The 61,123-nt window shown below is 55.5% G+C and overlaps 3 protein-coding genes, 1 long non-coding RNA gene and 1 pseudogene across 4 annotated transcripts; 2 read left to right on the forward strand and 3 right to left on the reverse strand.

The window, feature by feature from the left end:
* Window positions 1-2,652, forward strand: part of LOC119094978 (E3 SUMO-protein ligase PIAS1-like) — a 16,418-nt pseudogene extending 13,766 nt beyond the window's left edge.
* A 7,798-nt stretch (window positions 2,653-10,450) lies between these two features.
* On the reverse strand, window positions 10,451-23,805 carry LOC119094980 (trichohyalin). The gene is made up of 6 exons (XM_037217888.1): window positions 23,593-23,805; window positions 22,755-22,925; window positions 22,545-22,718; window positions 21,058-21,204; window positions 20,221-20,249; window positions 10,451-10,622 (listed from the first exon to the last, which is right to left on the reverse strand). Exons 1-6 carry the CDS (start codon window positions 23,803-23,805, stop codon window positions 10,451-10,453), a joined length of 906 nt encoding a protein of 301 aa, XP_037073783.1.
* A 91-nt stretch (window positions 23,806-23,896) lies between these two features.
* LOC119095938 (uncharacterized) lies at window positions 23,897-25,224 on the reverse strand. Its single transcript, XR_005093956.1, has 3 exons — window positions 25,185-25,224; window positions 24,334-24,461; window positions 23,897-24,044 (listed from the first exon to the last, which is right to left on the reverse strand). It is a non-coding gene; the product is annotated as an uncharacterized LOC119095938 (long non-coding RNA).
* A 10,363-nt stretch (window positions 25,225-35,587) lies between these two features.
* Window positions 35,588-49,186, reverse strand: Hrs (Hepatocyte growth factor regulated tyrosine kinase substrate; the record flags this gene model as incomplete). Its single annotated transcript, XM_037217889.1, has 13 exons — window positions 48,967-49,186; window positions 48,222-48,306; window positions 47,449-47,572; window positions 46,796-46,933; window positions 43,788-43,937; window positions 42,056-42,180; window positions 41,646-41,754; window positions 41,052-41,150; window positions 39,457-39,660; window positions 37,751-37,961; window positions 37,215-37,399; window positions 36,601-36,739; window positions 35,588-35,715 (listed from the first exon to the last, which is right to left on the reverse strand). Coding segments are annotated over exons 1-13 (1,737 nt in total), but the record flags the coding sequence as incomplete, so codon positions are not given.
* Window positions 49,187-49,765: 579 nt separating this feature from the next.
* Window positions 49,766-58,651, forward strand: LOC119095939 (WD repeat domain phosphoinositide-interacting protein 2; the record flags this gene model as incomplete). The annotated part of the gene is given in 10 exon segments (XM_037218792.1): window positions 49,766-50,088; window positions 52,302-52,384; window positions 52,967-53,133; window positions 53,992-54,186; window positions 54,489-54,623; window positions 55,812-55,954; window positions 56,255-56,345; window positions 57,335-57,411; window positions 58,219-58,326; window positions 58,569-58,651. Coding segments are annotated over 10 exon segments (1,171 nt in total), but the record flags the coding sequence as incomplete, so codon positions are not given.
* Between the last annotated feature and the right edge of the window lie 2,472 nt (window positions 58,652-61,123).

The following is a 61,123-nucleotide window of genomic DNA, read 5'->3' on the forward strand; positions in this document are numbered from 1 at the left end:
GGCGTGCGGGGACGGCGGGATGGACAGTTTGACTTGTGTTGTGAACCGTCTTGACGCCTGATGCTGAGTGTTCCCGCGCTTGTATAGCACCGATGTGTTACTGCTGGACTTGTCAGGTCGTCGGGACCACTTCATGCCGAAGCTGTATCAGTCGTTCCCATGTATACTCTGGGAAGGTAGTCCGGCATGCGGAAACGAACGAAGTCGTTCCGATTTTTTTTACTGCGTTTCGGGAAGTAGTTGGTTGTGTGAAAGGCACGTGGAAGCCTGCAGCGGTTGATCCGGTGATGCGCCCTTACCGACCGGCCATGGATGAGATGCGCCGACTGATGAAGGTCTGTCCCCCGTCAGACGAGGTGAAGGTGACGGAGGAGAAGGAGGGCTCCCCGGAGAAGAAGAAGAAGGAGCCGATGTGCGTCGACCTGACGCTGTCGGACAGCGACGACGAGGCGCCGCCGCCGCCCAAGAAGCGACTGGTGGCCGCCGCCGCAGCCGAAGGCAAATGGCAGTCGACGCCCGTTGGCGACACAAAGATCAAGCTGTCCTGTGGGTGTTCGCGCGCGTCGAGGGCTTCGCCTAGCATGCGTCCGTCGAAGGCTGACCCGGAGCAGTATGCTCTGAGTGGCCGGGGCTCGCCGCCCCACTAACCCGGCACGATCACGTGACGTCCACTGTCGCGGCTTCAGGTCCCCTGAGCTGGGCATCTGCGCCCAGCGTCGAGCATGAGGTGGCTCTGGTCTCTCCCTGCTTCTGCTCTGACGCTTAAATGTCGCATTCCTACTGACCACTTCTTGGCGAATGTCGCTTCACTGATGTCGTTACGGCATCTGGTTTTCTCTGAGAATATGGCTGCACAATCTGCGACACCGAAAAGTTATACCGTTGCACTGCTATGCCGACTTACCTCTAACGTTGAATCATCGAATGTGCACTTACTCAATTGCCAAGATAAATTCGCATGCCGAGATAAATTTGCATGCCAAGATAAATTTTGCCATGCCAAGATAAACCGTGAACTGCATGCTGCCTTCTTTAACTGATATGTCCAGATTTAATATAATATGTTCAGTGCTTTTAAGTCCAACAATGTTCCCATATTCACGTTGTCTGTTGTATGCAATAACAGTGCGTGACCATCTAGAGTATAGCTGGTCCAAAAATGGTAACTTCAGCAAGGCACTCAGTGTCATTCGATGTTCACCATACGCAGTTATGTTCCTTATCTGAACATTAATTTTGCAATCCTCTGGTTTTCCTGCGGTTAGCTGACTGCTTGTGCGCGAAACTTGCAAAACTGGAAGACCATAAAAGTATTCATATGAAGGGCAATGTTGCTGATGTTATTGCTCGTGCGTTGTACATCGCGTTTGGGATAGTTTGTCCTGATGTCTGTTTGTGCCTTGTTGCAGTCTCCGGGAGCAAGCCGACCTCGTCGCCGGAAGTGTCGACATCTGTCGGCGCGTCCAGCAGGTAAGGGTTTGTCGGAAGTCCGCCGGAGGCACCAGCCGTTGCCGCGCCATAGTGCCCTGTCCGTGGAGGCGCCAGTCACCGGGCCGTGCGGCCACCCGGACCATCCTGGCCGCCGTTGTTTGTGGTCAAGGTTCGGTCGTTGTCGCGCTGTCTCTTGGCGTTGTATTCCGTAAAACAAAAAATTGGTGTGCTTATTTTCCCGCAATCATAAATAGCTGTGCCGGCTTCTCGAGAAGGCCTGACGTCTTCCGTGCGCCCTGTGCTGTGCTGGTGTTGGGTTGGGCTGTTGCCCAGCTCCCTTAGCGGAGCTGTTCGCGTGGCGCTGCTCTGACGCGACCTGACCTGACCCGACCCGACCTGACCGCAGCCTGGCGGCGCTGCGCAGCATGTCCATGTCGCCGGGGGCGCCGCCGCCCTTCTACCAGGCCCGGTCACCGACCTCCACCGGTCTTCCCTTCATGGGTACGTGTTAGCCGGCAACAGCCCGGAGCATTGAAAGAAGCGACTGTCGTGCCTGCTGGTAGATGCCAGGTGTGCTTCGCGGGTCTCAGGGATGTACGTGCAGGTGGCAGTAACCACCAGGAAGGCAGGTGTGGCTGTGTCCGTCTGGGGTGCCAGGTTCACTAGTGTGATGTGTGCCCCCCGCGAGGCCGGGATGTTCTGGACCTATAGCCCAGACCTGTGAAGCCACCTCACTCCAGCGGACCGATAAATCATGCTCATGTATGATACTCCCCCGGCGTGTATCCCTGAACGTGATCCTGACCAGCATCCCTGAACGCTCATCCCCTGTTCAGCATCCCCCGGCCGTGTTGCGTTTGAGCCGTCGCTTCAGACGGACCCCCGCGCGACTGCGACTAGACCTGCCTGCTGCCGCCGGCAGACGCCTGGACGCCGTTCATCCCGCCGCCGCTGCCGCACATGAGCAGCGGCTGGCCGACCGGCAGCAGCGCTCCGGCCGCCACGCCGGCCGCGCCGCCGGCGGCGCCCGCCTCTCCCGACATCATCTCGCTGGACTGACGGCTGGCGCTGGCGCGGGCCCTGTGGTTTTAGCGGCCCGCCGCGGCCGCCGAGTGGCGCACGACCGCCTGTGCGCGCGCGCGCAGGCGTGAGCGCGTCGGCGGTGTGCTCGGACGTGACTGTGCGTGCGCACGCTGTGGACCGTCTCAGGCGCGGCCGTGACCAGGGCCTGATGGACTGGCAGTGTCGGGCGCGGTGCGCACGCGGGTGCTCTTCCGATGCGACGCCGCCTCTGAGAAGTCCCGCGCCGGGACCGTCGCCTGATTTCCAATCATCCTCACAGTCTGGGCCGCGGCCTCGCAGAACGTCGAATTGAACTCATCAGCTCTTTTGTTTTGTATATGTTTTAGAGTGTTATAGTGTCGGCGGTAGGACCGGTTGACGGGCAGGTTGGCCTGTTATCTGATGACAAAGCTCCGACGTACCCGGTGGGTAACCGGGCGCTCTCTGCCGCTGAGGCTCTTGATCATTGGCATCATCTGTTGTAAATATACGTATTTTACTGAATCCTTCGGCCAACCAGGCCCGTCTTTCCTTCAGTGTCCATATAGAGCACTTATTCCAGTGGCGTCATCAATTGCTACCCAATCTACGATTCCTGCGCGCCCCGTAGCGTAGCTTTCAAACGAACGTCACGGGAAACGGTGATGTCATGGGACCACGTAACTGCAGACATATCACAAGATAGCCGTGCCTGGTACAGTGTCTTGCGGCCAACCTTCTGTCATCTGCGCTAGCGCTGAGATGTTCTAAAAAGGATCGACAATGCCTCTCGTTTGCACGCCCGACAATCTCCTTACATGCCCGTCAATGGATTAAGGGTGCTGTGGAGAAGGAGCCATCGCTGTCCAGCGCGGCGGTGGCCTTGGATGCCATACGGACAGCTGGGTCACTGGTTACCGTTTTCAGAGTCCGTATGCCCAGACGGATCGTTGGCGTTTTAATGGGTTAAATGCGTTGATCGTTTGGTCAACGGGCCTTGAAACGATCACGCAACCTCCCGACGGTTCGAGGCAACTAGTCAGGCGGTAGCATGGTCTTATCGCCCACTATCACGATACCTATCTATTTGCTGTGTTTTATTTATTGCTGCTACGTGCTGACGTGTGTTTCGTAAAACGTACGTTTGTTCTTCAGTGGTGTATGCATCGCAGGGACGTCCTCACACGATTAACTGCAAATGTGACTTCGACTGTAAATTGTCGGCTTCGACTGCAACAAACATTTGACCTCGAATTGTCCACCGAATGCAGCCTGAGGGAGCCGCAGGCCCGTCTTTCCTTCAACTTTCAATATTGTGTTTTGGCGGGGTTCCGGCTGCAGCGTCCACCTCGGACGCGAGCGCGGTGGTGTAGGCGGCGCCACATGTCGGCGGCGCTGCATGCGTGCATGGCCCCGCTGCAAATGCGTCTCCCCGGCTTCGCTAGATGGCACTGTGCCATTGGTGGCATATTTTAAACTTGATGTCAGCTCCGTCAGCTGTACCTGCAATAATTTCCCATCGGCTTATTTATTTATTTACGCAAACAGGAATAGCTCCATCATTTAAAGCCTTTCATGTGGTGCATTGTTCCATAATATCTGGCATGCTTTTCGTCAACGGGAATAGGACAGCTCTACTCCGCGCTTCCTCTTCCGCCGTAGCGCGCGCGCAGGGGGGTCGGGCTGCCCGGTGCGCTACCGTCAAGGCGAACATATTTTTTCACGAAAGGACTTGTTTAGTGTTAGTGCCCAACAGACAGCAGGGATAAAGTTAGCGAGCAGGCGGGTGGCGTTGGCAAAATTAGGAACTACTACGGTGAGCGCTGATTTCCATTGTTTTTTTTTTCGTAAGGCGAAGCGGTTGCGCAGCGTGTTTTCAGATCACGTGACATGATGTGGAACTGGTTTGTGTTTTAGTTCGCGTGATTGCGGGGGGGGGGACTTAACGGCCGACTAAACCTCTTGACGACCCTATGCTCCGAGCGCATGGCACCGATCGACACCAAATCTTCACCATGTGGTGCGGCTTGGCCGACAACCCTAGTGTTTACCTTCTGGCCGTCAATGTTTGCGAAGGGAAAAGCGTCGGCTTAGGGCTTAGGTTTGTAATGAGGACCGGCTAGCCAGCTGACGAAACGTCGCCGCCAGGCTGGGTAAATTATCCCAACGAAAAGTTTTGTGCTGCTCATGACGTCACTGGTAGAAATGTGAAAAATGGACTTCTACTTCTCACATCACAAGGATTCACCAGCCACTTATGATGCCAGCATTGAAAACCAAGCAGGTATTCGTAATAACACGTGTCCTGCATCCCACTAATGACGTCACTGGGACGAGTGAGTTGGTCATCAGTTGAAAACTTTCAGTGGGACACGTTTTTCGGGCTGTGTTTTCCCGCTGCCCACGACGTTCCGGGAGACTGTTACGGTGTACGTGCATCTACCTACGTACTCGTGCTTTACATTTTTATGGTGATGCCATTTGAAAAATGAAGTAAAAAATGAACTGCATTTTACCTGCTGCTCATGACGTCACGTGACACGAGTTATGGTCTTCGTTTCGTATCACTGGGGAACCTGATAATGGCGGAAAACCACCTTTCCCAGCAGGCTTCTTGACTTAACCTTATTCCTCGGAGAAAAAAAACAGGACAGTGGGGATATGGTTCGGTTGATATTTCGGCAGCATGCTTTATCGAAACAGTAGCAGAAGCAACCTTCAAATAGCAATAGCAATTCAAAAACAAGAGCAGTAACATACTTCTGCTATTGTTTTCAGTAGAGACATGCTGCTGAAATATCAACGGAACTATTGTCCTGGTGACTATTTTCAGTTCTCTACAGTTATGCCAAGGTTGGCGCGGCTACGCCGCGCCGTTCGGATATCATTCTATCTTGCCGCCGGGGCCCACCACGGCTTATTAGGCACATATCCACCGTGCACGTTCAGGCCGATGCAGCACCCATCCGCCTGCGCGTGTAAAAGAACGCTTGTATCTGGCTATATGCGTTAACCGCAATGCAGGATGAGGTTTATGCGCGAAAAAAAACACATTTGTTACTGGACACAAATGAAATAAGACAGTCGAAAAACGGTAGCACTATTTTACTTCCGGCTGGCAGCGCCAGTCGACAACGCGCTTTACATGAGGCCTTGTTGAGAGGAGCATGATGAGAGCGCCCGGCGGGGTCTGTCTACAGCGGGTACTGCTCACGCGCACTGCGCAGCAGCTCTCGGAACTCCTGTTGATGAGAAGGCGATGACGATGTTACAATTAGTTTAGCGATAAAGGCAGCATTTGACGAATAAGTGACGACTTCACAGGGCAGTGTAATTCCTCGCCCAGTGCAGATGTGCACGGTTGCACACGGGCGCAAGCACGCTTGAAATAACTTCGTTACATGCAGTGTCAGCTATTTAAAGTAGTTGAGCCTCAACAGCCGTAGTGCAACCGGGCATGTTTGTCTTCGTCTTCTTGTGCCTTTATCTGTCATAGAGCAACAAAATTCTTACCATTCCGTGATGCCGCCGAGTTTACATGAAATCATCTATGTAGCTTGGCAGAAGTGCGATGGTTGTGCCTCTCATGGATTTAAGCCGGGCCTCCATGGCTGGCCACGTGGTTTCTGTGGTGTTCGTGTTAACACCCAGAAATATGAACCAAGTTACCGGCTGAAAAATTGATGACTTAGCGATCGAATATCGTATGACAAAGTTAACGTGCTACAAAACAGAGCACTAGGAGATGAAACCACTTGAACCATGACAAAACAAATTCACCTTAACGGTGTTCAATCTCTTAAACAAAGACTGAACAACACAAGGTATATTGTGTAGCAACCAAATATGTGCCAATTCTGACTTTCCATAGCACTATGACCTAGGTGCTACTTGGCGGTCAACCCACGGCAGCGCTTTAATCAAGTCCTGTGACCTTGTCTGTATTTGCCGCGTTATGTTTGTATATGAAGTCGTTTGCACCATATCTTGAACGTGTGTCAAATGTTTCAGGTGTGCAATTTTCCGTCCTTGTAATGATCTCTTAATTCGTGTTGATTGTAGATAGAGTTGTTGTTATTATTAATGGTGAATTCCACGTCTTATTTTACTTTGTCCTCTCAGTAGTCTTTCTCGATCGTGTAACATAATCTATTAGTTTAAGTTGCGGCGTGCGGCAGCGCCGCCTAAAGACGTCTTTAGGAACTTGGACTCAGACTTGGTCTTATGATTTGTGAGAAAAAAAAATTGGCTCTGGCTGGTGGGCCACGACAGAATTCACTTGGGAATCGGGACTGAAACTTGAGACCTAAAGCTCAGGTTCCGAAACGGAATCAGATCGTTGGACTGGGACCTGTTAATACCTACCATCCGAGCGCACAAACTGGATGCGGTGGTTCGCCGCTTGGTGACGGCATCCGGCCGCCTGCAGGGCGCCGTTGTTTATGGGCGGCCCACCCGTCTGAACAAATCTGAAAGGAGATATTTTGCCTTGTTCTTTACGTTTTCAGTGGTCTGCGCGGGTGTCGAGATGCTCACAGTGTTTTGTAAGCAAAGCAGGATGCTTAAATCATGACCCCCCATTTGCGTTGCTTTGACCCAGTTCATCAGATAACTTCATATGCGGGCGTTTTCAGACATCATCTACCGCACGGGAAAAACAAATGACGAAAAAATCGTAGGTCTGTGGTGGCCTTACAAATAAGTGATGATTACGTACTCAGGAAACGATTATTATTGAACAAATTGAAACCAGAAATGAAAAGGTCTAAAAAATCAAGCTCATAGCGTTTGCTATTGTACGGAAGGATAAGGCATGATTGGTGTAAATTACAGCATGTTGGGGGATCATAATGATGAAATATGTTCATATCGTACCATGCTGCCGGGCACGACGTGCTGCTGCACGACTGGCGGCAGCGTTTGGGTAGTTCGATCAGGGACAACCTGGAGGTGGGGCTCTCCGGCGGAATCCACCATTCCGAATACCCAGACTTCGGACACAGGCCGGGCCCGATGATTCCTTGTGCGCTTGGCCCTGGCTACCAGCGTTTCGTCGATCTGGACGAACCCATCTGGTCCGCCCGGACGGGCCGGGTGCCGGAGCATGTCGGCAGACAGAACAGAAACAAACAGTGCCCGGATTATGTCTGCTCAGAACCAACGGTGCGCATATCTTTGAACGATCGGCTGATAATACCGTGATAAAATCCACCCGCTCAATCATGTATGGTCGGCTGTTGTAACAATAAGAAGGCGAGATAAGATATTTCAGCGACACACTCAATAAAAAAAGCCCCAGTGTACAACAGGCCGCTTTCTCCATACATGCAACGTTGTCTAAAGATAGCCCTGGAACAAAAGCAGTATTTGGGTATATGCTTAATAAAACTTCGCTTGGCTCTGGCTATGTTGCGATGAATTGAATTAACGATGTGAATGTTCTCTTATTTGTTGATGAAGTAGAGCATGACATATGGCAACTTAATGTTAGTGAAGTTTTTAAAACTATGCCCCACGTCGCTGAGAAAGTTACTCCAATCCACCACGGCCTAAAGTGGCACCTCATCTTCCTTCGCGACCTGGTGAGCTGCCATTCCCTGGGAGGAAAAGCATACTAGCAAGACAAGCTGGCGTTCTATGTGTGACCCTTCAAAGAACGATTCTTTCCTGATACTTGCGGTCATTCGGTAGCGCCGTTCCATGCAGCGCCACACAACGCCATCCACTGCCCTCTGTCTGTGACCCTCCGCCATACCTGCGCCGCACTTTTCACAGACCGCTACGGCTGCCAGAAGATGCTCATTCCTGTGATACAAATAAAACACTGAAGGCTGGAAAGCTGGAAAAGGAGGCTTTTGGTGCCGCTCGCCCAGCAGGTTGATATATAAATTTTCACGCCGGCACTCGTCTGTTACCCACTCTTGTTCCCGCATCAGGTTGACAACGTCCGTGAGAGCGCGTGCGGCAGTTGGCTGCGAGCCGCCAGCATCGCTTCTCCTTTTTGTTTGTTTGTTTTTTCTTGTTGTTTTTTTTTTGCTGGGGTTGCGGCCGAAGACAGTCATCGTCTACGTCTCTCAGACAGGCGTCGGCGGGCGATAGATCCCAAGACGGCGGTTACAGTACTCTACTTTTCACAGGGCTCGTCGCCACACTTTGTTCAGGCGTTACAGCGACATCTGCCGCCAGCGCAGAGTCCATTTCCTCAAACCATGGCCAGCGTACCACACCAGCGCCACTGCGGCTCTTGCTGTCTTTGATCCCCTTGTATCGTTTCACGAGCGAGTACCAATGCCGGCCACCGCTCGCACCCGCTCCGGCGTAGCAGTGCCGATCAAAAGAGCTTTCAATGGCTTCCCACTTCATTTGATGTCATGTTCACCTTACACACGGATGCAAAATGAGAGGGAAAAGCATGAAACAAAAAGAACGAAGAAAAAGCTTTTGTTGGGTAAATATTTTGCTTTTTTGATCCCCTTGAAGTGACCCAAAAATGCACTACAACAGTGTAACTTTACCCATTTCGCCGTCGCCATTCACCCTGATATCCCTTGCTCAAATAGCCTTAAGAATGCTTAGCGGAACGGCGTTGAGAAAACATGGGACATCTAATTGATAACAATAACCTCTAAGCCACCACACCTTGGAATTGATTAGCACCTGCACGTCGAGGACTTGGTTGTCCCCTGCTCCCATGGACTCGTGGTCCAGTCCGAGGTGGAGGAGCACTTCTCAGAGGAGCGGCATTGGTGCGGAGTCCACCTATTTTGACGTATCTCCTGATTTCTCCCGGGGTACTGATCCCGAGACTGGCAATCCTCGAAAAGACCTGGTGCACAGGAGCCGTCCGCGTTGGCGAACTTGGCCTCCGGGAAGTACCGCATCGAACACCGGTGTTGGGTGACCCCTTGGAAGTCTCCAGGTTTCTTCAGGTCAGTCGGCACGGGCTCTCGAAAGGTGTAGTTCCATTGTTCCAGGTCGAGGTGGAAGTACACCCGGTGGTCCCCAAGATGCTGCGAGCGTAGAACAATATGGCCAACAAGCTTCTCGATGTCCGAGCCACTTCGTGTCATGGTCTGCTGGGGGAAGACGAGAAGATGTGAGCGATGTTTTTCTCCAGTTTCGGCGCCATCTGTCCTGCGTCGGAGTGCAGGATGCAGTACACCCGCATGCCCTTATTCTCCACTTACTTCCCTTCCATCGGGTTTAGGTTGTCTGTTTGGGCAGAGAGCCTACTCGCCGGCCCACTGGATAAGGCAGTTGATGTCGATGTCTTCCTGGCCAGATGCGTATTCCATAAGACATTTTGTGTCTGGATCCTGAGGTCTCCGTGTCGAGCACCTTTGGAGCCGCTGTATTGTACACGTGCCAGAGCTTGGGAAGGCAATTTGCACAGTAAATGTTATCACTATGTCTAGGACGTCAGGATGGAGAATTGGTTGAAGGCATCTGGTTCCCGTGTAAGCTCAGGGCGGCACCACGAACGCCGGACCTCTGGGCCATGATATTAGCCAGGTCCCGGCGCCGGCGTGCCGTTGGAGTGTCGGTGGTCCGCTCTGCCACCACTGGGAAGGGGAGGGGGCACAGCGTCAATTCATATTCATTACCGCACTCTTAACGCGGGCAAACGCACCTGGTATTTCAGTTGCTTCGTCCACTAAACAAACTTTTTTGTCAGCTCCTGAGCTCTCTTCGGGACTCTTGTCGATTTTTTTTTCAGCACTTTTGGGCGAAAAGTCAGTGAGACAGTATGAACAGGAGGGACGTCTGCTCCTTATCTCGTACCACGCACACGTCAGTGCCCTCCTCAAACATGCCATACTGCTCCTATGAGCTCCTATGAGCTCATGATCCACTCCGAGACGGAAGAACACCTTTCAGATGAGTGGCATTGGTGCGGGGTCCACATCTTTTGACATATTTCTTGGTTTCCTCCGGGGTTCTGATCCCAGGACTGCCAATTATCGAAGAGACCTGGTGCTCAGAAGCCGTCCGCGTTGGCGAACGTGGCCTCGGGGAAGTACCGCATCGAACACCGGTGTTGGGTGACCCCTTGGAAGTCGCCAGGTTTATTTTGGAAGTCAATCAGCACGGGCTCTCGGAAGGTATAGTTCCACTGTTCCAGGTCGAGGTGGGAGTAGACCCGGTAGTCCCTAAGATGCCGCGAGCGCAGAGCAAAGTGGTCAACAAGCTTTTCGAGGTTCGAGCTACTTCGTGTCATGGCTTGCTGAGGAAAGGACGAGAAGATGTGAGCGATGTTTTTCTCCATCTTCGGCGCCATCAGTCTTTCGTCAGGATGCAGGATGTCGATGTCGATGTCTTCCGAGCTAAACGCTTATTCAATAAGACACTTTGGGTCGGGATCCTAGGGTCTCCGTGTTAAGAATCTTTCGAACCACTGTATCGTACACCTGCCAGAGCTTGGAAAGCCGAGTTACACAGGTCTTGTCATTCGCCATGTCTAGGACGTCAGGATGGAGAATGGCTTGAGGGCATCGTGTTCCTATGTGAAAGTCACGATATTATCCCGGCCCCGGCAACGTTGTGCCGTTGGAGTGTCGGTGGTCCACTCTGCACCACAGGGAGGGACGGAGGGGAGGGGGCACTGTGTCAATCCAGGTTCATGGCCGCACTCTTAGCATGCGAAACCCACCTGGTATCATGGCTTCTTCGTTCACTAAACAAGCCTCTTTACTAGCTCCTGGGCTCTCGTCGGGGCTCTGGTCTATTACTTTTTTGCTGAGCACTTTAAGGCGAAGAAGCCATGATAGGGCCATATCTCTTATGGCCATATGGCTTCATATAGAAGCCATATCTCTTCTTCAGCGAGATTGGACAACAGTTAAAAGACGAGATGCCTAAATCATCTTTAGACCCCCTCCAGCTCATCACAAATGTCGAAAATGAAATGGATCTGCCCCCCACTAATGAACAGGAATTAATTCTTCTCATCGATGGGCTAAACAACGTCGGAGCTGGAGTCGACAATATTAATTCAAAAATATTCAAGTTATCTTATAAGGTTATACTCAAACCAATTCTCCATCTTTTCAACAGCTGTTTGTCCTCGGGGATATTTCCAAGCACTTTCAAAAGGGCCGTGATTAAACCCATCTTTAAAAGTGGGGACTCGCAACTTGTAGATAATTACAGACCTATCAGTATTTTGCCGTTTATGTCCAAAATTCTTCAAAAACTGATATATAATAGACTCGTCCTTCATCTTAACCAAAACCAGCTAATTTACAAAATCAGTTCGGATTTCGGAAGAACAAAAGTACTTACATGCCAATTCTTCTTCTGCAGGAAACTATTACAAAGGCTTTTGAAAATGGGGAGTATGTGCTAGGTTTGTATTTAGATCTAAAAAAAGCCTTTGACACTGTAAACATTGGCCTTCTTCTACGTAAACTTACTAAATATGGTATTCGACGAAAATCTCATGAAATCATTTCTTCATATTTGTCTGGCAGAACTCAATGTGTAAAAATCAGGAATGATCTATCAACAATCAAAAACGTAACAATGGGGGTACCCCAAGGATCCATTCTCGGCCCAATCCTCTTTTTAATGTACATAAATGACCTACCTAAATTAAGCAGTAACATGATTTGTCTGTCTTATGCTGATGATACTGCGATTGTTTTCAAAAATAAAAGTATTGTCGAACTTCAAAACAATGTCAGTACGCTTTTGCTTCTAATGACTTCTTGGTTTGCTGCTAATTTTCTCTCCCTGAACGTATCAAAAACATTCACACAGCATTACACAACCCTTTCTTCGCATTTCCGACTAAATGTGCAAATTAATAATTCACCTACTGAAGAGAAAAAAGAAATTAAATACCTTGGTGTAATCATTGACAAATCTCTTAAGTTTACAAGCCACACTAATTTTGTTGCAAGCATAGTAAGTAGAAATATTGGAAGAATAAGTAGGGTTAGGTACTTTATTGATAAAACAACGTCACATCTACTCTATAACACTTTGATTCTTCCTTACCTAAATTACTGCTGCTTGGTTTGGGGCATAAATTATGCTTCTCAACTAGATCGATTGGTAATTTTGCAAAAAAGGGCTGTGCGTCTTATAGAAAATGTGTATCCTCCGCAAAGCTCAGAGCCAATCTTTAAACGATACAAAATTTTGAAACTATCGGATATTGCTAAATCTCAAATGTTAATTGTGATGCACAAATTTTTAACTTCACAGCTCCCTGCATCATTCGATTTAATTTACAATCTCTACGAATCCAATGACATGGATATGAGGCGAGCAAAACATTTAGAACAACCTTTCTCTTATCGTAATTATAGACTATTTACAGCATCCTGCCTTGGCCCTAAGCTGTGGAACGACATTATGGTCCCATATTTTCCAAGAATAGCGGATATCCCTGTATCGAAAACCATCGTTAAGAACATCATCCGCAAGCATTTCGTGAACACATATTAACGTAACAAACATATTTGAAGACATTGCCATCCTTGTGCTGTACATATCCAACGCACTTCATATTTGACCTCCTTCATGTTTCATAATCAATTTCTGATATAAAGTCATGCACATATACCCAAATTAATGGCGCTGGCTCCGGGAGTTCTCCCAGCAACAAGCTCTGCTTAGCTGGGTGGACTCCCTGGAGATCCAGCCCAAAACCCAGCACAAAAATGACCAGGTAATTGCCCCCTCCGACTTGTGACTGTATAACCCTTACTAACACCGGGAATTGAGTGGTTGTGGATTATTGGGCGGTTGTAGCGGGCTGTCATTAGCTGATTTTGGCTAATGACTACTTTAAGCCTTTTCATCTATGATTTTTCCCTCCCTCTCACGTAACACAATTCCCTCGGGTCTGCTCCACCTCCTCGCCCGTTTTTTTAAGTTTGTTTCATCGTCCTAACTGGGAGTGCCGCGACTTGATTTTATGTTTTCTGGTGTTAACGTACGGTTTACTGCGTCGCTGGGATTGAGGGAGGGGCACTCCTGGTTACCTGTTCTTGGGTAACGGTGTAGAAAAAAAGAGGCGATTGACAGAAGGAATAGGAGCAACGCCTTCTCTTCTCGCGCAGGACACACCTCAGCGCCCTCCATAGCTAGACCTTACTGCAGGCCCTAGACGGTCCCACGACAGGCCCCACAGACAGACGGACAGGCCCCACGGTCTAGATGCATCTCCGCCCTCCAGCATGCCGCCGCTCCACGCGCCGTCTAAGTACCCCAGGAGAGCCTTAAGGAATCTTTCTGAAACACACCATATTTCAGAAGTACCACACCGCGGTGATATCGTGTATTACATCCACCACAACACTTTCCGCAGATTTATGGTGTTATTCCAGAGTAGTGTTGTTACATTCATTCATTCATATTCCGCGTCCCTTAGCACATGTGGGCACCTGCGGTAGTCCTCGTGCTGTACGCTGCGGCACTCTACGCACTTCCTGGGTCAGTCGCAGACTGTTAAGGTCGGCGTCGCTGATGCCACAGCAACGGGACAGACACAAAGCACAGGAGGAGCGGTGAAAGTTCGGAGTCGATGTGGTAGCCAGGTCGCAGCCACGTTTGTGGCAGAAGCCAGAGGTAAAGCAGAAACAAGAGACGCTGTCAAGAAGGCAATCACAGTAGTGATTCCGCAGCGCGCAACGCCTTTGGGGAAAATACCGCTCGCACTCACACAGACAGTGCCAGGCGTCGGAGAACTCGTGCTTCAAACTGCTGACTTTGTTCAAGACACTCCAGGAGAGGCAAGGGCCGTCCGTCGTGGTCAAAGTCTGGATGGTGCTCCGGGGTGAGGTGCCCTCTAGCCGTTTGTGACGGGAATCCGAGGGCGATGCCCCTGGTCTCACTGTGACTCTCATCTGACACGCTGTGGTCGCCGAGTTTGTCTTTCCCATGGGGTCCAGAGGCTACGTCAGAAGAGGCTGGATGGGCTCGGCCGTCGGGGCGTTAGCGTTAGCGGCGAAAGCCACAGCAAACGCTTCCACCTCCCGCGGGGCGGCATCGGGTGAGCTGCCTAGAAGGCAGCCCGGTCAGTGGGGGAGGTGGTGGTCCGCTACGATTGCTGACTTACTTGCTGCGGCTTGCTCACTGACTTTTTCGAGACCACTTGCGAAACCTGCCAACACAGAGAAAGGAGGAAGGTATACGTGGAGAAATAATGCATTAAATACTATGTATCTATTTAGACACAATGTATTCTAGTTCTTCTGCCATATGAGGTTGTCCTTTACGATGCGTAAAGATTCGCGTGTGGTTTCTTACAGAACGCGTCCTCCCGTTCGGGCGTAGGGACAGCGATGGCCAGACAGGCCTCAGCCAGGTCCATGTCCTGGCCGTATGGCCGGCCGGCTGTCTCGTAGTTCATCGAGCAGGTCCATGTCTTCCATGGTTTTCCGGTTGCTACCGCTCCGGCTGTCATGGCCGCGTATCTTTCTGTACTTTGCTGTCACCTTACGGTACTTGCCCTGTGCCGGCAGTTGTCTGAAAAAGCTACATTACCGGCTACAAGCACGCTCAAGATGTGATGCCCGGAATATTCTGCTGACCAGCCATTGATGCCTTAGCAATGTACATCTAGTGCATTGCAACCTGTAAACGCACCGGCGACGACGCAACCCTCGGTTATCGCCATGCGTCATTTGCACGAAGACACCTGGATGTTATTCAGATTGTGTGCGTTAGTCATCGGAGATGTTTGTGTCTCTGAATCGGGTGGCTGTTCGCGCCATTTTTGTCGGCTGGAACATTGCACATTTGCGTTTCCAGTGTTTTCAATTTTTATCATGTATTTTGCCGATGGTTGTGGTCCGCTATGATTGCTGGCTTGCTTGCTCTGGCTTGCTCCCTGTGGCTTGCTCCCTGGTGTGCTCCTTGTTCTTCACGGCATCAGCTTGCGGATGTTGTCAACACAGAGAGAATGGTATTCATGGAGAACTAATACTTTGAATGTTGGCATTCAGACACAATGTGTTGCAACTCTTCTGCCATATCAGCATTTCCTTACCAGCATACATTGACAATCAGAGCACATCTATCTGCTGCAACTCTTGACATGCTCTGCCTACACCCATCGACTAGTGAACTTCCAAAAGCAATCAAGATTTTCATAATCCATGAGCTGATCTTTGGTGTACCTGCTGGACGAAAATAGCAAGTGCATGTCTATGTGCACATATGTCAATGCAGGACAAGGTTTTTGGCAGTTTTCTGACTCGTCAGTGAAATTCCATACGGGTCGGTGCCACCGAGGTAAGGGCGATTTAACAAGGCGATGACTTATTCCGCAATGTCTTCTCTTAGATTTCGTGCTTCAAATTCTGCACAGGTCAGAGTGAGCGTTGATAATCTACTGTCCATGTCTGTTTTGGATTTGTTGCTGCAGCTCACGGTTTATCGTTATCTATGTTTCGAGTTCGTAATTTAGCGTTTCCAGATCGCTGCCTGGTCTCAATACACCACACTCTAGAATTAAGATCCTCTTTTCGAGATGTTCAGACTTTTGTCAAACAGCAGCTCAGCCTTTGCCATGCTGGATCAGCTGCTGAACGACTGACGGACGCCGTACCCAGCTCTGCCCTTCCAGCCGGCTCGGATGGCTGCACCGCCTCCGGCGCGTAAGCGCTCCCGGCCCTGCCCGGCGAGAGGGAGCCGGCCGCCCGGCGGTGCGACCGGTGGCGCGCCATTTCGGAGACAGAGACCCGTCGTCTTCAACGTTTGCCCCGCCCGCCGTCCGTGCCAGGTGTAGCGTCGGCGAAAGGCGTCTCCTGCGCGCTGTCCGAGTCCGGGGCTGTCGTATCCGCTGTGGCCGACCAGTGACGTCACATGGGCCGATCGGTGACGTCACGTGTGCGGGTGTGAGGTCCGATCGATGTCGCTGTCCACGGGTCAAGTTACGGGGAGAAGGCCTCCCCGTCAGGTCGCGTTCACCAGCGACTATAGCGCCATGTCACGTCACCACGAGGCTCAGGTCCGGAACACTGTCGGCCGCCCGGCTGCGAGAGCGATCCGACGCCACCGGAGGTCCGCGAGGCGACCTGACGCCACCAGAGATCCGTGACGCGACTTGTCTTTTAGAGCTTTAAAAGCGCGGAGTCGCATCTCTTCATGTTTGCAACGCCAGGCTGTCGCCCTGCTTTTGGACTTTCGCGACCCAGGATAGAACGCCGCCGTCATCAGGCTTAGCGAAGGTGATGCAGCACCGGTGCAACACGCAGTCTTCAATCGCGATGCTGCCACTCTGCCAGGACTCAGTCGGAACCACACGCTTGATTCGGATTGGTCTCTGGTGTTCACCTCTGCTGCGTTTCGCCGTTTGGTGCTCGTGCTGCACCTGAGCAACTTACTGGAGCCCTGACTCACTAACTCATCGTAGGACTTGTCCAGGTTGGCTCCCGGAACGTTTGTGACATCAGCCGAGACATGTCTGAATCCATCGCTTTTGTAGCATACTCATCGGAAAATGGCTATACAATCGAGAGCGCTGCAGGCACGGCTTTACAATCGAGAGTGCTGCAGGCTTGACTTCACAATCGAGAGCGCTGCAGGCATGGCTTTACAATCGAGAGTGCTGCAGGCTTGACTTTACAATCGAGAGCGCTGCAGGCATGGCTTTACAATCGAGAACGCTGCAGGCATGGCTTTACAATCGAGAACGCTGCAAGCTTGCTGGCGCCCTCTACAAGGGTCCTCGTGGACCCCACTTTCTGTTCGGATGTAGCTGTTACCTAAAAATGGCTCTGCAATTGGAAGTATTGCAGACTTGCTGGTACTCTCTACAAGGGGCTCACGAGATCCTGCATTTCCGCTTTGGATGGAGCAGTTATCAACTGCTGATGCCATGCTTTGCTTCAACTCTGCTTTGTGGCGGCAAAGAAAGAGATCTCCCTCAGTCGGGTAGGCGTCACAGTTACAACGTGGCCAAGCAACACCCGGTACGACTTCCTGTCGGTGACTGTCAGACACGCACATTTCTTTCACAGCCCAGGGACAAGGCTGCCACAGAACTGCAACTCTCCAGTCCGCCATGCAATTGTAGTGCGCGGCCAGAACAGGCCCGCTGGCCTCGCACATAATCCAGGGGCGAGAGGCTTCTCCGAGATGCGCTGAGAATGATTCACCTCTAAGTTGCCCAGGCACCATTTAACGTAGCAGTTCTTGTCAACGGTGCGTTGGCGAAACTAGCGGAATTATGGGAGCAGCTCTTCCGAGAACAACGGGCGGGGGGGGGGGCAACGGGGCGGGGAAGGGCTCCGAGCTGTTTAGGTTGGTGAGTTTGATAGGTGTGAAATCAACACCTCGCAGAAAGCAACAGCGGCTCGATCAACGGCGTTTCGCCTGGCAGACAAGCCGGCGGGTCTGGCCTGATCGGCCACGCCCCTGCAAACACAGCCGAAGCCCAACAGTGGCCGCTGTCCCTGTGTGTCTGGAGTTTCAGGGGTGCCGCGCCGGCCCGGCCGCGCAATTGGGCCGCCGTCCACTGAGCGGGGACCGGCCTGCAGACGTCGGAAACGCCACCACCATCCAGCTGGCTTTGCGGGCATGCTGCGACGGCGGGCCGTCGCCAGTCGTGTCTCTGTCTGTTCAGGAAGGTGTGGAATGAAGGACTCGACAGATTTGTGATGAACCCTTGGAACGAATGCTTCTCAAATTTCAGCCATCTCATTTCGTCCACTTTGCTTTTCACTAAATCGCGTGTTAAGATAAACTGAGTGGCGGAGCAGGTCGTATCTTGAAGACTCCAAAGTAAAGACGGACCATTGAAAACAATATCGTCACCATGGACCCTTGATACGTAATGTAGCGCGCTGTGCGTAAAGGCGAAGCGTTGTGCTTAACGTGATGGCGCACTGTCACCACGCGCTCTCCAACGTGGGGTCGTAATATGACTGAACGCTGTTCCAGTGGGCGTGCGCGGCGAAACACGCGAGCTTCGCCGGAGGAGGTGGCATCGTCTGGGACAGGTTGGAGGCTGGCTGTCCGCTGAGCTGTCAACCGCCGCTGAGCGCTGGGGCGGGCTTCGGTAGTGGATTCTAGGAGGGACTGGTCTGAGCCGTCACCATCGCTGGAGGAGGGACCGGCCTGAGCCGTCACCATCGCTGGAGGAGGGACCGGCCTGATCTGCCACCTTCGCTGGAGGAGGGACCGGCCCGAGCTGCCACCATCGCCGGAGGAGGGACCAGCCTGGGCCGTCACCATCGCTGGAGGAGGGACCGGCCTGATCTGCCACCATCGCTGGAGGAGGGACCGGCCTGAGCCGTCACCATCGCTGGAGGAGGGACCGGCCTGATCTGCCACCATCGCTGGAGGAGGGACCCGCCTGATCCGCCACCACTGGGACACTGACCGACCGAGGACGGCTGGGTGTGGGCCGCTCGCGAGCCGTGCTGGCCTGATGGGCAGGGCCGCAGGTAATCGGTCGGTTGGCTCTCACTGTCACAGACCCCCTGTGCATGTTACAAGTGACGTGCGGCCTGAATATGTGTGAACATGAGCGAGCGCACCCGAACACAGGCTTGTGAGAGTGCCAGTTTTACACCCGCGTGCTTCGGTGATATGGTGCAACGCGTCTATTCCGAGGAACTATGAGAGGTCTGATCAGTTGTCACTTCATGCCCTGTCACATAGACACTGTTCGCCGTGTTGTTGGAGGATGTATTACTTCATGTGCTCATATGACGGACAGAGTAGTGTTTTATCTTCTGAAACGCATATTGGATGCGTTGTGTCTGGATAATACCTGAATACTCAAATGTCCGCCGTGCTCAACCATTGCGAAGTCGGCGCGCCCTGAAACCCCAGTCAACAACAAGCCCTCAGCCACTGTGCCCGACGCGTCCCTGAGCCCATATCACTAATATCCACCCTTGGCCTCGCTTGTATTTCTGTCGGCAGTTGGTGATCAATGAATTGCACACGTTGGGCGTGTTTCATGGCACAGTAGAGAGCCAGCCCGATGCGGAACAGGATATGGCAGTCAGCGCTGTCTCACCGTCATCAAAACACATCACATCCAGAAACTCACCGGTGGCCACAGTCGATTACGTTGTCTCGAAGCATTGCAACAAACCCTGTTCAGCCTAGACACTGACCTACTCGTAACACCCGTTGTGGATAGACTTCATTGCATAGTTCATCATGTAATTATGGCATTGAGTAACCTTGTGAAACTAATGGAACGGCAAGAATATGTCCGCGATTTGGGCTTGGAAGCCCTTATGGCCAACGCGCGATGCAGGTTGACGAGTCGGACACTTGGCATGCACTAGGGTCAATCCATCAAACCCACGGTCTCATGTGGCATACGACACTCGCAGAGGGGCGCAGTTGACTCACGCAAGCCACCAGTGCGCCGGTGACGTTTGGTAGTCTGTAGCGTAGATGCCCGGCGTCGTCGCCATCCCCCCTGCCAGGACCTCGGGTTCCAGGGCCGGCCAGCGTCCGCCGTTCCTGGCTCATGTCCTCGAGCTGCCGAGCGTCAGCTGGCTGCGCAGCTGGCGCCTCTCGTCCACCAGCAGCTGCTGCTGGTCGGCCAGCTGGGTGGCGGCGGCGGCGCTGAGGCGCAGCTGGCGCTCGGTGCCCTCGGCCCGCAGCAGCAGCTGCTCGTGCTGCCGGCCGTACTGGTAGCAGCGCGACTCAAGCCGTCGCCGCGCCGCCTCCGTCTCGGCCAGCCGCCGCTCCAGCTGGCTGCTGCTCTCGGCCAGCTGCTGCCGGCTGCTCTCGGCAGCTGCCAGCTGCGCGGCGAGCGTTGCGCACTCCGCCTCCAGTCGCTCCACTAGCGCCGCCTGGCGGGGAGACGTGCGACAGTCAGCTGGCTCGCTGAAGCTGGCTCAAGCTGAGTGCTGCGCTGCACGGAATGTGAACTCGTAAAATAAACTTATTTTGATGGAAAGCCCGCACTGAAATTTCGTGCACGGTGTCATCCAACATCAACATGCCAAACAGTATCCGTGCAACATCCGTGCAGCATCCTAAACAGTATCCGTGCAACATCCGTGCAGCATCCCAAACCTGCGGAGCGTGCACAATAAACGCGTGCATCCGAGACCGCACGTCACGCAGAGTTTGGTGTTTTCCTCGTGAGGCGAATTTAGCGACACGCTGCTGAAAGTTAAGCATATTGACTAAACTAGGAAGCCCGCTTATAAACAAGCACATGACAAGACTACACTAGCTTCCCATTTTTTTTGTCGTCGTGGGTGAGATAGCGAAAATACTAGATGGAGGCAGCTTGTCAGTTAAGCTAGCAGCTGGTTAAAATATCTAAAGCATAGTTCCACAATGAGAAAGTAAAGTGCGCGGTGCACACAATCCCAAACGAAGCACCTCGCACCAATCTCGAAGCACCTCACAGCACGGCGGCTGCTGCTGAATCAAGGGCATTCACTGCTGATGCGACCGATTTTCGGAGTACGGAGGGAGGAACACTTCAGAAGCCGAGGTGGGCACTGCTACCTAAAACGGTGTTAGTCTGCGCGGAACTAAGCGAATCGGTCATCTTACGGCATCTACACCGGGTGACAAAACACAATCTCGTGGAAATAACAGAACAGTCTTTCCACGGCCCGTTCAGAGGCTTAGTCGTCACCTGACCTGCGACTCCAGCATCGTCTCCAGCTGCTCGGCGCGGGTGTCGCTCTGGGCGCGGACCTGCGCCACGGCCTTCAGCAGCTGCTGCTCCCGCGTCTCCAGCTGCTGCGTCAGCGTCTTGACGTCGTCGACGCGACCGCGCTCGGCCGCCTGCCGGTCCAGCTGCTCGCCGGACGTCCGCCGCTCCAGCATGTTCACCTGAGGGGCGAGGGCAGACCACGCTGAGGGTTGCCGACCGACTTCGCCAAACAGCACCACCGGGCCATGGGCCAGCACTGGAGCGTGAGTATGCCCTGGATCGCTGAGGAATGCTCGCCAAACCTCGTCAAGCTGTGAATTAGAAGTGATACAGGGCTGCAGCACTCGTGCGCCCCGAGTAGATGCTGTGGCGGGCTGGTGTTGCGGTCCCCTACAGCCTCAGAGCTGCTGAACGAGTGTAGCGGTGGACCATGCCCCGGGGCCGTGTGTCAGCATGTAAGGCGAGTGGGGCGATGACTCATGTCTGGGTGAGAACAATCACGGCTCGGGGCGGTGCGTCACGGTGGCGCCGGCCAGTCGCTCGCAGATCGTGTTGCGGGAACGAGCCTTGGAACGAGTACAAGAGGTGCTGCTCGGGCGCGTGGGGGGAGTCTCTCTCTGTCGGCGTTGTGTGCGGCAGCTCGCCGGTGTGTGTGGGGTGGTCCAACCGAGATGTGACCACCGAATACAACGAGGTCACCCTGTCGCATGAGGAGAACCACGACACGGTTTGGACGCAACTGGACAGCGGTTGGACCCCAGCCAAACCAGTCGTGCAACTGCCGAGAGGAAGACTTGCGACGGTTGGAACCGATGGATAAATAGATCGATGAACCCATCTAATGGCTCACCATCCCAACTACTCCAAATGCCTGCAATCAGATCACTACGACCCGAAGGAAGTCGTTGGGGATACGGTGTGCTTGCAAGCTGGCGCAATGATCAAACCACCCAACACATGGCGTTGTGTTCTCACATCAAACATCAACTTTTCGCGGCGAACAAACATTATGTGTCGCCCCGTTCTGTACGTGTGTTCGTGATGTCCTTCGTCAGAGTGGCCAAGTTTTCGGGGTGTGGTGCGCCCGCGTGGCCTGCCAACCCCTCCTTGGACAATAGTATCGCCAACTGTCAGCGGATCATTGTCGGGGGCTCGGAAGCAAAATTATGTGTGCTGCCAGATCAACAGCCTTGCAACATATCAAAAGATATCGGAGACACAAAATCACTCATGCCGACGGTTCCAAAGCGGACACGGGCGTCGGCTCCGCCTTTGGGTGAGGCCACGCTACGTCATCTTAAGCTGCTAACCTGCTCCTGCAGCTGGACCCTGTCCGGTGAGAGTCGCCACCCGCTCCTGCAGCTGGACCCTGTCCCAGTGGGAGTCGCCCACCTGCTCCTGCCCGTAGCTGGACCGCGGGAGTCGCTCACCTACTCCTCTAGCTGAACCCTGTCCTGGTGGAGTCGCTCACCTGCTCCTGCAGCTGGACCCTGTGTCGGTGGGAGTCGCTCACCTGCTCCTGCAGCTGGACCCTGTCCCGGTGGGAGTCGCTCACCTGCTCCTGCAGCTGGACCCTGTCCCGGTGGGAGTCGCTCACCTGCTCCTGCAGCTGGCCCCTGTCCCAGTGGGAGTCGCTCACCTGCTCCTGCAGCTAAGCCCTGTGTCGGTGGGAGTCGCTCACCTGCTCCTGCAGCTGGACCCTGTCCCGGTGGGCGGTGCTGAGCGCGCTCTCCGCCGAGGCCAGCTGTTTGCGGAGAGACGCCCGCTCAGCCTGCAGCGTCTCCGCCTCTCCTCGTCTCTCCTGTTCGGCCCGCTCTGCCGCCGACTTCACGGTCTCCAGCTGCGCCTCTGCCTATTGGCCAGACACGATCCAAGGTGACCAACCGCAACACGGTAAAATTTCCGCCGTTTATGGCGAGAGCAGGCACTCAACCAACCAATTCATGGAAATCTGGTGGGGCAACCAATCACCGAGTTACCATTTGGTACAGCAGCTAATCGCTGCACGACCGGGCCACACAGTGGCAGCAAAGCAGAGCAGTGTTCTCTTTTTAATACAGAATGAAACCGAATGTTTGTTGAAAGATCAAACCCAAACTTTTTGCGTGGAAGAATTTTGGAAACGACGAAAAAAATTCAAGCGTTTTTGTTTCGTTTTCATATTGCGGAAGTAAATGGCTGGATGCGGCCGAAATGGGGCGTGGGGTTGGGAACGGGCTTTGGGAGTAAGCTAGGGCAACCTTATTGGCTACACGCCTCCCCAACCAACCGAGTTTAGGAAATGACACCCTGTGTGCAACTACGAATCACCAAATGTCTTCGAAATTACGAGTGATTTTTGTTTTGCTTTGCCTTGCTCTGAGTGAGCCGAATTACCATGATGGGTACATTACGACGGTATTGTGGGTATTTCTTACTGACCAATTTACTGGTGTTAGTTTACACAAACAACTCATCCCTGGTCAGAGGTCTTTGGAACGGTAAAGCTGTCTTTCCACAGTACTTCCTCTGCGACTTACATTCACGCGTCGCCGCTGCTCCTGCGCTAGTTCCTGCTGCTGCCGCGCGGCGGCGCGCTCGGCGTCGAGCCTGGCCTCATCGGTGACCTGCTGCTGCGCCTGGACGGCGCCGCGCAGCTCCTGCTCCAGACGCTGCCACTGCTGTCGCTCCGCCTCCAGCTGCCAGCGGACGGCACCAGCGGTGTCGGTGTCGTCATGTCTGCATCGGACCATCGGACAGCGGATGGAGCCGCCTGACCTGGGTCAGCACGGGCCGGCAGTGACCTGACCCAGAGCGGGGTACGGACGGCTGGCTGACCTGGCCCTGTTTTTCGGTGAGCTCCGCCAGCTGGGCCCGCAGCCGGTCGAAGCTGGCCTGCACAGAGCGCTCGGCCTCCTCCCGGGCCGCCGCCACCCTGCGCTCCTGGTCTGCGATCAGGCGCTCCTGCCGCTCCTGCTGACTCGCCTGCTCCCTGCGGATGCACGCAAGGAGCCAACAGTCAGTCACCAGGCCGGCCATGTATAAACACTAAAGCTGTGCACAGTACTTCGGAACACCAAACCGACAAAGGCTGGCAAACTGTGCCTGAGACTCTTTTAAATGCGTTGTAGTGTTGGTGCGTGGGAGAAAATGCTGATGCATTCTGTTCCATACACGCCATCAAGAGATGAAAGACTTAAACACAGAGGTGTTTGTGCGTTACCGCCATGCGAGCGCGGCACCACTTTGAGATGTGGCGTTGTCCCCTCTCGGTGGCGCACCTTCTGAGCACCTCTGCCGCGTGCTCAGCCTCAGCCTTCTCCAGCTGAGCCTGCTCCGACAGCCGCACGCTCTGCGACACCTTCTCCAACGCATCCTCCTCCCGTCTCTGCAGCTCACTGACTCGGCTCTGCTCGCAACAGGCACGCCAGCATCAAACACCACATGAAGCACCCCACTCCCATCTCTGCAGATCTCTGACGTGGTTTGGCAAGCAATCGGCACTTTTTGACTTTGTCATTCGCGGGACCACGCTCCAGTCGTCATCACGCAGCAAACATGACGGCAGGTGCTGAAGAAGGAGCTCACCGGGCGTTATCAGCACACGTCGGGGAAAGCTTCCATTAACCACAAAGGGATATACAACCGTCGGCCCTTGAGAAAGCCGCACGTACAGCCTTAAAGTAAGCCCTCTGAAAGTTACTATGTCAATGCAATGACCTGACCGATATTGCCGTTGTGCGGATCTGTACACAGTGTCAGTGTGGCCCGTGTTTCAGTGTCTCGGTGTTGCAGTGACGCCGTACGCGTCTGTGCTGACCTTGCACTCTGCCTGACCTGACCTGCAGTCTGTCTGACCGTCTGAACTGGCCAACAGTTTGTCTAGCCGCCTGACCTGACTTGCACTCTGTCTGACCGTTTGACCCAACCTGCAGTCTGCCTGGCCGCCTGATCTGACCTGCAGTCTGTCTGACCGCCTGACCTGATCCGCAGCCTGTCTTACCACCTGACCTGACCTGCGGCCTGTCTGACCGTCTGAACTGATTTGCAGTCTGTCTGGCCGCCTGACCTGACCTGCAGTCTGTTTGACCGCCTGATCTGACCTGCGGTCTGTCTCACCGCCTGAACTGACCTGCAGCGTGCCGAGGGCCTCGGTCAGCTGCTGCCGCTCGGCCAGCTGGCGCTGCTGCTGCTGCTGGTACGGCCCGGCCCGCCACTGCTCGTGCTCGCGCACCACCGCCGCCAGCCGGGCCGCCTCGGCTCGGCACCGCTCCAGCTCCGCCGGCTCCGCTGCTGGCTCCGGCTCCGGCTCCGTTGCCGGCTCCGGCTCCGGCTGCGGCTCCGGCTGCGGCCGGGGCGGGCGGGCGCCGGGCGCCGGCGCGTCACCGCCGGTGGGAGCGGCCGGAGCGCGAGGCGAGCCGCTCGGCCCGACGGCAGCGGCCAGCCGGGTCTGCGTCCTGCCGACGACGGCAGCCGGCCGACGCTTACTCGGCGGGCGGTGGACAGCCAGACGGTGGACAGGAGCAGACCGACCTCGGACAGCGGACAGCGGCCGGCGCTCGCCAAGGTGGCGAACATCGTCTGACTAATATCTGACATCTGACATCATCATCTGACAGCGGACATGGGGCGATTGACACTCCGACCTATACATTCAGGATCAGAGCGTGTGGCTTAAACACTCAACGAGGATTTTTGAGAGCAGTGAAGCAGACAAAGAGGTTGGGACACATAGCCATCCCCCTAGGTTCCGAGGGTCCCGAATGGCGCCTCGGGACTGATGATCAAGGGCCGAGATGGGTGCTCGAAGGCTGTATTAACGGGCCAGGATCGTAGGGCCAAACCTTCAAATGCCAATCAGAGGGTTCTTTGCGCCGACCAGTGGCCTCCTTAATTGATGTGTGCCTTTGCATCCGTCAGGTATCACCTGTACCGAACAGTCTGCTCTGTGGTGGTCTTGGCCTGTGAGCCAGTTTTCAAAGTAGGGATAAGGCCCAGGCGCGCGATTTACATTGGTCGGGTCACTGAGCCACTGAGAGACTTTTTGCCGGTCGGGGGACGACAGTGCCTAACTGTGTTTCGGCCAGAGGCGGTGTTCGAGTGGAACGACAATCAAGCGCTAGTTGGAAGGCCCAAGGGGGGGGAGGAGCTACAGACCACACTAAGGGCCTCGGCCCACAGGACCGAGCACTCAAATATCAGTCAGAGGGCCTCTTGTAATGATTGGGGGCTCCTTGAACAATGCGGGCCTACATTTCACCTACAGACCACCAATAACGAGCAGTCGGCTCAGTGTCGGTCTGAGAGACCTGAATGCCATTTCCCAGTAATTAGCATGGCCGAGACTCGTGGTGTACATTTGTCGAAGCCATTGAAACCATGACGGCCTCTGCGTCGACCAGGGGCCCACAGCGCGTAATAAAGGTGCCTCACCTCTCAAACGGCCCTGAGTCGGTCAGGGAAGCATTTTCTGAGGAGGGACGGGGACGGGACCCCAAATGCCAGAGGGTCTATTGCGTTTGGTCAGGGCCCTCTCGCAGTGAAAGTAGACATGAGAACTTAGGATAAAGTCTACTTTGAGACAACGAAAGAGTCTTGAGTCAGTCAGGGACCCCCATTTCCGAACGGGGGGCACCCCTCCCTTTCTGGCCAAGCGCACGCAGCAGCCACCATATAGGTATCAATCGACTAACAAGGCCACAACACCCCATAGGCCTTCAGCAACCCACTCAACCACGCCCAAGTTTGTCCGTGGCCTGTGGGGACCCTGGTGAGGTCACACCCTCTGGCCAATCGGCACGTCTGCATCTCTGCCCGATGGCAACCGCCACCTCCCCTTCCCCTTCCCAGCTGACACGGACCTGCGCTCTTCGGCCAGTGTCCTGTTCTCGAAGACCAGCTCCTGCACCTGCTGCTGCATCTCGTCCATCATGTCCCTCAGCAGCTGGTTCTCGTGCTGCAGCTGGTCGACCAGCTGCTCCTGACTGCGGGCCAGCTGCCCCAGCTGGCGCTCCTGCCGACAGCGGCCGCCAGCACTCGGCATGTTGCGCGGAGGCAACAGGTAGCCGTAGGTTTGGAGGTCAGTCGGGGGCAACGGGTAGCCCAAGGCTTGGAGGTCGGTCGGAGGCAGCATGTAGCCCTAGGCTTAGAGGCCATTCGGAGGTGACATGTATCCCTAGGCTTGGAGGTCAGTCAGAGGCAACAGGTGGCCGTGGGCTTGGAGGTCAGTCGGAGGCAACAGGTAGCCCAAGGCTTGGAGGTCAGTCGGAGGCAACAGGTAGCCCAAGGCTTGGAGGTCAGTCGGAGGCAACAGACAGCCCTAAGCTTGGAGGTCAGTCGGAGGCAACAGGCAGCCCTAGGCTTGGAGGTCAGGAGGAGGCAGCAGCAGCACCGGGTTCGAAGGTCAGGGACGAACAGAGCCCACCGCTAGAGGTCAGACTGAGCAACTGACCTACTGACTGATCAAGAATGACACATGACATGGGTGCTTTGAATGTGCTTGACCGTCAAAGTCGCTACCATGCCATTCCCTAAAATGACCCACATTTTACGGAACAGCATAGTGATCTCTGTTTCTCATGGATAGATGAGCTGGCTCTGGAAGTGAACATCGCCTGTCAAACACAGATCTCCCTGACCGCAAAGTTTCAGAGTCACTTATCCGCGGTCAGTCAGTGGTCAGTGGACAACTCTGGACTTCCCAAGTCCAGAGTTGAACAGGAACTCAGCGTCGTGGCATGTTTTGTAACTGTCTTCCGTCCTTTCCGTCACGTCGACGCTACCTGTGTTGAACTGCATCTGTTGTGCTATTTTCACCATGTCAGTGTTTGCGGTGTATTCTATATGTTAAAATAGGTGTTCGCATACCTGTTCAAAATACGTTACTTGGCTTAGTGAGGTCTGAAAGATGTTTCAGGATGTGATAGTGCAAATATTCAAATGCGTTTGGAAGCATCTCCTATACTGTTGACTACAGTACTTTTATATGTTTGAAAGAGACCAGTAGTTAACATTATATTTAAGTTGACTTAAACCTTCCTTTTTACATAATTACGAAGAAACTGCTGTCAAACGATCAACATCTTAACTATTATGTTCCTGGCAACAGCGCCGAAACAAGTAACCAAAAAGAGCTGTTATCCAAACCAAGCCCAAACGTTATCTTTAGCCACAGCGAGACTTTGGAGCCGTGGTCAGTAATGGTCTGCTCTAGGTGGCCTTCTTACCTTGCTGCCGTCAGCGATGACTAGTTGGCTGGTGCTGGTGCCCGCGCCGGCCGCCTCCGTTTCCCTCAGAGCCGGAGGAACTCGCCCGGCGCCGGGCAGCAGGGGAGACACCGCCCCCGTTCTGGGCCGCGGGGAGGGCGGAGCCAGCGCCGGAGCCGGAGCCGGAGCCGGCAGTGGCACTGACAGACGCGGCGGAGCTGGCGGCGGGGACAGGGGCGGCTCCAGCACCGTCCGCGGTCGAGCAGACGCCTGCACCGTCACACCCAGCGTAGCAATGTCCACATGGGCACGCCGATGGTCGACGTCTGGCACCACCTGCTGCCAGCCGCCCGGCGGAAGCGCGAGGCGCCGGGCGGCAGGTCTCCGAAACCCCACGTCCGGCTCGGAGGCGCCGCGCCGGTCTTGGCGGACGGCGGCTTCGGGAGCCGGCTCCCGGGCGCCGCCGCGGCCGGCCGCTCCGCCGGAGCTGGAGCCGGCGCCCGGCTCGGAGCCGCCGTAGCTGCCGCTGTCGTACTCCTGCAGCAGGAACCGCAGCCGGCCCAACGCCTCCGTGTACTTGGCGTCGGCGTAGTTGGGTAAGTGCACGCGCGGAGCACTCATGTTAACGGCTCTTTAGTCGATAGTTGCCCGCAGTGAAAATGAGAATTAGCAGACGGAAACCATCTGGAACAAGGATTGCGCAGGAGTTACAACGGAAATTTTTCAGGCTGCACGTGGCGCAGCGCGTGTGACAACTCAGTTTGATTTATGGCAATACATGCATGGTTTGCAATACGCATCTGTTCACTTGTATCTGTAACGAAGCTCGTGCTGTGTGATTATTCGATCCTCCCAGTAAGGCGGGTCATCTAACGCCCGGAGGTAGTGCCTAACCGTTGACAGCATATGTTCAACAGCAAAGGCATACGTACCTAGATCGAAGCAAAACACAATTACATTGTTTCCACCCTTGATTTATTAAGACAGCCACCGCGGTTTTCTCCTACCAACTTATTTCGTTATAGGGTCTGCGTTCCGATTCAGATAGCAGTGTGGGGTGGTTTCCGAGTCGCGTTTGATGCTTACTATTCCACCCCGGACTAGAATGGGCGGCGGACAGTAACAGCCAACGCCTTAAAACTCAGGTGACGCCAGAGGGTAGGACGGACTGCAACGAGCATTGCGATGCGTTAATTTTTCTCTGCAAAATTGTGCCGTTGGCTCAGAACTTCGCGAATTGATGACTGGTTTAGGGTTCAGGAATGACCCTCAGGAAAACGAGCGGTCCTTAGCGTGGGAGCTGGATCCCAGAAATCCTTACAATGATAAGGTCCGGACTCGGACATTTTAAAAGAAGCTTGATCAATTCGATCTTCTCAAAAGTATCATGTGATTCAGGGGCGTAGTTTTGCAAAATGAGTTGGGGGGTGGGGGCTGGGCCTTGGAAAATAACGTAACATATCCCAAAATATGCCAACAAACAGGTCTCCTCCCGGACTTGGGCCACTTTACTTCAAAAGCTAGAAATGCGCCAGCCTCTTGCGCTCATTGCTATTATGTGTCACTAGAATGAGAAAAAAAAACTGTGCGTCCACAAAAATGTGCATGAATCGTGCAGAGATTCTAGGCGTTTACTGAGGAGACAAAATCATCACCGAGAAGAGCTTATCACATTTTTAACAGTGTGCAACGACAGGACAGCATCAAAAGGAGCCAAATGTCGTAATTTTCCGCTGGGACAATGTATAAATCAGATGCGGCACTACGTACACGTGTACACAGTCCTCAGCTAATGTCATTCACATTCGCACTGCCCGGGTCGGCTTCCTACAGTTCAGTTCGCATCCGCCGGCGCCCGCTCGATGTTTATCTTTACGTTTCTCACCATCCTTGTCTACCCTCACCACTGGCGATCTTATTCACCCTATCGCTTTGCTACGCGGACTGGCGGCCTCATCACCATGTCCCACCGCTCCCATTACCTGCTCTGCCGTCCTCGCTGTGCGCTCAGTCGTCCCAATGCCCGCTCAGTCGTCTCCATTGCACTGTGCTCCCATCGCCCGCCCGGATCATGCCCATTGCACACCCGATCTTACCCATCGTAGCCCAATCACTCCGGTTTCCCGCCCAGTCGTACCCACTCACGCACAATCGTCTCCACTGTACGACCAACCGTCCCCACTGCACGCACAATCGTCCCCACTACATGTCCAATTTTCCTCACTGCACGCTCAATTGTCTCCGCTGTACGACCAACCGTCCCCACTGCACGCCCAATCTTCCCCACTGCACGCACAATTGTCCCCACTGTACGACCAATCGTTCCCGCTGTGCGACCAATCGTTCCCATTGCCCTTCAGTTCACACCGGCTCCCGCTGGTCCACCAACCCCATACTGCAGACGCTGCGACACTCACATGCTCAACTGCCCGTAAGCGCCACTCACCGTCCCCTCCGGCCGTGCTCCGCCGCCGGCGCCGTCGATCTGGGCGCCCGCTGCAGCCCGCTCCGAGACCGAGTCCCGACCGGCAGCGCACCTGCCCCTCCCCCTCCCCCGCGCGGGGTGGGAGGAGTCAGCGGAGCGGAACCGGCCCCGCCGGCGCCGGCAGCGGCCGCCGGGGGGACCGGCAGCAGCCCGCTGTCGACGCGACGCGGGACGCAGCGGAATCGATCTACCCGCTACACAGACGGCACATCATTAGTCTACACGTGCCGGTTTGTGGTTGATATCAGCGCGTCGTTTCGCGCGGACCGCATGACGGTGCTCACAGCCATCGTCGCTGGAATGTCGACACCCTGGGTGCGCCCCTGGATATCGATCTTGGATCGTCCGAGCTCAGAAGCAAACGCCACCACTGTGTGGATGGCACACCGCTACCGGTATCCATGTACGCAGCGTCGATACAGGCCGTTGTAAACAGCTCAAACCGGGGACTAATTGCACGCACTGTATTGAACGGGGCTGGGTCATAGAACTCAGGTGGCGGGCGTGAAGCGAGGCATGAAATTATTGGTATGGGAGGCTGAGGATATTTCACAGTGTAGAGAACATGATTTGAGATACGAATACATTACTTCTGATATTTAAGTATTCAACTGAATTGTAAATGTACTCTTTAGTCCTTTGCTGATAACATAAGCCTTAGTGGTCTAGCAAGATGATTGTTGAACAAAATTGCGGTGTTGAACAAAATCACAGCTCCGGTGCTTGATACCAGAGTCGAGATATTGATCGACGGAGCGAGATATAAACATGTTTATCACGTACCTTGCATCATCTGTTTTACTCGGCTGCGGCGCTCATTTTTCGACTCTGCTATCGACGTCCGCGGCCGTGACCGGAAATATATTTAAACCGCATCCCCTTGAACGCCTGAAACGCTTCTTTTCGGTACACTTAACGCGTGTCAAATTGCACAAGAACTAATCATCTTAAAGCTTTTTGTCTTGATGCCCTGCAGCTCAGAAATCTCACTGAAACCAGGCAATAGGTCACTGAAAGGCATCATGTATTCAAATGCTTCGATTTGACAGCCTCCAGCTGTGAGCTTGTTCAGTTTTGTAAGCGATATATTTGGGACATTTTCGCCTTTGAGGCCTAGCTCACCGGAGCTTCTTCTTCGTGAGATAACTCAACTGCGGCATGACTGCTCAGTGCAAGGTGTAGTGTACAAATATAATTTGCAGACTGATGTATAGGGCCTGTTCGGTTACAGTAGAAAGACAGATAACCCACTAAACACCTAACTTGCGACAGATATTAACGGTAAAATCATTTCCCGCTACTGGTTGCAAATTCAGCCATCGGAGATAGCATGTCCTACAGAAAGCAGATCGAAGGGGCAACATGCGGCGGGCACGACATGCATGTTCCACATCCACGGAGGCAGCAACAGATCAGACGCGCTGTTTGCGGTGCTGATGAGCCGACTCGGAGCCGCCGCCGCCGCGGACCGCTCGGGGTGGCGTGCCCTGACAGGCACGCAGCCCTCAGGCCGGCGGGCGCCATCAGCCCCGCTGCCGGCGGTGCGTGCTGCTCTGCGGCGTCCGCGCACGCCCGGCGTGCAGCCAGCTCCGTGTCGGAGGGCCGCCGGCGCGTGCAGTGCTGTTTGTGTTTGGACGAGGCAGGCATCTGCCGGGTGCTGGTTCGGTGGCCTCTGATGACGTTTGCCGTGGCGCTTTCAAGCAGTTCGCGCCTCCCACAACCCGGAAAACACCACCACACGCGGTCAGGAACCAGGTTTCCTTGTCACCCCGGCGCAATATGCCGCACACCTCAGGTTTCTGGTCAGAATAGGAGTTCAAGTAGGCTGACATTGTAAGTTGCTGTGTGCATCTGCGAGGTACATTATATATATACATATATATATATATATATATATATATATATATATATATATATATATACATGAATAACGCAATGCTCATGGCCTTATTCGTCATAGAATAACCTGGAGAACGGAAAAATAAACCGGAACAATATCTAGTTTCGATAAACACGTGTAGCCGAATCATCAATACATCTATCTCTCAATTCTCCTGGTTATTCTACGACGAATAAGGCTATTAGTCTTTTGCTGGAGTCGTGTATGTTTTGGTCACATTGTCTCGCCGTAGCGAATGTATGACCAGCGTGGCAGCAGCTGCACCAGCTCTCCTCAAACCATCCAAGCTTCAGCATTTCCTGAACGATGCTCCATCCAGCAGCTTAACTGCGCCAACCATTCACAGCGCTCGCCACCCCTTTACGCGGGGGCGGACACTCGACAACTGCACCAGCAGACCTCAAACTATCTTCGGTTCTTCATTTCTCTACCAGATGCTGCCTATGTTCATTGTAATTCCGGTGCGCCGATCCACAGCGGAGTACAAATGACCTCGCCTGCTGACCTGCCGCCGCAACATCGAAGTGGCGCCCAAGTGCCTTCTCTCCGTCCAGACTGCACAATTCAGCCGCCTCGGAGAAAACAGCGCACTATTGCGACCCGGATATATTAGTGAAGAATATACGCGCACATTACCCCTCGCACCACGATCACCGCCACGCCGCACCCCGAACCAAGAACGGAGCAATAGCAGCGAATCGCAACGGACTCTTGAAAAACGCATTGTAGCCTTTAAACACACCCGCTGACCACATCTCATCCCCTTCCAGCGCTCCGACCACCGCGGGTGGGACGGCGACACACTTGTGGTGACGGTGCGGAGCGCGTGGCGCCATCGAGCAGCCGTTCGCCGAGCGGCAGTGGTCCTTAAAGAGCGGCTTCTACCTCTGATACAAGCGCGGAATGTTGGCCCCCCGGGGCCACCGCCGCCAGTCTCGTTTCATTCCTGTACGCGGGTGTCAGTCAGACCCCCAGTAAAAGGTCCACATCCCTGCCCCGGCCGTCTTTCTTCCCGGCACGAAGCGAACGTTCACGCTGTACAGCTTAAATCACCGCGGCTGCCGACGGGAAAATAATCTTTCGCAGCCACGTACTCACATAGCGACGGAAGCAGTAATCATTGCACAGAGTTCAAGCTAGTAATCGGAGCGGGGCTTGAAGCATTGCTCCACACGCACGGACCCAAAGCACGTCCATACAGTGCGCCACTGGCCCTGCACCAGCACCGTCGGCGCCTGGGGCCCACTCCGTCCGCAGCAAGGCCGGGTCATCGCCCACTCCCACCTGCCCATTACACGAGACCGTGATCCTCGCCTCGAGGTCAGAGGGCGCAGGATCGCAGGCATGGACGGGTCCCGTCTCGAGCAGCGGCGGCCCGTCCCGGCGGGCTCGGACGGCCGTGCGAGAGCGGCGGCGGCGGGGCCGACTTGGCTGGGGGGGGACGGTGATGACGCTGGCGGGGCGGCTACTACAACGGCACTGGTGGCAGGAACCGAGGGGAGCGGACAGAGGACTAGCGTAAGGACAGCTGATGGGAGGAGTACTGCGGGAATCTGAGGAAGGCTGCGGGAGCTCGGAGTCACTCTATACTCGTCACAGCGGATCCAGCGGATCCAGCGGCACCAGCGACTCCGAAGGCTCCGGCGGCTCCGGCGGAACCAGCGAATCTAGCGACTCCGGAAGATCCAGTGGTTCCGGCGGCCCCAGCGACCGGCGGCCCCAGCGACTCCGGCGGCCCCAGCGGCTCCGGCGGCCCCAGCGGCTCCAGTGGCTCCGGCAGGCTCCGGCGGCCCCAGCGGCTCCAGCGGCTCCGGGGGCCGTTCCCGACGACCGGCAGGCCACCGCCAACACCAGACCCCCGCTTAGTCGAACGAGATGAGGGCGGGTGCGTCCGGTGTAGGGCCCGGACCCATCTGACCCTGCTCATCCTGAGGTCCCATCTGGCTGGGGTGGCCCTGGGGTGCCCATCTGGCCGGGATGGCCCTGAGGTCCCGCCTGGCCGGGATGGCCCTGGGGTCCCATCTGACTGGGGTGGCCTTGGGGTCCCATTTGTCCTGGGTGGCCACCTGCGGGTCCCATCTGATTCGGGTGACCCTGCGGTCCCATCTGGCCTTGGTGCCCGCCCTGAGGTGCCATCTGACTCGGATGTCCCTGGGGAGCCATCTGACTATTGTGACCCTGGGGACCCATCTGACCTTGGTGTCCACCCTGGGGGCCCATCTGCACCTGAGACCCCGGTCCCATCTGACCGGGCTGCTGCATGGCGTGAGGTCCCGGTGGGCCCTGAGAATGCTGACCTTGGGGCCCACCCATCGGGCCCTGCATGGGACCCATCTGACCCTGACTCGGTCCGCCCTGCTCAGGTCCCATGGGTCCGTGACTCGGGCCCTGGTCGCTGCCCTGTGGGTAGCCATGAGGTGCCATTCCTGCCGGCAGACAACGCATGTCACCGGTAACGACAATCACGTTCGTGCAACAAAACCCGCATTCACGACGGATCACACTAAAGCTATAATGCCGATGACATTTCTTAGCTGTACGGTTGAGCACCACGGGATTAATTTAATTTTTATGATTACAGGATCAACGTGCATAATAAGCCGCCGCGAAAGATGAAAAAGCAAAAACACTTCGATGATGCATGGACGTTCCATTTGTCCGTTACGCCTTTTTCACAACATAGGAAAGCCCCAGACACTCTGTGCCGGGCAGTACATTTGACCTGTTCGCACGTCCTCACCAAGGTCCCAGAGCTATTCCTGCCCACGGAGTGTGGCGGCAGAGAGGGAGGGAAAAGAAGAAAGGGCTAGGGGGGGGGGGGGGGGGGGCTCACCGTAGTCGGGGCCGGGCGGCGGACCGGGCAGCGCGGCCGACACCGACTGCATGTTGAAGGCCGAGTACGGCGGCGGCTGGTAGCCGCCGGTCGGCGGCGGCGGCCCGTACCCCTCGGCGGCGGTGGCAGCGCCGTACCCCTCCGGCGGGGGGCCGTACCCCTCGGCCGGGGCACCGTACCCCTCCGGCGGGGGGCCGTACCCCTCGGCCGGGGCGCCGTACCCCTCCGGCGGGCCGTACCCTGTGGGTGGGCGGCGGGTGCAGGTCAGAACGGGCCCACAGCCGGCAGGCAGCGGAGGGACGAGCATGACAGTGAACTCCAGCAGGGCGTGGGAAGACCGGCGCTCGGATGCATAACTGAGTGAAGACCTCGGACAACGCCGACTGACTCACATACATACATGAACACACGACTTTAAGGCGGAACCCTCCGGGCGCACCGGTCATCCATGCAACTGTCATTACACCATGACCTTTGCACCTTTTAGATGAACAAAATACACGCATTTAAGGCAAAATCCCCCTGGAGCATCGGCCTTCCATGCCATTGCAGTTGCACCATGACTTTTGCGCTCTTCCGAAGAACGATGAAATTTCGATAAAATTCCAACGAAATTCCTAATTCGATGCCATTTGCACGTACGGAGCCTAATCTGCCCGCACGCCATCTGCAGTAGGCCCTTTCTGCCTGTCAATATGTCTAAGCCGCCAGCCGCTCCCACGTCGTGCACGGAGGGCCCGGGAGCCCCAGCAGGCACGCCTGCGGTCACCGACACACTCCACCCCAGCTCGGCTCCTCCAGCAGCTCAGACAGGAGGCTCGGCTCCTCCAGCAGCCGATGACACTGTGCGCCGACACCCTCTCAGACAGGAGGCTCGGCTCCTCCAGCAGCCGACGGCACTGTACGCCGACACCCTCCCAGACAGGAGGCTCGGCTCCTCCAGCAGCCGAGGGCACTGTGCGCCGACACCCTCTCAGACAGGAGGCTCGGCTCCACCAGCAGCCGATGCCACTGTGGACCAACACCCTCTCAGACAGGAAGCTCGGCTCCTCCAGCAGCCGAGGGCACTGTGCGCCGACACCCTCTCAGACAGGCGTGCATGAGCGCAGGGGCGGCGTCACTAACCTGGCGCCACCTGGGCACCCCACGGCGCCGCCGGCGGCTGCGGCTGGTACGGGTTGGACCACATGTACTGCTGCTCGTGACGCCGCGCCATCTCCCGCTCCTGCTCCTGCATCCTCTGGAGCGCCAGCTGGCGCTGGTACTGCCGGGGGACGGAGGGCGGGTGTGACGCGGGGCGGCGGCGGGGGCGCGCCAGGGACGCGGGAGCCGCCACAACGCAGCGCGCCACGGAACGCCGCCGCGGAAGCCGACAGAAACTCCACTGGGGCGGGAAGTAGTCCAGCCGAGTGAAAACGTGCAGGGTTTTGGATGGATCACAGTACTCCAGCTGTTGACTCAGAGACTGTGACACAGACGTCAAGTACCCTCCATGGAAACACCGCGGTCACGTGACCTGTGAACGGATATCACGTGACATGCATGCTCCGGACGCCGAAGTCAGCAGCAAATGCTTGTTTGGCGTTTCAAAGTTTGAAATAGCCTTTCCAGTGCCTGTAACCCTGACCTTCGACGACCGACGATGGCTGAAGGTCACAATAACACACACCCTCACGTCCTCAACAGCATCGCGTCCCGCGTCCGGCCGCCACCAGCCGCGCTGCCGCCCGGCCGCCTACCTGCAGGTACTCCTGCTTCTTCTTGCGCATGATCTCCAGCTTCTGCATCATCTGCATCTGACGGTGGCGCTGCGCCTCCTCCGCCTCGCGCCGCAGCCGGTCGCGGTGCTCCTCGCGTAGGGCGTCCAGGGCGGCGCGAGCGTCCCGCGCCTGGGCCAGCTGGTCCTGCAGGCCCTCGTAGTGCACTGCCGGCGGGCGGGGACTGGCGTCAGGCGCGCTGCTTGGCCAAGACGCGACCGCCTTCTGCTCTTTAGAGCGGCACGTAGCCCACGGCGTTCCCAGCATAGGAACCGTGCTGCGAACACCGTGGGTCACGTGCTTTTCTACGTGTCGTGGGCTACGCCGTGAGCTGCTTTTCCATACAAGTCCACGGAGCTCGCAGTGGATTCGTATAGAAAAGCATGAGGCTCAGGCTGTGCACGGGAGCGTACGTCCCGGCACGGTCGCCGACGGACGGCGCGGCGGCGGCAGACTCCCGCTGACCGACCAGGCAGACTGAGGCCGCCGCAGCCGCCCACGCCCCGTCGGCCTCTCACCGCGCTGGTCGTCCTGCAGCTGGATGTTCTGCAGCAGCTGGGAGTGCATGGCCGTCACGTTCATGAAGAGCGTCTGCACCGACGAGTCGTTGGCGATGGGCCGACCGCGGGACGAGTTGGACTTCATGCGGTTGACGAAGATCTCCAGCTGCGAGCAGATGGTGGCCACGAACTGGTCCAGCTGCTGGTCAGCTGCACCGTTCTGGAACGTCTGCGGCGCGGGGGCAGGGGGAGTCAGAAGCACGTGTAGACCGCGAGCGCAGATGTTCTGACAGGGGCTGAGATCAGCGATTTGACACGACCATGGGGTGGCATGCCCAAGTGGAAAGAAGTGCTCGGGTCGTGAGGGGACACGTCCAGGCCGTGAGGGACACGTCCTTCTTGAGGGGGACACATCCTTCGTAAAGAGGACACGTCCTGGCCGTTGACCCAGACCACAAACCAGACCAGCCGCATGCAGGCCTGACACGTGAAATCCTACCGGAGACGGCCCTTGGTCATGGTGCTGTGTCGGGATCATCACCGGCTTTACGGTGAAAACAACTGCTTTGAGGCGCTAAAGGCACAATGCGTTGAAAGTGCCTATGACATTAAAACGGCGGAATTTCCGGCAGAATATCAAAGTAGACGCATGCCAGCCATCAAACCGAGCAAGAGACACACTCGGCACGTTTCAGAACATGGTCCACATCGTTAAAATGTTTAAAGATGCTGCTCGTAAGTCACGCTCTACAATTCAACGCGTGCCAAGACTGCCGCCGTGAAACGGCAGGCGTCTCCGCCGTCAGCCCTTACCATCGCTGCGGGATACGGCGCTGCTGGAGACTGAGGATGGAGACTGAGGTCTAATGACTGTCCGCGCAGCTCAGTGATGGGCCCAACAATGGGCCGCGCCGAAGATAGCGGCTTATCTAATCAGATTCACAGGGATCTCGCCGTTGAATCGCACGCGTCACGATCGCGACAGGACTCCTCGCCAATAATGAAACATAACAGAGGAATCAGTACACGCCCGCCAGCCAGATGAGTCGTTCATGGCAGGGCGGTCCGGCAAGCTGACAGAACATACCGTTGGTAGGCAGATGAAGCTGCAAATAATGTTACGAATGTTCCGTTGATGCTGTGCCGCGAGCACAACCACTGTATTTCGTATTCACACTGCCGGCATCGTTCCTGGACTGCTCAACATTCTCTTGAGTCGGAATCAGAGTCCACTCAAGAGCGCGCGGCCGTTTTCTCAAGCCGGGGTGGAACCACTTCTAACTGTGGCCGTGACAGGTGTTTCTGTAGATGCCCTCTACTGTTCGGAGCCGACTTTTGAGTCGGTGTCAGTGGTTCCTCCGCGTACCCTTGTGACAACCACGTGATCTCATGGCCCGTGTGATAACCATCAGTACCGCGTCTCTCTGGCCGCGGTAGCATGGGCACGTCTCAGAACAAACGTACGCTATCTGTTTACCTGTTCAGTAAGGTAAGGGCGTATGAAGGCCGCCGGGGTCAGTAAGGACGTATGTACGTTACCTATCCATCCCATTATCCGGACAGTCTCATGCAAAGGTGTGTGCGTGAGCGCATGCGCCTCACCTCCACCGCGCCTGTCGGTACACTCAGCCACAGCGGGCGCGCGCACCCCACGCACCTGCGCGTCACCACCTCGTGCAGCGTCGCCGGCGGCACGCTCGGTGACAGCCGGGGCATGCGCGTACCTGCGTGACCACCTTGTAGGGCGCCTCGGCGACGGCGGGCGCCGTGGTGACCGGCGCCGAGACGGCCGGCGCCGACACGGAGGCGGCCGGGGCGGGCGCCGTGGGCGACTGCGGCGCCTCCTGGCGGGCCTCCCAGTAAGAGCGGTTGAGGTAGCGCGCCAGCTCCGGGTCGGCCTGCGGGTCGCGCTCGGACGGCGCCTCGCCGCGCTGAAACGGCGCGGCGACATCCGCTGTGGTGACGGCCGTCACGCGGGCGCTCGGCGGGCGGGTGCTCGCCGCTACAGCGCGGCGCGACACCGCACAGCCGCGGACGGCGACGGCCGGGACAGGGCCGCCGACGGCGCCTCCAGTGGTGCGCCAGGCATCCGCCAGAGCTTGACTGGGGAGGCGGGGGGGGGGGGGGTGGCGGCGACGACGCCCAGCACGAGACACCCTGCCGCTGGCCGTGCACTGGCCGCCCCATATGTCACCGGCACGGGGGATGATGCACCAGGACCCAGCTCGTGTCCCCATAAAAGCATCACGCTGCTCGCCGAGTGCAGTGTCGTTTTGGTCACGCCATGGCTTCGTTAGTCACACAGTGGCCGCCACGGGCAAATGCGTGCCCCCTCCCCCTACCGTACCGACGTCAGCACCCCACACAGCTTAACGCTGAGCCCGCGACGTCCGCCGGCAAGCACGGGCTCATGCGCCGTGGTCCCATCAGTGATAAGCACATGACACATGGGCTTCAAAGGCATGGGTTCACAGGCCGCGGGTTCACGGCACACTGTTTCACAGAGGTGGCTCCATGAACTCCACCGCGACCCGCTGAACACAGCGCGCAGCGGCCCGCGGGTGGAGGGGCGTGGGTCGGCCGGCGGCTGCTTACCTTCATGGCCGACTTGAGCGCGCCGCCCGCCGCGCCTGACGAGCTGGCCGGCGAGCTGCGGCCGCCGTACGAGCGGCCGGCACCCCGCGCCTTCTGCCAACGCACGACCGCTGGTCAGACGCCGGACCGCGGCCGGGGGCGGCGTCGCGCCCGGCCGCGCGGGCCACGCGCAGCGGCACGGGGCGGCGGCGCCGGACAGGAGACGCGCAAAACAGCTCCGCCTCGCCGTCGCTACTTTTATCAAAACGCTCCAATATGAGCGACGCGAAGGCGACTTTGCGGACAGGTGGCGCCCACGCTGCCGCCCAACGTTCAGTATGTGGGGCATTCAAATCAAATCCAAAACACATCCCCGGGTAATTTCATATCCAAAGGGACACACAGTGACTGCACAGTACCTAGAAATGGCACCATATTTAACAACAGACGGCTGGACGCATGGCTGGTGATGCAGTCAGCCCTCTAAAGACGCCACAACACTTGCATCCCACCAGACTTAAGAGAGCGCGTGCCCGTTACGTGCGGACACGGACCGGGAACAGCTGCCCGAAAGCAGGGTTACGGGGACGACCCACCAACAGCGCAGCCCGACCAGGCCAGAGTGACGGCATGACCAGCAGAGCAGAGCGGCCTCGGCAGGGTCTCCCCGCGGCGGAGCCCTGCGGGCCGGAGTACGGCCCGGTCTCCCCCGCGGTGAAGGCCCGCGGGCCGGGGCACGGCTCACCTCCTTGGCGGCGTCGGCCTCCGACTGGGAGATGGCCAGCGCCAGGTTCAGCTCCTCCTCCTCCTTCAGCTCCTCATCCGTCTTGCGCGGTGGCGGCGCCTGCCACCACGCCCCCAAGTCAACAGGGCAGTGGGTTTGGAGCCAAAGGTCATCACGTCCACGTCAACACGGCTAAAGTGAGCAAACCTGATAGGCATCATGCCTGGAGTCGTCAGGCATGTTGGCAATCAGCAGGTTGGCGGCTGTCCTGGGTTAAACGGATCGTCACTTTCGAAATCAGCAGGTGAATAGACCTGAATCCAACATGTTAGTCACAAGTCTGGAGGTCAGCAGGTTTGCCGACACGTTCACGATTCTGAAGTCAACAGGTCGAGCTCTGGGTGGAACATGCCGTCGGTTCTGAAGTCAGCAAATAATCGGCGCCAAAGTCAACACGATTTATATCAGCAGAACACGAGGTCTAACGGCCTCACGTCAACCGATCAACAGATCTGAGCTTAGCAGACCATTCAGAAACAGCTCGCCGGGTCAGAGCGCACCAGTGTTCCCCGCCGCGACTGAAGCGACGCCTAGCGCCGCTCCCACCGCTCCCACCTGCGACTGCTTGGAAAGCGGGCTAGCCAGGTACTCCGGAGGCAGGTCAGAGTCGGCGCCCGAGGACGACGACGACGGCTTGCCCTTCGGCGGCTGCCCGGCGGACGGTCTGAGGGAGAGCAAGAGCCTGCTACAAGCGGCCACTAAAACACAGCCCTCCGTCGTCAGCGACGCGTGAAACGGTTGACATGTCACCGGATTATCTACGCTTCATTAGGACCAATGGCCAATGACCACTATTGAAATACATACGCCTGCCTTGCCATGAACGTTTGCAACTGTCTACGACTGACGGCCCGCAGAAGCGGGTGACCTCTGACGGTCACCCTCCCCCTCGGCTGGCCCGCCAGGTCGCCACTGCGGTGCCGCCGCCCGCCGCGAGGCAGCGAGGCTCCGGCGACCGGTCCCACCTGTTGATCTGGTCGAAGCACGGGTCACAGACGCGCACGTCGCGCTCAATGCCGAACTTGGGGATGTTGGACGTCTTGCTGGAGCACTTGCCGCAGAACACCTGGCCGCAGGCGCGGCAGTGGTGCTGCGCAGAGGGAGGGAGAGACGAGTGAGGGATGCGCGTGCGGTGGCACCGAGCGGCAGGACCCGCCAGACCGGCCCCGACTTCAGCTGCGGCGGCCCAGTTTGCGGCCAGCGGGCGGTGCGAGTAGACCGACACACGCCCGACGATCGCGCTCCGGGGGAAAGCAGGCTCTTCGCAAGACTTCCGACTCCACGTTGCCACACAACACCTGACGCCGGGAACCGGCACAAACGATATGACGCTCGTGTTTGATGTGCCCCTAGTCCGCATGCATCTGGGGAATAGCAGTGCCTCCGTCCCATCCCTCCCCTCCCCTCCCGCGTTGCGGGAATAACTTCCCAGCCGTTTCAGGTAAGTCCACGCAGTTTTCAACCTTCCTCTAGCAGAATGACAAAGCTTGTTCATGGTCAGCGTTAAGATATAATCGGTGTAGCCTTGCATGTCTATCTTCCTGTTACATGCAGCAAGTTGCAGTTCCCGTTTGTGTTCTGGGTTGTCTTGATTTAGCTGGTACCTTTGACTGGTTAAACTCGTTAGCAGTGGTTATCGAATACGAGATCGCACCAGTCGACCAGCAGAGCTCATGTCAAATCACTGTTCAAGCATAAAAAGACAGATTTTAACAGCCGTTTTTATCACTACGCCGACATAGCTAGCACATCTCTACATCAGTGACAACTTCGTACAAGTTATTTAAACCGTAAGAGCAGATAACTAAGTCGAATGACCTGACCTTAACCCACTCCTTCCTTTGTCGACATGAGGGCACAATTACAAAAAAAAAACACAAACACGAAAACAACGAAAAACAAGACACTTGCAGTTTCATGTGGTGCCAGTCGCCAAGCTATACAACCAATTCGACGGGGCTGGAGCGCATTTAAGACTTACGAAAATGTTAATGACTGTTCGTTTTTAAAACATACGCGACGCAATTCGACGAGGTAAATATTTCAAATTGTCAATGGTCGACTGAGATTGAGCTGCCCTTTCAACTACTCTCTCAATCTTTCGACCCGACGGCTAGATCCAAAGACAGCAGGTTGGTACTCGCCAGGCGGTGACCGCTGGTGAAGCACCGCTGGTGGGGCCGCCACCCCGATGCTCGTCACCACCGCCTACTAACGGGCCGCATCACCAACCACATGGGTGCTAACCGCGCCACGATACAGGTCCGTCGGACCACGCTGCTCCGGTGAAGGTGGTGACGGCACCATCGGCCGCGGCGCCAGCCTGTACGGGCCGTACCTTTCTGGTGAAGGTGGTGAAGGCACCATCGGTCGCGGTGCCAGCCTGCACGGGCCGTACCTTTCTGATGAAGGTGGTGACGGCACCATCGGTCGCGGCGTCAGCCTGCACGGGCCGTACCTTTCTGGTGAAGGTGGTGACGGCACCATCGGTCGCGGCGCCAGCCTGCACGGGCCGTACCTTTCTGGTGAAGGTGGTGACGGCGCCATCGGTCGCGGCGCCAGCCTGCACGGGCCGTACCTTTCTGGTGAAGGTGGTGACGGCACTATCGGTCGCGGCGCCAGCCTGCACGGGCCATACCTTTCTGGGGAAGGTGGTGAAGGCGTCGCGGCAGCGGTGCCAGCCTGCACGGGCCGTACCTTTCGGGTGAAGGTGGTGAAGGCGTCGCGGCAGCGGTTGCAGACCTCGCCATCGGCCCACTCCGGCGCCGTCTCGGCCGAGAACATGGCCTCGGACACCCGCAGCGCCGGAAACTTGAACCCCTCCTGGCGCATGCCGTTGACCGTGTCCTGCGGCGGCGGCGGCGGCGTCAGTCTAGGGGAGTGGAAGCCATCGCTTCGGCTCGACTCGACCGGGGGAGGCTGTTCACGCCCCGGCGCCGGGTGTCCTGACGGGATCCCCGGCCACACCCCTCTCGTTCGAAAACGGAGAACGCGCGGATACGGCACCGCTACTCTAGACGAAGCAAACTGTGGCACCTCTAGACACGCCGCTGGAACGATGTTAGCTTGCGATGTCGCCGGGGGCACACTCCTCGCGTGCAGCCATTCCCGCTCAGAACACAGCGCTGAAGACACCCGCAGAGCTCGCCGTGATGCCCGGCAGATGCCGACACAACAAAGAACATTGCACAACACAGCCCTCATACGGAAAGCGTGCACAACAACGGCCCACTCCCTGCACGACCCAGAGAGGAACATAACACAATGGCGCCGGGGATAGCGGTTAATGTGACGCACTGGCAATGCCCGCGTGGCATAACACGGCGGTGGCATCTCAAACACGGCCCGCCGAGACACCTCCCCATAACCATACAGCAAAACAGCAAACATAAACAGCAAACATAAACAGCAAACATAATGGTACTAAAACAAAGGGATGGCACCTCAGTGCTCAACGTGCCAGCTCCTCAATCCTCACACGACCAACAGCAGAATCACAACATTCCGTGCACACCTCAGCGGCCCGCCGTTACGTTTCCCACAGCCCCAGCTCGGCAGCTCGAGTCCCACAGCGCACAGCCCAACACTGACACTGTAGACAGGCCGCGCCGTGGCACCTCCCAGTCTCCACACCCACACGGGCACGTGCGCAGAGTGGGGCCGACCGCGCACGGCACAGCCCGCGCAAGCACAGCGCCGCCGCCGCCTCACGCGGCTGGGCAGAGCGAGAGAGCGGCCCCCACACGCTCCGGCAGGGAAGCCCCACGTGCACCGGGCCGCGTCTAACCGACCCCGGCGGCAGCGGGAGGCGAGGGCATTATGCTTACGAAGCCCTAGTGACGTCATGACAGAAACGGCCGCACGTCAGTCAGGACATGAGTCACAGTCTGGTGTGTTGGCGATACCACCGCCACAGTTGCTTGAAGCGAGTCATCATAGTGCGAGATCCGTTCCACGGCATGACTAGAGCATGGAGCATGCCAATAATAGAGCATATAATAGAGCATGCCAATCTGGTGTGTTTGCGTCTAACCGACCCCGGCGGCAGCGGGAGGCGAGGGGCATTATGCTTACGAAGCCCTAGTGACGTCATGACAGAAACGGCCGCACGTCACAGTCAGGACATGAGTCAACAATCTGGTGTGTTTGCGATACCACCGGCACAGTTGCTTGAAGCGAGTCATCATAGTGCGAGAACCGTTCCACGGCATGACTAGAGCATGGAGCATGCCAATAATAGAGCATATAATAGAGCATGCCAATCTGGTGTGTTTGCGTCTAACCGACCCCGCGGCAGCGGAGGCGAGGGCATTATGCTTACGAAGCCCTAGTGACGTCATGACAGAAACGGCCGCACGTCACAGTCAGGACATGAGTCACAATCTGGTGTGTTTGCGATACCACCGGCACAGTTGCTTGAAGCGAGTCATCATAGTGCGAGATCCGTTCCACGGCATGACTAGAGCATGGCATGACATGGCGTGAATGAAGTCAGGCATAGCCTACAGAAGTCCCATTCTAAGAAACAGACAGTTCATTCGCCTTCACCAGTAAATCTGTTGCGCGACCTGTACAGAAAACTCCAGCGGCTATTCAAACACAAACACGGTGGTCCGTGTCAGACCCTGCCGGTGTCGTAAACGGGGCTAACGTAAACAAGCGGATTAAAGCTCTGGACAGCCTCATCCATGTAATCATGAACTCCAAAGGCCAATATATAATTTGCATGTCCCTTGATGCGCTTCAGGCACTCAGTCCTTACCGTTTTTATAGTCTATCATCGACGGTAAAATGCAATGCCAAGAAGCCCAGTCTCATTACAGACTGAAACAGTTGAACCGCAAAGTCACAACTCAGGACATTTACCATCTCAGGTCGTGAACAGAGGTTTATGAATTTGGTTTTGGCGGTCAAAATTTCCAAAAGATTCTCCAGACTTGACCCGCTCAGTCGCTTCAGGCACAGCCAAATCCGTCCGAAGATGTCATCGTTGACGCTGCATACCAGATGGCAAAGTCATCCACAAACAGGGATCGACTTATGGTGGGTAGCAGACATTCAGCTGTATCATCTATCAACAGAGCAAAAAGACTTGCACTAAGCACGTTCCCTTGAGAAAAACCGTTCTCTGGTCGCAGCGGTCCGACAATATACCACCCAATGGAACCCCGAAAAATCTGTAACAAGTGTTGAATGAAGTGTTAGATAGCCGTAAGGACGAAACGTGTGCACCCTGGGAAGAAGGCGGTATCGTGGAAGCGGTACGTTGCCAGGCGGTATCGTACGCCCGCTCCAGATCAACGACTAGCGACCGGATAGTCTTCGTTTGGGAGTGTCCTATGGCTGTATCCAAACCCGTTACGATGCCGACAGAGCATCGGCTGTTTCAAAACCTGCCATGGGCATTCGAAACACGTCTGTGAGTCTTAAGATACCACATTAGACAGCTGTTGACCCTTCTCTGAAGTAGTCCGCTCATGGACGAAGCCCAGGAAATCGGACAGTAATGAAATGGGTCGGAAGTGGAACCATCCTTTCCTGGTTTCACACTTGGGATTATGACTACCTCCCATCATAAGCCCAGGGAGTAATAACCTATCGATGCAAAGTCGAATGGCTCAAACAGTTGCTTCCAAGGATTCCTTTTTCAGTCGGTTCAATAGGTCCCATGTGGGACGGGGTGCGAGCATCACCGCTTAGCTCACCTGCACGGCGCGGTACTTGGTCGACTGACGGAATACGTGCGCCCAGGTCTGCAGCAGCTCCAGCAGCTTCTCCTTGACGATGTCGGGCGCCTTCACCGCCAGCTCTCGCATCTCCAGCATGAAAGGGAACTGACCCACCTGGCGGAAGCGAGCGGCCACCAGGTCACAACCCCGTCCGCCGTGTGCTAAAGAGGTGCTCTTCGGCATGTACGGCCCAGCCACGCCCGGAAGGTAACACCAACGACGCACCACTGGGCCCGCACGCAGGGGCAGGCCGCCTCCACGCACGGCGCCGACGTCAACGCATCCGACTCAAAACAAGCGGACGAGCGTGAGAAATGTTAAGACTCTGCCACTGGCAGGACATGATACTCAGCACTAACCACATTGAATTTCAGTACCATACTGAATATGATACTGGTGCTGAATTTTTGGTACCAGCGCCGACCAACTTTGACTGGCCTAACCCACAGCTGCAGCATTGGGGGCTTTGTCAGCATGGGAAACACCAAAAAACAATGTTGCACAGGTAACCCACATTGCCGCATGTTAGCAGGACTAATGGCAGCCAGGCCATGAGCTGGCAGTGGCCATGCCTGCCACCTAAGGCAGCCAGACCCACCAGCCATCCTGCCCTGCACTGACTGACCCACCTCATCATGGACTGGTGCACCACAGTTCTTCATCATGGCCTCCAGCACACAGAGGGCATACACGGCCACATGCGGATTCTCATGATAGAGCTTCTTCTTGACAGCCAGCACAGCATACTTGGCTCTGGCAATAATGGTGAATACTGTTACTGTCACCTAGATGGGGTACATGAAGACTGCAGGGATTAGGCGAATGAAATTAGTGGGGTCTAAATGGTATGGTCGCAATGCTCCTTACCAGCTGCAGCAAGAATACTCTTGTAAATGTCTGAGACTTCATTGCTATGCATGAGGTGCCAAGTCACACACAACAAAGCTGGACAAATATGGTTCAATATATTTGCCTTGCTGGAGTGTTGCTTCTTATTCAGTTGGGGGAGGGGGCTCCAGCCCCACTTCCAACTGAGTTAAAGTGATTCAAAAAGGCTTCAGCCCTTCTCCCAACTGAGATAAAAAAGACGATTGAATAAGCAGAGAATCAAAAAAGGAAGAAGAAAGAACAAATCACTGCAAAACATGTGCCAAATATGGTGAACACCCATTTGATGGTAAATTTTTGGGGCACATTTCATGTTTGTGGGTTCCGCCCCCCCCACCCCACTCACTCTTCAAAACTATGCTCTTGTTTCCTTGCATAAATATATCACAACTATGCAGGACACTGATCTCGCACTATGAAATTCCCGGCAGGTCTCCCTGAAGCACATGTTGCAGCACATGAAGCACATGAAGCACAAGCACATGGTCATGAGTGCAAAGGAGCAGTGACTCACTGCACATCACCCTGTCGGATGGTGTCACAGATGGCCAGGTTGGCTGACCAGTCAGGCTCCAGCAGCAGGTGGCTGGTGGCTTTCTCTGCAATATACAAGGCAGAACACCTTGCAATGCCGAGGCAGCTATCATATTTAACTCTTGACAATTGACCCTGCTTGAATTACTTGGCAACCCCTGCTATGCCTAGCACATAAAGTGCAACAGGTATTTTACAACCAATTTATCACCACTGCTTTGTCCTGCATGAGCCCATGTTTAGGCCACTATTGCACTACATCTGCAAACAGTCAACAAGTGGTACAAGGTGCTGACTTCAAAATGCTACCTGTGTGTTGTCCAGATCAAAAAATGCATGAAACATATCTAGCATGGCAGCGACATCCATACAACTGAAGAGCGAGTAAATATAACAGCCTTAAGTTTGATGCAGGCTTGTCACTAGTTTTATGATATAAACACAATACTTCAACAAATTCTGATGTTAAGGTTTTCAATGAGGAACAGTTTTTTCCAATTTTAAAATTCAGTGCAGTTTGGCATTGCCTCAGTTAAATGCATGCATGCTCCAGGTGCAGCACAAAGACATCAAAAAGCATTTGACACAGTAGACAAATTATTGGAAGTTTGATATGATGCAGAGGTGACGGCTTATTAAAAACCTACTTGGGACTAATGCATAGCATGACAGAAAACTATCACACTTAACAATAGTACAGCCAATAAAATGGTTCGTGAACCTACCCAAGAGCTTATCAAAGGTTGCCGATGATGATCTCAACATCCTCGCTTAGCTCAGTCGGCTCCTGTACTGCAGCACTATACGTAAGCACGTTTTTCGTAAGCGGCCTCAACAGGCAAGGAATCGTTAAATCTGAAAGTATGATTTAGAAAGACACCGACAGGCCCCTTAACATCAAAATTCGCCACCTAACCACAACATCAAACGCAGTGACCCAAACCCCGCAATACCACACGACCATCGCCATATCCCATGCGTAGCGATGCATAAAGACAACCCATGTATATCTTTAGATTTCGCTCTCTCTATATTTCGTTCATTAAACAAAATAGGAGAATCAAATTTCTAAAAACATTATTATGAAATTTTATAACATTTTTTGACACATATTCTATTCAGTTTCTGGTGAGATCTGACTATCCCAAAGACCCCTCCAGGGGCGCTGTTGACTCCATAGCAATGGCTGTCATGGTGATAAAAGTACTCAATAGTCTAGCCGTATATGACGCAGCTGCTACGTAAGCGGCGAATGAGTAAAAAGTACCAAATTTTCGATAAGTAAAGGAATTTAACACATCAATTTGTATGCGAAATATTGAACGCTCAGTGGAATATGATTCGAATTTAAATATCAGGGAGGCATTCAAGAAATTCCCCTTAATTTATAACTCGCAATCTATTTCATTTCCGTAAGGCTGTTAAAGAATCCTACTGTTTGTAGCGGATACCAAATAGTAAACAAAAGAAAGACGGCTGAATTGCGTAATGTTTCAAAACCGTCTGCCTTTGTAAACAGTGCGAATAGTGCAGCTGTTGTACGGGGTTTGAGGTTGGGGTGGTTGCCAGTCTGGGTGAGATGAATTTAGTTTGTTTTAGCTGAATGGTTGTATGTCTATGATAAGGTAACAGGCTTGACAAAGAGCCGTGAGTTGTTGGCGGGCGTCCTTATGACGTTTCAGCTGCAAATGTAGGGTGCTTCTCAGTATTGTTTTGGATAGGTAACATCTTGCTGCACCCTACAAACAACTCGCCAAAATGAATCCTGTGGGTGTAGGGGATGACCAGCCAACTGTAAGTGCTGGAATGGCAAAAGTGCGTTTTGTCAACTTCAACCAAGACTACAGGTGAGAATTTTCTGTTTCTGTTTGGTGTTGCATGTTTTGACCAGTTTACCATGTTCCACTGTCTGAAGCTTTTATTTGCTCTTTCATGTAATGGGGGGCAGTAGCAGATGAAAAAGGACCATTGACCTTGTTATGAAGACATATTTCATGGTCTATGTAATCATGACCAAAAGTGGGTTAAAGTGACCAAGTCGCATAAAGCCATAGGTTCTGGGTCAAGTAATCAGGGGTGTACTCCCTGCTGCGAAAACTTTTGTCCAGGTTCATTGAATTCTGCATTCTCGTGCTGTGAGATGTTGTCGCACTGATTTGAACAGCTATTTTTAAAGTTAATTCCTAGTGAAGTTCAAGGTCAGCCTTTGTTGTTTGTGATATTTTTTTGCATGGTATGCAATGGGCCCAGACATTGCCTCTGCTGCAGCATATACAAATTTGATAAGTCACAATGCTGGATTTAACCTCTGACTACATGCTGCAAGTGTTTTGCCTATGTCAACTATCTACTTAGTCAGTTGTATATCAAGGTCACTCTTGGTTATTGGCATATGATAACTTTTCATGGCGGATGTTACTTGCAGTTAAGGTACAGGCATCATCAAGTCTAAACACAACAAGAAATGAATGTCATCATTGACAATGTTGTGTAGAAAAGGAGCAAACATAAACATAACCATTTGAGAACACATTGCTAGCAGAGGCCAAATATAACCGGAGTTATATGCACATGGCCTAGGTAAAGCTGTGAAAGGCTGTGAAAATAGCATGACCTTGACCATAAAATTTTGTACTTTTTTCTTAAATTGATATGGGCTCAGATAAGAAAAGTAGGAGAAAGATTGTGCAAGGTGGTCCGCAGGTACTCAATGAAAAAAAGTGCCAGGCAATGGTTTGTCCCAAACAGTGCAAGGATACTTTGCATTGGTACCAGCAAACAGGATTAATGCTGGCTGTGTAAATTTTTAAAAAGCTTGGAAATTGCATGCATCCTCTTGAGTTTTTGAGGTTCTGAGGCTGGGTTTGTTGTCTATTTCAAAGAATGCTACTTGTTTGAATGCATTTTTCTTATGTTCAGCATGTTGGACTGGCTCTCAGTTGCCTTGCTGGTTGTGGGTGGATTACTATTTTGTTGATAATCAACAATAAATAATTGATTGTTAAATACACCTGTTGTGATCACTTAGTCATGTCACATGTGCATTGGTATGAAGCAGTGAACATTGCAAAAGGAGGAGGTGAACACAATTTGGCTGGTGCATTTTATCCATGTATCCCTCATTCTATCATTGTGATTTTACCCACATATATTCACTTTACCATCATTATTTTATCCATGCATCTTTCCACAATTAATCAAAATGTTTCTCAACTGGCTGGGAACCATCTCTGGTTGACCTTTTCCCAGTGTTTTCTTACAGGCTTGTGAAACCCATGCTGGTTTTGGATATAGAGAAAGACAATCAGTAATAGCCTGGACAAATTCAGACATGCTACCTTCAAGCTATAAAGCTACCTACAAGGTACAAAATCAGACAAACTTAGATAAGCTACCAATAACAGCTGAGGGCGAGGGTTCATAACCACCTTATCCCCAGTTTTTTTTCTAAATTAACATGTGAAGCCCCCTAATGTTTGCTCCAGAAACCATTAGTATGGCAATGTCCCTTACAATGTTTCCAAGGGTCTTTCTCTATCAGAATCAATGCACATTGCATCCCTCTCTTTTGCTGTTGTGAGCATTGTGCATCTATAATATTTCACCAGTTGTGGACATTAATTTAGGGTCAAGACATTGGTAATGTGCTGTCTAAGCTCTGTTTTTGTCAACTGAGCATAACCATATTCAGCAAGCCTAATGTGGTATTGGACCCAGATTTCTTGTTGGCAAAGGTGACAAATTTCTTGAAAAATGTCCAGAAGTTTGCCTGAATGGTATTCATGCAATGTTCATTGATACAAAATTGATGTTACTTACACATTATGTAGTGCAGTGACTGTGGATACTATTCAGTTGCCTTGATTTGGTGCTGCTGAGTTGCCTTGATTTGGTGCTGCTCTTCTTGCTGTGTGTTCAATCATTTGTGCAGGCTGTGACTGATATGATGATGATCTGCCAAGCATGTTTGCACCATGTTAAGATGTGCAAAGCCTTCCTCATTAGATGTGACCTGTCATGTGACAGAGTGGAGGTTGTGACAGGTTTTTGTGTGTTTCAGCTCGCTAGCAGTGGGGACCCACATTGGGTACAGGCTGTTCACTATCAATAGCATTGACAAGATTGAACAAATCTATGAAGTTGGTAAGTACCTGAATAAAGCTGTCATTCCTTAGTGGAATTGTCTTCCATGGTGAGCAATAAAATGGTGAGCCCATCACATTGCAAGAGCATTAACATGTGGTTTAGTAATGCCATGATGATGATGCTGGGATAAAGATACTGCATACAAAATCTGTCCCTCCCAGGTTGTGAACTAAGTGCAGTGTCTCTGCAGATGGATGGCCTGGCAAGATTGGAACATGGAGACAATTGAGCCCAGCTGTTTTGCTCCCTAGCATGTGGTTATCGATTAGCGCAACATGTCAGCCATGGTGACGTGTACCCCGAGCCGACGCCCGTTGGCTGTTAGAAGTGGCGCCGGAGCCGGCGGCCTCGCGGAGCGGCGGCCGGGGCGAGGGGATGGAGGAGAGGAAAGGGCGTGACAACGTGGAGAGGACATAAAGTGATGGGGGTGGAAGTGCAAGGGCAAGCAAAATGAGAAGAATGGAGGATGAAGTCTATTGTGGTGCTCCAGCATTTTGTAGAATATTCCGCCTGTTGTCTTGCGTGACCTTCCTGTGCCCATCCTCGCCACCTCATGACCCCCCCCCCCCCCCCCGGCAGAGATCGGTGACGTGCTGATCGTGGAGCGGCTCTTCTCTAGCAGCCTGGTGACCTTGGTGACCCAGGCGCTGCCGCGCCGGCTCCAGGTGTGCCACTTCAAGAAGGGCACCAAGGTCTGCGAGTACGACTACACCAACACCATCGTCGCCGTTCGGCTAAACAGGGCGGTGAGCAGCTGACTGGCTGACGTCACAGGGTAGCTTCGAACCCCTGGTTGACGTCATAGGGTAGCTTTGAGCCCCGGTGACGCAATTGTGGGCGTTATAAAACTGAGGGTTTAGAGCAGTTTGAGATTTGAATGCTGGTATAGGTGGATTGGGATTCGAGATTCGAATGTATTTCGATAGACGTGAATCTGTGCATCTGAATATGAAACCAGTGGCATGCTATTTAAAGAATAAGTGGTCCTGTTCATACAGAAAGAACTGTTGGCTTTAATTTATTTGAAATAAATACATATGCTGTGTAATATATAGTGCATTAAAATGCATATTTAAATTATTGTATTAGGATTCCATGCGGTCATTAGAACTCCAATCCAGATTTTCAAGGCTCGCATCCTCATTTTACGGTCGAAAATTAGCGAGGTTTGAGGCGTGCAATTCGAATCCTTAGTTGAAGTGTCTGCGTGGTGAACCGTCGTTTTTAGAAGTGATCTGTGGCGCCGACGTAGTTTTGGATTCGGCTGTCATCTGGAGTAGTGTGACCTGTTTAATTATGCTGTTTTATGCCCTGAGCGTTTTAGAACAGATTGTTGGATTCCTCGCTGCGGTCGATGGTTTTACCGCCTTTCCCAGACATTCACATGCGTGTTGTTTGGTGAGCCTGAAAACACAGTCGCAGCCTGCCGTATCACGTTGGGGGTCATTTCCAAGTGCCCGCTCCTCATATCGCCGGTTGAAAGAGAGCTTCCCCGGCGATCCGAACGGCTGCCGTTAGTGCATGCAGGCAACCGAACGTGTCGAGCCCGTCCACTTGTCTGTCCGCCGCGTCGCGCCACATGACACCGCTGGCGTGCACGGCAGCGTCTGGTGGTGTGCCTGGAGGAGTCGCTGTACATCCACAACATCCGCGACATGAAGCTGATCCACACCATCCGCGACACGCCGGCCAACCCGCGCGGCGTCTGCGCGCTCAGCGTCAACAGCGACTACTGCTACCTGGCCTACCCGGGCAGCGCCAGCATCGGCGAGCTGCAGGTGTTCGACGCCCTCAACCTGGTCAGTGGCGGCGGCGGCGGGCGTCAGAGGGCGGCGCGACGGTCATGCGACGCTTGGTAAAGGGGGAAGTGGCAAGCATGGACACGGGTGCACGGGGCAGGCGCTAGTGTTGTCTGCCCGCGAGCAAAGGCGCCCTCTCGGGGATGGTTCGGGTCAGGGCTGGAGCCGCCGCACACGCTACTGTGACCTCGATATGACCGGGTATGACCCTCGCCCCCGGAACCAAGACCGAGTATGACCCCCGACCACCAAACTTGGAGTGGGCCGCCGCCTCGCACGCTCACTGGCGCCGCTGTTGGCAGCAAGCCAAGACGATGCTGCCGGCGCACGACTCGCCGGTGGCGGCGGTGGCCTTCAACGCCGGCGGCACGCAGGTGGCCACCGCCTCCGAGAAGGGCACTGTCATCAGGGTCTTCAACATCAAGGACGGGTCCAAGGTCAGTCAGAGCGAGGCGTGGCCCTGGTGGTCCGCGTCACGGAGGGTGGAGCGTGATGCCCCGACGGGCCTTTGCTCTCCGGCCGCCTCTTCACTGATCTGTCATGGTTGTATCCATCTATCCGTCTTTTTGTCGGGCTCGATTGGCGGTCGGTAACCACGTCCATTTTCCTCGGATGGTGTGTTATGGGTGAGGCCCCCGGTACCAGCGGTGTATCGCTTTGTTCGCAGGTCGCGGGGATCCGCTGGGTAACGGCGTGAGTGGAGCATTCGCTTTTTGTCCGCGCCTTTTATCGCCCGGCGGCCGGCAAAAACAGCGCCCTTGAGACGCGTCATTATGTTGGCCGTGGGCCTGTGGTGGGAGCGGTACAGCAGCTGGGTATTGTTCTCTGTATGCCCCGGGTCTTGTGAGGCGCCGTCTGCACTCTCCTGACGACATCTGACGTCATCTGACCCAAGTGACGTCAGTGGTTCGCACCCGGCACACACGCTGCGGCGTGCCCGATTGTTGTAGGCGCGTGAACATGTGCGGGGGCGCCGCGCTCGGCTTGGCAGCCGGCCTTCATGCTTGACCTGGGACTGAGTCACGTGCTCGCGTTGCGGGCTGATCTAAGCGCCTGATTTTAAGTGGGCTGGTCTTCTGGAAGTTTCTGAACTTGCCCTTGATTGGCTGTGAGGCACCTGACCGTATGTGGCACTTTGCAAGTGAACAAGTTGTCCAGTGTCTCGTGCCGTGGCCGGGCCTACCGGGGTACGATGTTCGGGTCAGTGCGTGACCTGACGTGACCTCATCTGCTGTGGCTCGAGCTGCCGTGTAATGGTCGACTCTTGACCTGACCTGACCCAACTGACACTGCTGCAGTGTGTAGACTGTGATGTGGTCAAGCAGCAACACCGCCCTAGCCCTGGGGCCCTGCCCTGCCCCTCGTCCCTGCCCTGCCCTGCCCTGCCCTGCCCTGCCCTGCCCTGCCCTGCCCTGCCCGTCCTGGCCCCGCCCCCCTCCCCGCCCCCCCCGCCCCGCCCCCCCGCCCCGCCCCGCCCCCCGCCCCCGCCCCGCACCCCCGCCCCGCCCCTGCCCCCGCCCGCCCCTGCCACCGCCCCGCCCCGCCCCGCCCTACCTCTCCCCACCTGCCCTGCCCTGCCCCTCCCCGCCGTGACCTGACCTGACCTGACCTGACCTAACCGGCAGGGGTACGAGCTGCGGCGCGGCCTGAAGCGCTGTGCCCAGATCTCCAGCATGTGCTTCTCGCCCGACTCGCAGTTCCTGGCTCTCAGCAGCAACACAGAGACCATCCACGTGTTCAAGCTGTCGGAGACGGTGGCGCAGCCTGTGTGAGTCCTCGCCCGCCGCGGCTGTGAAGCGGCCGGGCGGATGCGGACGGTGCAGGCTCGGACGGCCGGCCGCTATCACCATGGCTGCTATCACCACGGCCGCTATCGCCATGGCCGCTATCACCGCTACTGCTATCACCATGGCCGCTGTCATCATGTTTTTTGTGAGGATGTCTGATTGCACATCGGGGGATACCTCGGGTGACGTCGTCGATGGCTCTCGTCAACACGACTCTGTGAATGGCGCCGTCAGGTGTGCACAGCGGCGCCGTGTAACTCGGCCCTCCGCGGTCTCCACAGGCCGGCCAAGACGGACGAGAGCGGCTGGATGGGCTACCTTAGCAAGGCGGTGACGGCGTCAGCCAGCTACCTGCCCTCCCAGGTCACCGAGGTTAGTGAGTCGGGACCAGCGCCGCTCACATCCTTGTCCTTGCCTGGGGCAGCACGTCCGGGCCCGGACGTGCTGCCCCAGGCAAGTCTGACCCAGTCTGACCCGGCCCAGCCTGACCCAGCCTGACCCAGCCTGACCCGGCCCAGCCTCTGACGGGGTGGCCGACTGAAGGTCGCCCCACCGGTGGGCGTCGTGTGACTTCGAGCCGGACGTTGGGTCGGGATGGGGCCCCGCTGCCGGAGGTCGCCGTTTAGAGAGGGGACGCGATAGTTTCGCCACCCTCCGCGACGTGTGGATACGGGCACCGCCGATTGCCCACCAGCCGTGCTGCAGCGAGGCTTGAAGGAAGTGAACGGGGTGGGCTGTAGCCGGGATACACAGCTCGTGTTTGGCCGTTTCAGGCGCGTAATTGTCATGCCGGTCCGTATTACCCCCTCCCCCCCCCTTCCTACGATGGTCGCGCTGAAAATCGATGGCCTACAGAGCGCAGTGTCGGGCTGGACGCTGCAGAAGTGGGGAGTGCGGACGACAGTCCTGTGCTTCGATTCGCAGAAAAGTGTTAACCTGGTGCATTTAACTGCCCCGTTGAATGTCGCTGAGGCTCAAACGCATTATAGGCTTCCATCTGAGTATGTTTTTACATATGTTGCCGATAGCTATCAAGGGCCAGCATTGAGGGTAGAATATTTCTCCCGCCCCAGAAGTAACCAAGGTCCTATATCACCTTCCCACTTTCATCTGTGCATGCAGTCGAGCAGCGCCTGGCCGACCGCGAAGTGGCGCGTACTATCGCGGTGTGAAGACGGCACATCTTCGCATTACTGCGTCGGCCGTAGCTCGGCCGGCCTACCGCTTGTTGCACCGACCGTCTGCCGGTGGCGCCCGACGGAGGTCTGGTCTGACCGGGAAAAGTCCGTCTCTGGGAAGGTCTGTCGGTCGGGACTGCGCTGCGGCCGACGTTGATGACAGTGTCGGCGCCCGTGCCGCAGGTGCTGAACCAGGGTCGAGCGTTCGCCACCGTGCACCTGCCCGTGCCCGGACTCCGCGGCGTCTGCGGTCTCGTCACGTGAGTGTGGGGGGGGGGAGGCGACCTCAGGTCACAGTGCGCTCACCCGAGGCCCGGTGTCCGTTGTCGGGAACTGTGGTAGACGCCGCCGCCGCCGCTGCCGGTGAAGCCGTGTTTGTTCAGTCCTGCACAGTCTGGCGAGACCCAGTGACCACCGCGGCCGGACGTCAGCGGCGCCCGCGCCGGGCTGCGGCTCTCGCCAGCTGACGTCGGTGTGGGGCCGTCTGTGGGCGAGGCGGGACACGGGACACGACCGGCCGGCTCTCACCAGGTGACGTCGGTGTGCGGCAGTCTGTGTGCGAGGCGGGACACGGGACACGGCCGGCCGGCTCTCACCAGCTGACGGCGGTGTGCGGCAGTCTGTGGACGAGGCGGGACACGGGACACGGCCGGCCGGCTCTCACCAGCTGACGTCGGTGTGCGGCGGTCTGTGGACGAGGCGGGACACGGGACACGGCCGGCCGGCTCTCACCAGCTGACGTCGGTGTGCGGCGGTCTGTGGACGAGGCGGGACACGGGACACGGCCGGCCGGCTCTCACCAGCTGACGTCGGCGTGGGGCCGTCTGTGGACGAGGCGGGACACGGGACACGGCCGGCCGGCTCTCAACAGCTGACGTCGCTGTGCGGCGGTCTGTGGACGAGGTGGGACACGGGACACGGCCGGCTGGCTCTCACCAGGTGACGTCGCTGTGCGGCTGTCTGTGGGCGAGGCGGGACACGGGACGCGGCCGGCTGGCGCTGACCGCGACTGTGTACGCCGGGTGTGCGCCGGAGTGTGACGCCGCCTCGTACCCTCCGCTCGGCAGGATCAAGAAGCAGTTGAGGCTGCTGGTGGCCGCCGCGGACGGCTACCTTTACGTCTACAACGTGGACACCAACGAGGGTGGTGACTGCAATCTCATCAAGCAGCATAGGTAAGATCCCCGATAATTCAGTGTCGAAACCTGTAACTTGCGGACGGTCAGTTGGTGGCCGATTAGTGGCCACTGCAATCAGCGCCTGCTGAAGCACAGTTCAGCTAGTACTGACGATTGTCTGCTACTCGCGGTGTTCCAAAACTTGCGTGTCTCGGCCTGAACGGTTTGATGATTGAGCGCGCGTGCCGCGGATGTCCGGCCATGTCATGCGGCCTCTGACGGAGGTGGCCGGCCGCCAGGCTGGACGGTCGGCTGGAGGGCGAGCTGACGGACCCGGCGCCCGAGGCGGGTCACAGCCCGTCACCGCCGCAGGCGGCACCAGGTGGGCCACCGCTCTCCCGCTGCCGGCGGGCCTGGCCGGGGCGTGTGTGGGTTCCTGCGTGTGGTGGTGTGCGTGGGTTTGTGTGCGTGTGTGTTTCGGGTAGTTTGCTGTGATGTGCCAGAGTGTTGCTGCTCAGTAAATGGCGCAGGGTGTGCAGGGCACTGCCGTGCTCCGTTTCACCCCCGCACGCCGACACGAGGGGGCCGCCGGGCTGTGGGGAGGCGGAAGTAGCCCGCGCCATCTCCCGGTGCTGATGACAGGTTCGAGTGTGGGAACTTCCCGCCACTCAGACGCCTGCCTGTGGTTAAGCCTCGCCAGGTGTGGCTATGGGTCAGAGGTTATGTTGGCATCGCTGAAATCACCACCCGCAGACGGTCTTAATATGAGCACCGAACTCCTTCCAAAGATGGGCTTTTCAGTTATCTTCCGAAGACCGGCATTTCTATTTGCACCATCATTTTAGCTGACGGTCACAGTCTGCAAAATGGCCGCGAAGTCTCCCGAAGCGCGTCGCCCGCGTCTCTGGAGCTCCACATTGCTGCTTCTTCTTAACTGCACTGGTCTGCGCATGCGCCGCACCGCTTGCATTTCCGCCTGCTGGCAATGTCCGTCGTCCTCTGTGTATAACCTTGACTAAAATGGGCGCGTGCCCGGTACCGAAGACGACCAATTATCCCCGTAGCTACAGCTACCGTTTGGGTACTGGTCGTCAATACCGCGGAAAAGTCAGCTAAATACGCACTGGCTAAGGAACGCGCTGTGTCGCACTGGGCACAAGTCGCCTAAAAATAAAGCTTGCAGCGCTCTGCCGAGACAGTTTTTGCTGATCTGTGGGCAGACCGTATAAAATGTGTTAAAATTGTTGCGGGAAACCGAAATTTCATTGTTGGTTGGTAAACGTGGGATTTCTTCGCGCCAGTCATATTTCTTCCGTCCCCTCATAGATGGCGTAGGGGTATGTCTGCGTGTGCTTGTTTTCCTCTTCTGTCTGCTGTCCCAGCCGATTGCCTTTTGGCTTCTCCTTCAGCTGATCTGGCGTGGCCGGGGTTAACGGTCAGCTGGTCTGGTGCGCCATGGGCCGACGGATTGCTGGCTCGGTCGACTTGGCCACACCCGGCAGCCGAGTGGAGGCGCGCCGGTGTCAAAATTTATGTGGGAGTCGTTTCAGTTTCAGCCTCTCCCTCTTTGTCTAGGCTGGCTGAACAGTGGTATTTAACTGTTTGATAACATGTGGCACTTACTGTTAACGTTCAAAAAGGAAATCGTCATAGCGATTTCAGCAAACTGAAATAACCGAAAATTTCCCAAAGACAGTTGTCATTTGTGTCGAAAATCATTTTCGACCGACCCAGCGGGTGACGCCATCGTCAGTAAAAATGTTTCTTGAGACGAGATTTCCACAACAGAAACTCAACCTTACTCTTGGGGTCCGTCCTGCAGTCCGCTGTCCCTTTCGCGCAACATATTCCCTGCTGGCCAGCCAGGCAGCTGATGTCAAAACTGCGGTCAGCTGATCTGACGAACGGTCGCGCCTTCTGTTGGTCTGATGGGTTCACATCGGACCTACGGTCGGTGCCCTCTGCTGGTCTGATCGGTTCACGTCGGACCTACGGTCGGTGCCCTCTTGTTCTGATCGGCTCACATCGGACCTACGGTCGGTGCCCTCTGCTGGCCTGATCGGCTCACATCGGACCTACGGTCGGTGCCCTCTGTTAGCCTGATCGGCTCACGTCGGACCTACGGTCGGTGCCCTCTGTCGGTCTGATCGGCTCATATCGGACCTACGGTCGGTGCCCTCTGTTGTTCTGATCGGCTCACATCGGACCTACGATCGGTGCCCTCTGTTGGCCTGATCAGCTCACGTCGAACCTACGGTGGGTGCCCTCTGTTGGTCTAATCGGCTCACATCGGACCTACGGTCGGTGCCCTCTGTTGGCCTGATCGGCTCACATCGGACCTACGGTCGGTGCCCTCTGTTGGCCTGATCGGCTCACATCGGACCTACGGTCGGTGCCCTCTGTTGGCCTGATCGGCTCACATCGGACCTACGGTCGGTGCCCTCCGTTGGCCTGATCGGCTCACATCGGACCTACGGTCGGTGCCCTCCGTTGGCCTGATCGGCTCACATCGGACCTACGGTCGATGCCTTCTGTTGGTCTAATCGGCTCACATCGGACCTACGGTCGGTGCCCTCCGTTGGCCTGATCGGCTCACATCGGACCTACGGTCGGTGCCCTCTGTTGGCCTGATCGGCTCACATCAGACCTACGGTCGGTACCCCCTGTTGGCCTGATGGGCTCACGTCGGACCTACGGTGGATGTCCTCTGTTGGCCAGATCGGCCGACATCACACGAGAGCGATGCCCTCCGCTGGCCAGCCGGGCCAGCCAGATCAGCTGACGTCACCAGACCCTTAGACGGCGCCCGGGCGCCCTCTCTTTCTGCCGGGGCCGGGGCTCGCCTCGCACGCGC

This window comes from Pollicipes pollicipes, unplaced genomic scaffold (genome assembly GCF_011947565.3).
Source record: "Pollicipes pollicipes isolate AB1234 unplaced genomic scaffold, Ppol_2.1 Scaffold_4219;HRSCAF=4965_pilon_pilon_pilon, whole genome shotgun sequence".
Classification (NCBI taxonomy): Eukaryota; Metazoa; Arthropoda; class Thecostraca; order Pollicipedomorpha; family Pollicipedidae; genus Pollicipes; species Pollicipes pollicipes.

Excerpts from the sequence above, each read along its gene's own strand:
- LOC119094980 (XM_037217888.1), bottom strand. The coding sequence starts at position 23,805 with ATGGTCCGATGCAGACATGACGACACCGACACCGCTGGTGCCGTCCGC. Across the intron at positions 22,719-22,754 it reads GGGTCCAGCTGCAGGAGCAG|GAGCAGGTGAGCGACTCCCA; the intron begins GTGAGCGACTCC and ends GCTTAGCTGCAG. Across the intron at positions 10,623-20,220 it reads GTGGAGCGACTGGAGGCGGA|GGACTACCGGGTCTACTCCC; the intron begins GTGCGCAACGCT and ends GCGGCATCTTAG.